The sequence below is a fragment of the Cupressus sempervirens genome, chromosome 6, assembly GCF_028749045.1.
Source record: "Cupressus sempervirens isolate cs-2001-9-10 chromosome 6, ASM2874904v1, whole genome shotgun sequence".
Classification (NCBI taxonomy): Eukaryota; Viridiplantae; Streptophyta; class Pinopsida; order Cupressales; family Cupressaceae; genus Cupressus; species Cupressus sempervirens.
The window spans coordinates 416,794,657-416,866,745 of NC_143123.1; positions in this window are offsets into that span (position 1 = coordinate 416,794,657).

Here is a 72,089-nt window from a genome sequence, read left to right on the forward strand (position 1 = left end):
AAATTTTGGGATATATGAAACTTGATAAGTCTACCTAGTCCCTTTACAATAATGATAAATAAATAAGGAGAGAGAGGATCTCCCTAATGAAGACCTCTAGATGCCCTAAAAAGCTCTTACAGTTCACCATTAATAAGGACTGAGAAGGAAGGAGTAGTAACACAACTAAGAACCCATCTCACCCATTCCTAACTAAAGCCAAATGCCAAAAGAACTTTTTGTAAGAAATCCCAATTGAATTTCTCATAAGCCTTAGCCATATCAAGCTTAATGAACATTGCACATTCCTTAGAAGTACACATAGAGTGAATAGATTCAAAAGCAATAACCACACCATCCAAAATTTGTTTTCCTGCCACAAAGCCCCTTTGTTCCTCAAAGATGACCATTGGAAGCCAAACTTTAAGCCTCTCTACAAGGAGCTCAGTAATGATTTTATAGACAACATTACAAAGAGCAATGAGCCTAAAGAAATCTAGCTGGTTAGCCTCTTCTTTCTTTGGAATAAGGATTAAGAAAGTGGCATTCAAGGCTCAGAGCAATTCTTTGTTAGAATACGACTCTTGAACCACATCCAAAAGGTTGTGACTGATAATATCCCAAAATTCCTTAAAGAATTCATTAGGATTAGGCCCTGGAGCTTTGCCTTTTCACAAGTTGAAGACCACCCCATCCAATTTAGACATACTAATTGGCCTCATAAGAGAGTCATTCATCTCCTTGGTCACAATAGAGGGAATACATGATAGGATTGTATTCTCCTCAATCTCCACTAGAGGTAAATCATCTGAAAAGAGAGCAGAGTAAACCTAAATTGCTTCCCTAGAAATAGCTTGAGAGGAGGTTAGATGCATCCCATCATAAGTAACAAGAGAAGAAATGTAACTCCTATTATGTCGAGCCTGCATAGATTTATGGAAAAAAGTGGTGTTCTTGTCCCCTTCCTGAAGCCAATCAACTTGAGCCTTCTGTTTCCAATAAATTTCTTCTCTAAGATCCCACTCAGCTAAATCAGTAGAAGCTTAGGATTCTACTATGCCAAGAGCTTCAAAGAAACCCAAATCCTGAATCTTCTTGGTAATGACATCAAGACGATCCTGAGCCCTCTTCTTCATAATGTGGAGAGTACCAAAAAAATTCTTGTTCTAATGCTTCTGTTGGTGTTTGAAAATGTTGGAGGGCTTTCAATTATCCCAATGAGAATATGACATATCTAGGGGCAACTAACTCCCATTTTCAACATGTCATGTCAAGCATCAAGCCAACTATAAGGCAAGACCCTTCTTCTACTTCAGGCTCTGCTAAACCTAGGTGAATGGAACTTAGATTCAATTGACACCATACTAGTGCAAAAACATATCCCTGAATCTACTAAGCAAATGAAAACCCCTTATATCTCCTAAAGCCTTATGTAGTAACAAAGAAGTGCAGTAGCTAATTACAACTCTATGAAATGCACAAGCTGAGTGAGGGTTAAACTTTGATAGCTCTTCAACATAAAAGGTTAAAACACATTTGATTAATAATGTTGAATTCAGCAAAACCCCTAATATGCAACAGCAAGAACTAAGTGACCCTATAGCCGATCAGTGCCTTATCTATTGGGCAATTCCATGAATTAATTACAAACATATGAATGTCTGAGACATATTTGTATCTTTAGATATCTGATCTATCTATTTAACTTGTAAATAGACAACTATGCTCAATCTTAACCTCATTCTTACATGATATCCCCATCAGTAAACTTACAACCCTATTGATTTTCCTAAAGCATTTACATAACCCTTTGAGTTATAGGCAATAATGAAATAACATACAGCCTTAAGGGACTGCAACTACAACCTAAGCTCTATGTCAAAGATTATAAAACATTAAAGATCACTAATAAAGGAGACAAGATTCAACTAAAACTCAATCATCTACTGCTCTTTGTATTATTTTTTTGAAATTATACAATCATATGCATGAAATGAAAAACATGAAACAACCTAACAGATCTGAACTATATGTATTATCCTTCATAATGTTGTTCATACAAGAGAGAAAGTGTTGAAAGAATGTGGTTTCATAGTAAACACTAGAACCCTGCTAGCATTACCCAAAGAAAACTGCCAACCCCCAACAATGAGAAAGAGAGAAAGTGATATAGGAGAAAGAATTCTCAGTTCTGATCAAACAATGACAAGTGTCCCCTCAAAATTCTTTCCAAGAAGCTAAAAACATCTTTCTAATCTCTCCCCTCGACTGGTGAATCAAATCTTCAATCAGTTTTGCTTCCAAAAGCACATAATATCTGAAATATCTGATTGAACAAATAACTGATTTGATTCCTAATTTTTACTCATGGTAAAAATGAAAATCAGTTAAAGAATGACTTCCAAAAGCCAAGAAAACCCTCTAGAATTGATTTTCTTCACATTCAGACTTCAACAAGCCTTCATATCTACCTTTTATTTGATCCTAATCTTCCATGATGAATTTTTCTTATTGCATTGAGAATGCCCCAAAAATTACAAAACTACTTATAACATGGACTAGTGAAAAGTTGTGCGAAAACTAATCCCAAATCTGTAAAATTGAGCTTCTCCCAGTTTCAACAGTATATGATAAGGCCTATTTTGGACAAAAAATGCCCCCTTGGTAGCAATTTGAAAAATAGACTTCTAGACTATGAACAATCATTAAAATTCAAAAATTTAAAATTTTATATAGTCTGAACTATATAAAACTTAAAAAAATTATTCAAATTCTTCATTTAAAATTTTCATTTGAATCCATGCATTTGAAACCCTTTTTGAATTTTCATTTTATATTCATTATTTTTCCTGCCCACCTTGCCACTTGTCAACTTCTAATTTTCCCTACAACATTTGAGATACCTTAAATTAATTAATATTTTAATATTAATTAATTTTCTTCATTCCTTCTCCGTAGCATTGTGAGCACTCAAAATTTCACTTTATGCTCATACGCTTTCAATGAAGATATTAATATCTTATTTATATTCCATATACCCTCGTAGCATCGCGAACATTTGAAACTTCTTTTACACACATATGGGCTTTAAATGCCTTTACGCTCTCACGGCCTGAGCATATCCTCAGAGCCTTTAAAATTTTATTTTACGCCCATATGTTGGCTTCATGACCATATCATCGGGAAGCCTTATTTTTCAACCTCCGATCATACGCTTGAGCGTAAGATCGTAATAATTCTATGCTAAGCTTTCCTCTTACACGATGAGCCATCACGTATCTCTCATTTAAATCACTTATGTCCTTCGTTAAAATATATCCACTTACGTGCTGACCATGGGCGGACCCCACAATCTGAGTTGCAGCTTCCAAAGCCTTCTCTCTTCAAGACACAAGTCATATTGACTGCTCTACTATTTAAAGACATGTAATGTCTATCCCATGAGCAATATGGAATTAAAGAATTAGACATTGTCACACCTCTATCAAAATTTCTTCATTTGTGTGAGCTCTCCTCTAGTTTTAGTCACTAGTCTCTTACTACCTGCGACTTCAAATGTTGCATCTTTCTTTGTTTTAGCAGCATGCTTTCTCTTATTCATGGTATTCATTTTCAAATGCATCTGTCACTTTTAAAACTGGTGCCTTCATTCCTTTAACATGTGCATGGGCTCATTTTCAATGGTCAGCTTCTTGGCATGCTTCCCTTCTTCGATGCACTTTGTTCTTCAAACCTACTACTCACATGACTTTCTCTAGCTGCGTGGGGTTCTTCTATGATGTGTGTGGACTTCTAATATGTGAGCCTTTCTTGATGTGTTTTGAAGTCAACTCCCCTACTATTTCTAACATGCCACATTGGGCTCATTTTTCATGAGCTTCACTCTTCTTTTATTAGATGGCGTGTGTAGATACTCTATCTATAATGGGCACCCCTCAATGTCCCAAAAACTAAACCAAATTGCTGAAAGGAATTATGTCAAACAGTTTGCATTCATCCTCTTATTTCTCCGTTTAATGTTTTAAACCCCTTATAACTCCAGAAATCAAATGTTTATTTGTTTGTTGTGTTTTGTGCATGGAATTGGTATCATACAACATAAAAAAGAAAGAAACTACCATAATATGCAAAGTGGAAATGAACTGCTGCCAATAAAATGTTATTTTCAGAATTCATAAAACCAAATACATGGCAGATTTATCAACTCACTAATTACTTCAGCATTATTGACATAATACTCCAGCCCATGCTTTTGAACTTGCTGCTATAGTACTTTGTCCTTCAATTAGTCCACTACCTTGGTACTATCATTCCCTCAAAGTGGCATAAGCATCAGACAAGTAGTGAAGAAGATATGAGCAAAATACCAAATCTACCTATAGCCGAAAATGCAACTAAACTGCCTAATAATGAAGCCGATAACAAAGAATTTCAAAGGCCAAACCCCAAGGGAATGACATCTAGAATGTTACAAGAGAGTATAAACGTCCTCAAATGCCAAGAACAGAGCTACAACTCACACACCAATTTCTTCTCATATTCAACTTGGCTAATGAAGCCACAAATGCTTCATTTTATTCTATTTCCAAGGGTCCGCTCAACTCATATGGGCAATGTGGGATAAAAGATGTGTAGTATATAAAACATATATTAAAATACCCCTTATGTCTCCCTTGGGTACACATCCCCATAAAATAAATATTAAAGTAACACTTTAATATTTTACAATTAAATTATGTTACTTTAATAAAACTTCAGGCATTAAAATGTATTAGCAATCGGACTCCGAATAATGCGAGTGATAGCTCATTGAAAAGCTCTCACCGAAGAGTATCAAATCCAATCACCAAAATTGACCTGCAATGTGTCCTGCCGACTTACTAAAAATAGTAAGTATGCCTAAAACTAAGTAAATCAACTTCGTTTTGGCCCAAACTGGAAATGACTAGGCCAAAACACTCCAGGATCCCATTAAACCCTTCGTTAGCCCTCAAGACCATGTAGAAAAAGGCTAATGCACACACACTTGGTCAACTACTAAAATGGGGACATTACAGTCCGCCCCCCTTGAAATTGCTTGTCCTCAAGCAATCTTAGTCCAGCCTACTGAATAACCTGCTCACTCTCCCATGTAGAATCTTCCTCCGAAAGGTCTCTCCATCTGACCAAATACTCCTTCACTATCCTATTTCTAAGCTTCCTCTCTCTAGTGTCCAGAATAGCCTCGAGTACTAACACAAGCCTCCCCTTCTCATCCAAAGGGGGTAAATCTGTAGAAGGCACTACATTCTGACCAATGGCTTTCTTAAGCCTAGATACATGAAACACATTGTGCACTCGATTGCCCTCTAGAAGCTCAAGCTCATAGGCGACTTTGCCCACTTTGCGAATCACCCTATAGGGACCATAAAATCTAAGTTTCAACTTTTCAGCTCCGCTCTTCTTGAGCAATGACTGTCTATATGGTTGTAGCCTCAAGTAAACCATATCCCCTACCTTGAAGCTATGCTCTATTCGGTGCTGATCAGCATACAATTTTTGTTGATTTTGGGCCTGTTTTATATTCTCTTTGAGCACTTTCAGGATGTCCTAACTATCCTGCAATAAGTTTTTGGCTTTGGGCACTCTACTGTCCCCCAAAACTAAATCCATGAAGCTAGGTGCTTCATAACCATAGAGTGCCATGAAAGGAGTCATCTTGATGGACATATGATAAGTGGTGTTATAACAATACTCTCCCATATGCAACCATCTGATCCAAGCCTTTTGTTGTGCAGTTACATAGTTTCTCAAATATCCTTCCACCCATTTATTCACAATCTCTGTTTGCCCATCTGTTTGTGGATGATAACTAGTGCTAGGTGTAAGATCTATACCACACAACCTAAACAAATCTTGCCAAAAAACACTCATAAACTTACTATCTCGGTCACTGACAATGAATCTGGGCAGCCCATGTAACTTGAATATCTCTCTAAAGAAAAGATCTGCCACCTGTGTTGTTGTGTAAGTGGATGGAATAGCAAAGAAGTGAGCAAACTTTGTCAAGTGGTCCACCACCACATAGATGCAATCCCTTCCCTGCACTTGTGGTAAACCAGTGATGAAGTCCATCGAAATACTTTCCCATTTCCTATCAGGAATGGGCAAAGGCTGTAATAAATCTGCAAGAAATGTGTGCTCTCCCTTATTCTGTTGACAAACCACACACTCCCTAACATACCTCTGAACATCATTCTTGAGCCCTTTCCATGAAAATAACTCTCGAATCTGCCTGTAAGTCTTGAAGACCCCCAAATGTCTAGCTATGGGTGCATCATGAAATGCCTTCAGTATCGCCTCTCTCAAATGTGATGACAAAATCAAATAAACCCTATCTTGAACTCTGATCAATCCATCTATCACCTCATAGTGATCATCCTGTATGGTACCTGAAATCAATCTAGAAGCCCAAGCATCTCCGACATACTCTGCTATAATCCGATCTCTCCAATCTCCTGAAATCTCTGCCAGAGCACATAAGTGAGGTCTCCGAGATAAGGCATCAGCCACCACATTTTTCTTACCTTTGACAAACTCTATGTCAAAGTCATAAGCCTGCAATTTAGTCACCCATTTTTGTTGCCGGTCATTAAGATCATGCCGGCTCATGAAGTATTTAATATTGTTGTGATTAGTCTTGATCACAAAATGTCCACCTACCAAATATGATCAAAATTTGGCCAATGCATGCATTATGGCCAACATCTCTTGGTCATAGACAAAATAACTCTTCTCAACTCCTCGGAGCTTCCTACTCTCGAATGCAATGGGATGATTCTCCTACATCAATACTGCTCCAATCTCATCACCTGATGCATCACAATGAAGCTCAAAAGGCTTCGTGAAATTCGGTAGAGCTAGAACTGGACATGAAGACATTACCTGCTTGAAATGCTCAAAACACCTTTGTGCTGCCCCTGTCCACATGAAGGCTCCTTTCCTGGTAAGATTTGTCAAGGGTGTAGCAATCTGTGAGAATCCCTTAACAAACCTCCTATAAAAACCACATAAACCAAAGAATGCCTTAAGTTGTGTAAGGTTTGTGGGAGTAGGCCACTCTACAATAGCTCTAATCTTTTTGGGATCAACCCGAACGTCATATGCACTAATGATATGCCCAAGGTAAAGGAGCTCAGTCATGCCAAACTCACATTTAGATTCCTTGGCATACAATGACTCTCTCTCCAGAATAGATAACACCTCCTCCAGATGATGTAAGTGCTCCTCCCAGGTCTTACTGAAGACCAAGATGTCATCAAAAAAGATCAAGACAAATCTCCTCAACTGCTTCCTGAGTACCTGGTTCATACAACTTTGAAATGTAGTGGGTGCATTGGTTAGACCAAATGGCATAACCATGAACTCAAAGTGGCCATAGTGACATCAAAAGGCTATTTTCTCAATGTCCTTTGCTCTCATCTTGATCTGATGGTATCCGGATCACAAATCAATTTTGGTGAAGAAGCATGCCCCATGCAACTCATTAATCAACTCATCAATCCTAGGAATGGGATACTTGTTTTTAATTTTTTTCTTATTCAGTGCCCTATAATCGATGCACATGCACATCGTCCCATCCTTCTTCTTTACCAATACTATTTCTGAAGCAAAGGGGCTCTTACGGGCCTCATATGCCCCATCTCCAACAAATCCTTAATCGCCTTCTCTATCTCATCCTTATGCTTCTTAGGATGACGATAGGGAGTAATCATAACTGGTTTGGCTCCCTCCTCAAGCTCAATAACATGTTCCATCCCTCTGTCAGGAGGAACCCCATGAGGAATAATGCTAAATACTTTAGTGTGTCTATCAAGTATCTTCTGGATATCTGGTGGATGACTCTTTTCTTGTGGCTCTAGTGAAGTTGGCATAATGTAGCACTCTGCCGCCCACTCTATGTCATCATGACGAAAAAGTCTCTGCATTCTCCTCAAGGACACTACTGTGCAACCTCCATCTGAAAGTCCTCTAAGTACCACAGTTCTGCCCTCATGTTGGAATCTCATCTCCAATTTTTCTAGGTTGAGTGTGAACTCCACTAGTGAAGCCATCCATGTCATGTCGAGGATGGCATCATAATCTCCCATATCCACAACATAGAACTCATCCTTCAACTCATAGCCATCTCCAAACTTGATGTGAAGATTAGATATCTTTCGAGTGCATAATAATTTATTACCTTTAGCCACCATGACTCTAAACCCATCATGCTCCTCTGTCTGTAACCCTCTCCTGGCTACCAACTGTGCATCTATGAAGTTATGTGTAGCCCCAGTGTCAATAAGAGATATCACTTTTTGCCCCTGGATAGTACCCTTGACCTTAAATGTGATTTCCTTTTGGGCCCCTGTCAAGCGTGCCAACGATCTATCATCCTTAGGAATGCTGCTCTCCTCTATAGTGTTACCATCATCTGAATCAGAGTGCTGATCCTCCCCCTCTGACTCTGAATCTTCTGCTGAAAAATACTTCATTTGATTTGCCTTGGCCTTGAGAGAACATTTATGAGATAAGTCCCAAGGCTCTCTACAATGGAAGCACAACTTATTCTTTCGAAGTTCATTCAAGGTTTCATTGTCTAGTCCTTTTGATCCTTCTTTGGGTTTGCTATACTTTTTTTGAAATGGTTTTTTGTCTTTGTCCTTGCGGTAGGAAGAATCTGTTGAATGGTTTTTTCCTTTGTATACCGAAGGGGCTAAATCTTGTGCCTTTTTAATTGCTTCAGCTAAGGTGAGTGGATCATGTCCCTTCACCCAACCTCGTAATGGATCAGCAAGACCATCACCAAATAACACCACCAATCTCCTAGGAGAGATATCAGTAACAAGTACAAACAAGCGCTGAAACTCGGCAATGTAAGCATCCACAAAACCTGACTATTTTAACTATGCTAGTTCGTTGAAATGTAACTCGAGATCCCTAGTGTCAAATCTCTCAATCAATGTTTCGGTGAATTCCTCATAGGATGTAATCTGATTATGCCCCAAAGTCACCATGCCATGATGCCACCATTCATGTGCAACGCCATCCAAGTGCATAGCTGCATACTTGATAGCCTCCTCCTTAGGCATAGGATTTAGCTGCAAGTATGTATCTACCTTCTACACCCAAGCTCGTGCAGTCATCTTCCCTGAAGCATCATAATAAGGTAAGGAAAGTTTTCCAACTTTCTTTCTTAGCTCAAAGTTTTTATTCCTCCCTCTTGCTCTAGGCATGTGTCTCATCCTCAAGTCCATATAATCTCTTAGGGAAATATCCACTTGAAACTCCGGTCCACTAGCCTCCCAGTCCCTCTTGAACTGATCCTGTAACTTGGTAATCTGCAGTTTGTTTACTGGTTGAACTGGATCTCTGGGTGGGAAGGTGGGTAGAAGAGGTCTCAAGCTTGTAGTCCGCATTGGGCGTGCAGCGTGTCTAAAGTTATCAGCCTCATTCCCATTGTTGCCGTGTCCATTATTACCATTAATGTTATTCTCAGGACCATTGTTGTTGCCTTGGCCTCCATGGTTATTATTTCCCCCATTGTTATTGTTTCCCTCATTGTTATTGTTTCTGTTGTTGGCATCACTTGGATTAATATTGACACCCATCTGTCTAGCCATGAGCTACAACATCATGTCCATTCTCCTATTCTGCTCCTACTGCATACACCGCCCCTGCTCTAATGTATCCAGTAATTGTCTGAACATTAGATCCCCCTGATCTGGACTGGCATTCCCGCCTCCGCTTAATCCTATATTCCTGTCATCTTGATCACCCATATTGTTGTCCTGATCAAAGAATATCTCCTCTGTGTCTGTATGGCTGGATTAAATGCCCCCCTGCACAGATGTACTAGACTATTTTCTTTGCAAGTTTGAAATCCTATTTTGTCTTGCTCTGGTATCACAAAAATTATAAGGCCCCTTTCGCATGCTCAAACATAAATGCTTAGCCTGTGTTTTTCTTTTAATTTTTGATTTTAGTGTTTTGACATTTCGTCAAACACTTTTCCCTCTATCCGGCTGTTCCAAATTCCCTATAAGGCCTCCACAGGATGGTAGGACTTATAGCTCTGATACCACTGTAATGGGCACCCTTGAATGTCCCAAAAACTAAACCAAATTGCTGAAAGGAATTATGTCAAACAGTTTGCATTCAACCTCTTATTTCTCCATTTAATGTTTTAAACCCCTTATAACTCCAAAAATCAAATGTTTATTTGTTTGTTGTGTTTTGTGCATGGAATTGGTATCATACAACATAAACAAGAAAGAAACTACCATAATATGCAAAGTGGAAATGAACTGCTACCAATAAAATGTTATTTTCAGAATTCATAAAACCAAATACATGGCAGATTTATCAACTCACTAATTACTTCAGCATTATTGACATAATACTCCGACCCATGCTTTCAAACTTGCTGCTATAGTACTTTGTCCTTCAATTAGTCCACTACCTTGGTAATATCATTCCCTCAAAGTGGCATAAGCGTCGGACAAGTAGTGAAGAAGATATGAGCAAAATACCAAATCTGCCTGTAGCCGAAAATGCAATTGAACTGCCTAATAATGAAGCTGATAACAAAGAATTCAAAAGGCCAAACCCCAAGGGAATGACATCTAGAATGTTACAAGAGAGGATAAACATCCTTAAATGCCAAGAATAGAGCTACAACTCACACACCAATTTCTTCTCATATTCAACTTGGCTAATGAAGCCACAAATGCTTCATTTTATTCTATTTCCAAGGGTCCGCTCAACTCATATGGGCAATGTGGGATAAAAGATGTGTAGTATATAAAACATATATTAAAATACCCCTTATGTCTCCCTTGGGTACACATCCCCATAAAATAAATATTAAAGTAACACTTTAATATTTTACAATTAAATTAGACATTACTTTAATAAAACTTCAAACATTAAAATGTATTAGCAATCGGACTCTGAATAATGCGAGTGATAGCTCATCGGAAAGCTCTCACTGAAGAGTATCAAATCCAATCACCAAAATTGACCTGCAATGTGTCTTGCCGACTTACTAAAAATAGTAAGTATGCCTAAAACTGAGTAAATCAACTTTGTTTTGGCCCAAACTGGAAATGACTAGGCCAAAACACTCCAGGATCCCATTAAACCCTTCGTTAGCCCTTGAGACCATGTAGAACAAGGCTAATGCACACACACTTGGTCAACTGCTAAAATGGGGACATTACACTGTCAAGCATGGATCTGCTCTTTTTACATAATGTGTTCAACATTCTTCATTTGTTGTAGGTGTGGGCTTTTGTTGTTCAACACTACATGAGCCAACTGCTTGCGTGGATGTGCTCTCCTCCATCTGACTACAACTAGCTCCCTGTAATGGTGCCTCCTTCTTTATTTACCCATGGCTTCTTGCAGCATAGTGTGGTTTTATTTTGTAGACAGAGGCTTAATTGATGCCTATGGATTCCTCCTCCCATGGCGCTGACTGTTAATAGTAGATTCTTTGTAATGAAATATATTTAATCTTTTTCCCTTTGAATGGGCTTCCCTACCTCACATGAGTGGCTTTTCCTTTTTCATGATCTTTCACACTACTATAGCTTGCATGATCTTTCGTTGGATATTGAAGCCCCACACTTCCTTTGATTTCTCTTTTTGTTTTCTCATGAGTTTTCTTTATATGGCTTTTCCTTCATTCCTTTTACTACCCTTTTAAGTATTCCCCTTCGAAGTGACTTTGCATTTTCCCAAAACAATAACTAAGTCTATATTCAAAATCATCTAGGTCAAAGGCATGTTCTAACTCAAAATTATTAATGTCTTTGGCTAAATCCTCTTGTTCTTGTTGTCACTAAGAATAATTCTTGTCAAATTGATCAACATTTCAATTCCAATTTTATATCCATTTTTTTATATGAGATAAGCTTATGTGGAATTGCAAAAGACTACTAGGCATGCAAGAAGATTTAGCCATCTTCAACATAAAACAAAAGCACCTAACAAGAGCACATGTCATGGACTTTGTAGGAACATCTACCATGCACTATTGGTTCATTATATTCTCCCATTCAGTCTTTAAACACTAGTGTGCATACAAAATAATTATAATGAGTAAAAATCATTTCACTACTGCTTTCAAGACCAAAGCATAATCAACTTGGTAGAATTAGTCAAGCCCCCAAGTGGGTCTAGCTAAAAAAAATTTCATTTTCGGACAACTGATCTCTCAAACTGATCCATTCACCACCTGATACAAATGCAAATCAAAATCGGCCCCTTTCTGCAACTATGAATTTGGTGTCATGAGGTCCCTTGACTAGCCTTAAAAACTAATCCAAACACCTGATCAAGCTCTGAAATCAAATACGTTGCTTCTTTGTTCTACATACTCATACCCTATTGAATCTCACCCTATGATGAATTCTTAGTCAAAAGATATTGACCATCAAAGTTGCCTTCTTAAATTCACCTGCAAGTAAACATGTTAGAAAACCACAAACTAGGTTGGGATTAGGCTTTGAAAACTGGGCAAATGGACACTTGGGAAAATGAACTCGGGGCATTGGTTCACTATCATGAGGAGAATATGGATCTACAATTTGGGCTCATGACAAATTATAGGATGCAAATGGCGAGTAGTCAAAGTGGGCTACTTGGATTTTATAGACTACAAACAATGTTAGAAAAGTAGTTTTTGTGAATGGAATTGACCTGGAAAGGTGTGCAAATGGATTCATCATGACTTGCAAACTGGCACACTTAAAGCATTTTTAGAGGAAAACATAGTGTTACAATCCATTCGATCTAGGAAATCATGGATATCAAGTTATGACATCACAAATGGGGGTACCAAACAATCTGCTCCTTTTGACACTAGTAAAAAGATAGAAATTGCATTTGGAATCACATTCATAAACTGATCAAACAGATTCTTCATAAGCTAAAACTTGAAACATAACATGTCTCTGACCTCTAGAATGCAACGCAAAAAGAATTTCTTCAGCTTAGTCAACTGGTCAAAAATTATTACAGGTCAAACAAGGCTTCCTAGAGTTACATGCAATTTGCAAAAGCATGAAAACAGTAAACTACCAACTTTAAGGGATTCAAAACCTAGTCAAATGGATTCTAAATGACTCAAAATCTAAAACAGAGGTTCTCAAGTATGGAAACTAGATACTCCCAAAGTGATAGGTCATGACATATTTTTGGGTGCGAGATATTCAGGTGCAAACACAACCTCTTGTTGTTGTTTGACACTTAGAGTAAAATGCAGATATGACAATTGCTCAAAATGAGACTTCACGAAATGGCTCAAAATGTCAATTTAGCTTCATGGAATGCTTAGAAAAGCTAAATGGAAGGTGCTAGAAACATTAAACACCTCATGGGACTCAAAGGTACAATTGGGTACACATGCATTTAAAAGCATTTATAGGGCTCAATTTTCTCAACAGTGCTCAAAATTTAGGCCACAATTTTGAGTGCCAACCTCTTCAACTTCCTTTTAACATATTGAAGTTTTTTAGAGAAGGAAAACATATTGGTACCATATGCAGGACCTCCCTATCGCCACCAATGAGCCATTAAGTCATGAAGATAAGAGTCTTGAAGCCACATTAGTTGGAACTTAAAGGGAGCATTCTTGGGGATAGCAACATAACCAGCTATGAGCTTAATAGGCCAGTGGTCAGAACCTCCCCAATCAAGAATTTTACAAGAGAGAGAAAGAGAGCCACAATTCCAAAAACAAGAAACAAGGAACCTATCTAGGCATTCTGAGATAAGATCATTTCCAACCCTTCGATTGTTCCAAGTAAAGAGGCCATTAAGAGGTTTGACATTAGAGAGATGTAAAAGATCAATATTTTGTTGAAGAAGCTCTAAAGAAGGACCCAAGCAAGCCAACCCACCCGTCCTCCTCCAGACTAAGAACAGAGTTGAAATCTCCTGCCACAATCCAAGGTAAGAAAGGATGATAGCCTCTGACATGCCTAATATGTTCCCAGAGTTTGAGCTTTCCAAGAAGATCAGTAGGAGCATACACATTAGTAACTAGAATCATCTCTCTAGTTTCTAGAGAGGATGCCGTCATTGAGAGAGCTAAGATGCAAGAGACCCAGTAAAGTGGCATAAATTTCCTAGAATCCCAACAAATAGCAAGACCACCAGAGCTCCCCAAAGCACCAACAAACTAACATTGGCCGAGAACCAAATTTTAGGAGCACATTGAAACATGGAGTCCACTGAAAGCTTAGTCTCTTGGATACAAAGAATATCTGGAGAATGATCAACCACTAGCTCGTGAATAGCTTTTTTTCTGAGGATGCTATTTAACCCCTTCACATTTCATGGGAGAATAATCATTGAGTAGAGTGGGGAAAATTCTCATCCAAGGTCTTGACAGCCCTAGACTCTACTAGTAAATCTCTTGTAAGTTTAATTTTTTCTTGATCTTTCTTTCGTCCAACTCTTGAGGGAGTAGCAAAAGAGACTTTCTTAAATGGTCTTTGCATCAAGCCCAAAGCAAGAGAAGATCCCTTTCATTTACTAGAGGCAAATACATCTTTAACCAAATCTACCAGAAGAACATCCTTTTCATGTGGAGCAGAAGAAACCACAAGGGCACCAGACTCAAGGCCAATAGAAGTCCCTGGCATCTTCTGAGCTACAACATCCTGATTGCCACTAAGAATAGAACTCCTCTCCTCTAAGCCAGTAGCTGCACACTGAGCCTCTGCAAGAATACCTTCTTCTATGACCATGTTGTCAATAACCTCAAAATGATTGAACCTTGAGTCCACTTGTCGATCAAGATGAGACTGCTTCTGACCTCGCCCCTTAGCATGGTTTTGAGCTAGGATAAAACCATCTTTATCAGGACTAGTAGTACTAGATGGCACTTGCCTCTAACTTGAAGTGTTCATTTGAGTTTTCCCTTTACCTGTATTATCAGCCTGAACATTTCCTTTTCCAGTATTAATAGCTTGACCATTCCTCTTACCATCATTGGCCATCCTTGGGCCAGAAAACCCACCAGGTGTACCATTTCCTTTAGAGGCTTGAGGGCATTAGCATTGTAAATGATCATATGCATGACAAATGCAGCAATGGAAGGGAATAGATTCATAGTCTAGCTATTGGATCTAAGAAGAAGAGCCTAGGAAAATTTCTAAAGAATCTGACAAAGGATTATTTAAATCAATTTCAACAAAAATAAAAGCATAAGAAATAACCTTTTTGTCTAGTGATTGATGTGCTATAGCAGTGGGCTTTCCAAGCACTATAGCAATCTTTCGTAGGATATCCTCATGCTAGAATTCCAAAGGAAGCCACGACAAGTAGACCCAAATAGGAACCCTTGAAGGAAGATCCTTAGCAAACCCAATTTTGATCTGACATGCAAGAAAAATTCACCAAAAAGTAGCTATTACCAGCCAGCATAATATCCATATCACCTTCCACCTACCATGAACGGTGAATCTAGGCTTCCAAAGCTGACAAGGAAATCCAGATACCAAGAAACTTGCATATCAATGCATGTGTGGTTAGATGGTCCACATCTTCCATTACAACTTCAAGAGGAATAACTAGCATAGGCCTATCTTGACTATGCAGAAAACAACCATTAACTTTATTTAACTTTTGGCACTTGCTAACATAAAAAGGCTCCTTCTCTTGAGACCTCCCCTTAGAAGAAGATCCATCACAATCGAAGGCTCTAGCAAGAATGAGACTCCTGGAGATCCCACTCACCGCCATAAGGGGCCAGCAAACAAATGTTGAACCAGGATCTAAGCAAACCCAACTTTTTGCCAAAAATTTCAATAAAAACTTTGCTGCCCTACTCACTCATGCACCCGCATGCAAAGTGTCATCGTTGGGAAATCCAACATTCGCAAATTATGAAAATTGAAACCTCACTCTTCTCAGTTTCACAGATCACAATCACCGGATCTCAATCTTCTTCTCTCTTCTTACAAAGTAATAAATCTATGTTTGATCATCCAAATGTCAATATAATATTGACAGTTGAAAGTATGTAAAAAATTTCCTTAAAAAAAATCATATAAAGAAAAAAATCTATGTTTGAACATCGAAATGACAATGTAATATTGATAGCTAAAATTATGTTATATCAATTTTTTTAGATATATTTTAACCCTTAGATTCCATTGATAACAATAACAAATAAATAGTTTGAGTTGAAACTTATTATGTGGCTAGCAAAATAGTCCGAATGCAAATTTGTAATTTGTATTATATAGATTGTCCTATCTGGAAAATTAGAATATTTCATATTGTTTGAATTTTTATTTATTATTTGTAGGCAATAGCTTGAGATGTAGAGAAAAATATAAAATAGTGGATAGTTTACCATTATAGTGATACTTCACAAATCAACAAATATATCTTTCCCTAGTTTGAAAATATGAACTTACATATATTAACAACTATTAAAACTAGCATAACATGTCATATGTAAGTGTCATTTTTACTTTAATCAACGTCATTTTATAAAGTCATTAAACTAAAAAATATTTAGGTATAATATATGTATACTATTCTAAGTTAAAATTATATTTAAACTATAAACATATAAAAACACTATTAACTTAGAGCCACCTTCACAAATACATAATATAGTTTTAGGGTAATTTTTGAGAGGTTTAGAAATAAATGTTTTATGTTTCAATTTTATGCAAATGTCATTTATACTTTAATCAACTTCATTTTTATAACAATTACACTATTCTAAGTTTAAATTATATTTAAGCTATAAACATATGAATTAGGTACTTATATATTGTTAACTTAGAGCCACCTTCACAAATACAAATACATGAATATAGTTTTGAGATTATTTTTGAAAGGTTTACAAATAAATGTTTTATTTTTCAATTTTATATTTTCTATTCAATTTCATATTTACTTTTTTCAATTAAATTTTGTTTATTTAACTATTTTGTATGATAGTAAAAAATTATAAATCTATTTAGTAGAGTATTTAAATTTGGAAAAGTCAAAGTTAATTCATAATATTAAAAATTATATTTATTGAGACTAAAAGGATGATTGTGTTTTATGTTAGAGAAATGTAATTAATGAAGGATTAATTTGTATTACAATTAGCTATTAGTTTTTTTTTAATATTTAAAATATTTTGTATTTCAAACATTGATGTACAAAATTTTGTTTAATTTATGAATGAAAATGTAGAATTTATTTTAATTTTTTTAGTACTAAAATTTTGTGTAGAAATAATTGGATGGAAATGACTCATTTTGATCAATATTCTATGTTCAACTAGAAAAATGTACGTTTGATATTTTCAATGATAAAGATAAAAATATCTATTGTTCCACATTTTTTTATTAATTTTAATGGAATATTAAATAGGAAGTAGGAATATTCTAATTTTTGTTTAATTGACATACTTTATCAAAAAAAGAAACCAAACATATTTTAAATTCTACATTTAATTTTACATTGTAGCTATGTCACCAAGATGTTTAAACTTTCAGTCTCAGGAGGAGCGAAGGGAATACAAAAAAGGATTATCAAAGAGAATATAGGTGAAGGCGAAAAGAACAAATGCATGATTCAAAAAATGGGTCACAACATTTTGTGCATAATGAAGATGAAACAACATTATGTGCTAGAAAGATAACAAAAATGATGGATTGTGAAATAAAAAATCAAAATATAGTTCAAGGGAATACAAATATTTCATATATTCTAGCTTGGTCTGATCAATATACACCAATTCAATTTGAAAATGAACTTCAATTTTCAAATAGATCTTTGAATTTGCATTCTTTAGAGAATGAGATGTATAATAGATTTGAGTGTTATATGGAATGTAGACCAAGTCAACAACAACAAATTGATGAAAGAAAAAGAGGAAACAAACACATTAGTGTATTTTACAAGAAAAAGAGCATAATGCTAGAGAAAGAGAAGAGAAAAATAACAGATGGATTAGATATTGAAAACATGATGGATGTGAATGTGACCATAACATGATATCAACTAGATCTAGAAAACACAAATTGCAATAGCAGTTAATGAAGAAAATATTGGGGAAAATTCAAACCATCAATCTATCCAAGATAGAAGAAAATATATGAGAATATCAAAGAGAATATAGAAAAAGATAAAGGAACCAAATGAATGATAACGAGAAAATCAATGTATCAAGCACAACGAAGAAGATAGGAAAAGAAATGTTAAAAGAAAAAATCAAAGAATGATATAAGAACTAAAAGTCTAAAATAATAATCTAACAAATATATCTCAGGTTAAACTTGATCATAATGAATCAAGTGATGTTGAGCTATCCATTCCTCAAAAAATTACACCAATTATTGTGGTGTTGAAATTCAAGAGAATTTAAATACAAAATTTGTAAATAGTTATCAAAATCGTCAATTAATATTTTGACAACACTTGGATAGTCTAGTTCAACCATTAATGTGCTATATGTGTCAGGAGCATTATCTTGGCATTAAAGTTCATCATGTAGAAGAAGGACCAATATATTCTAGATGTTGGCAAGAAAAATAAAATAATTGATTCTCTATAGAAAATAATATGGATCCAAGATCACAACCATTTGAACTAGCAAATTTAACACAAGCGGAAGAAATGTTGATTGCATGTGCTAGTCCAATTTTGTAGGTAACACGTTTAATAGGCAGGCAATATAAATACAACAGGTACACAATAAGATTCCCTCAAAATATTGAGCATATATATAAAAGTATTGCACATCCAATTAAAGAGTTACCAATAATAATTGTTCAAAAGAAAGATTAGTGTGGTAAAAATTATGAATTTATAGTTAATAGGGATTGTGTATATCGCACACCCTAAAGTATAAAATTTAAAAGGATAAATTTTATTCAAATGTTCAAGTGGATAATCATGTATTGGATGATATTGAAAGAAATTGTGATTTTAATATATTTAAATAAATTAAAATTGTTCATGGTCAAGTTGAGAGTGAGTCAAATGAATTAATCTATGTACAATTTGAAATGGATGATGAGGAAAATAGTAGCCTAAATCATTCAACTTCAATGGGAATATGGTCAGAAAACATGCAAAGGGAAATGGAACTCATATAGGCATGGATAAATAACCCCAATACAGATCCTTTAACATTAATTAATTGGCCATCAATAAGTGCATCTCTTGTAAATGAATATGTTACACTAGGTTTCTTTGATATGGCCTTTCCTACATTATTCCCCACTAGATAGTGTGATTGGTTGGAGCCACATGTATGAAGAATAAATCTCCATGAATATATGAAGCATCATTTTTGATATAGGGATCATCGATTTGGAAAATAACCTAGGTTTAAATATTATATGATGAACACGATACTAAGGCACTGAGCACATAATTCAAGTACAATTTTTTCCAAAAGAAATGTTCAAGGTCTGCCAATAACCATAGATGAGTTACATCAAAATATGGAAGATGTACCAAACACAAAATTGGCTAACAAATTAATGTGTTTTTCTACAACATTACGAGGAAAAAAGTCATACTAGAAAAAATAACAAGGAGAATTGTGTGATCTACTTAAACAACTAGGAACTCTAATTATTTTCTTCACACTTAGTGCAACAGATTTATATTGGTTAGAACTACATGCACTAATGCCTAGAAGCTTTCCTACAGACCCTAGAGAAGCTCAAAATTAGAGAACATAAAATATTATTGACTACCTTCATATTGTGGCTCACTACATGCACCTTAGGCACACAATATTTTAAAAAGACATTTTAGAGAAAGTATTGAATGTGAAAGGATTTTGGTCCATATATGAATGGCAGCATAGGGGCTCTCCACATGATATGGATTCATGGTGCTCCAAATATGGATACATTAGATTGGCATAATGAAGAACATGTAAAACATGCTGAAAATTATTTTCATCATTTTGTTCATGCGTGGAATCCACAAACATGAGTTAGTGCACACAATATGCAGGTATTTTTACAATAGAATAAAAACTATTTTCTCATTAAATTTTTATAATTTTAAATTTATATGTTCAAATATTTATTTGTATTCAGGCATTTCAAAATTTTGCACAACATCCATGTTTGAGAAACATGCGATGACTTTTAGAAATGAATGTTGGTCAAGATTATGATGGAATTTTAAGTACTATTAAAAGACATACAATTTCTAGAGAGGGTGCATGTCTCGGGAAAAAAGGGCCAAAATGACTTGCAGGGAATAATATTAATATCTTTTTTTAGTTTAATTTTTTTTTTTTAAATAGTGTTTATTTTTCTATAACTATTTCTAAATAAAGTATAGGTATAGTTCTCATTGGCCTCTAAATATAAATGGTTCAAAACTATACGAAGATGGTGAAAGTGGAGGAAAAATAAATGAGCCTATGTGAAATGATGAAAGAGTTAACTCTAACAATCCTTATATATTACAATTATGGAGAGCCAATATAGATTGGCAACTAGTTTTGTTAGAACATGTTGTAATTAGATACATTGCAAAATATGCATCCATAGCAGAGAAAAGCTCAAAGACATACCAGAAAATGTTGATGCATCTAGCAAATATTAAAAATCCTAAAGATTTTGCTTCCAAAGTGTACAAGAAACTTATAAGTAAAATAGTCATTGAAAGAGATGTCGGTGCTCAAGAAACTTGTCACACACTCCTCAAACTTCCTTTGGTGGAATGTAGTAGACACTTCGGTAACCTAATGTTTCATGTAAAATATTCAAAACTATTAACTAAAATAGTGAGGATGACTTTGAAGAAAAGGTAGATTCATTTATAGATGCATATATAAGTAGGCCTTCATCTATGGAAACTATTCCTTTGATTGATGCATTGAAATGTTGAATATTTGAGAAAAATAGGAAAAATGATAACAAATGACAATGTAGATAGATGTTTGCAATTGTGGGGGTGTATCCAAGATTTTTTTCAATTCCACCACATGTTTCAGATAAGTTTGTTGATATCCTCTTTTCAAAATTATTGTTGTATAAACCATTTCACAAAATTAAAGCATACATTGGTGAAGATAGTAATGCAATCATTTCAAATTGGGGGTCATTGAGTTATGATCCCTGGCATGTGGAATGAAGAATAAATATAGAAAATAATGATTGCATTAGTGAACTAGAAAGTGAAACTAATGAAATTGGTCTAGGTAACATTACAAAGCATGAATGGGAAATCATTTTATTTTACAACATGGTCAAAAAATGGAAATTTCATAAATTGATATGCTCATAAGAAGGGATATTGATAGGTAATTTAATTGGTCAAATCACTACAAGTTTGAGCAATATATTGTAGAGGCTATCAATTTTATTTGTAGAATGAGATAAATTTGATGCATTATAAATTCTCAATGTATACAACAAGTTAATAGTGATAATTTGGGTGAAAAAAAGGCACTTGACATTATTATGACACACTACAATGGGGGTAAAAATGTAACACCGTTACATATGATAGTTTAGGGTACAACAAAGACTAGAAGTCATATTTGATTGGTGTCATCAATAAATATCTCAATCAAGTAGCACGACTTCATCATTGTCCACTTCTATTATTAGCACCAACATGAGTAGACACATACACCATAGGTGGATCAATAGTACATTCAAAGTTAAAAATTCTAGTAAATGATTTTATTTAGTTAGTACGAACATGTTTGATAATTTTTCAAGAAGAAATGAGCGATGTAAGATATATATTGATAGATGAAATGAGCTTTATTGGAGAAAAGTTTCTTGAAAATATTGACTCTTGGCTTTGTCAAGCATTTCCTCAAAATGTAGATGATAAGTTGCAAGTTAGTTTTAATTTTCAAATAAGATTAAATAATTAGTAAAAATATTTTTTTTGATATTTATATAATTTATATAAAAGTTAGGATTGAAGGTATACACTACTCAAGGTAGATGTTGTGCTATGGACCAAAGAGAAGTTATTATCATAGGGACAATAAGTATGTTGCTTTATAGATTGTCTTCCTTTCCTGATAAAGAATTGAAAATGAGTGTTTTAGTTGTTGAAATTCCACCCCGAAATGATATGCTACTATCTAGGAAACAAAGTGCAATGATGAGTAGAAGCCTTCATTGTGATTTATCTCATGTAACATTTTAGATTGATGATAAGTTGGTTAAAATTAACAGAGAACCAAAAAATATTTATATGACTCAGCAAAATGTTGATGTTGAGATGGAATATTTTGAGGATACTAATATTAATTTATTTATGATAGAGGCCCTAGTCCTAGAGAAAGACTCTGCTAAATCAGCTATTGTAGCATAAATTTACTTAAAATCAGAAAAAGGGGACTTGTAGACCATATATTTTGATCAAACATATTGCAATGATGGATCTAGAGTAGGTATTCTTTTGATATCCCCTCATGGAGTTACTTATAATTTTTCATTCACTTTGACTTTCCCATGCACCAATAATGTTCTAGAATATGAGGTTTTTTTGTTAGGTTGTAGATTAGCCTATAAGCATGGAATTAAATATTTGCATGTAATTGAAAATTCTAAGTTAGTTATTTATGAAGTAAATATGTTTATGTCTCTAAGAATAAAAGGTTAAGGAAATATAGAAATGTTATATGAGAGATAATATAAAATTTTGATGCATATGACATATCTTGGGTGGAAAGAGGTAACAACAAGATGTTTGACCTATTAGAAAAAATTACTCTAAAGCTTGATGATATCATATTTGATGGTGTATCAAAAGTAGCAGTGCATATCAGACCATGTGTCTCTAATAATATAAAAAATTGACAAGTTTTTGAAGATGACAAAGGTATCTAGATATTCCTAAATTATGAAGATCAATTTTGGGGTCAAGAAATTTATTGTGCTACCTTGGTTGAAACAACAAATGGTAAGGATACAATATTTGGGAAAGAGGTGGTTCAGTAAAAAATAAACAAGATTCTTAAAGGATTAGCAGTATTAGGGACTATTTTTTATAATCATGACAAATCTAAGCTAAAATCTAAAGGATCATGATGCTAAAGATTTAGAGGAGATTAATCTTGGGACTAAGGATGCAACAAGAAAGGTATACATTGGTAACAGATTATCTCTTGGAGTAAGAAAGTCCTTAATTAATCTATTAAGAAAGTATAGACATGCATTTTCTTGGTCTTATGATGACTTGAAGACCCATAGAGAAGATTTATTTCAACATAGAGTCCCACTTAAGGATCGTGCTAAAGCTATTAGGTAGAAGCAATGGTCTATTAACCCAACCTTAGCACCAAAAATTCAAGAGGAATCAATGAAGTTAAGGGATGTTGGAATTATCAAGCCAATAAGTCATTCTTCTTAGGTATCTAATCTTGTCCCTGTTAGTAAGAAAAATGGAGATATAAGGTTGTGTGTTGATTTGAGAAACTTGAACATATCTTCATTAAAGGACAACTATGGCTTGCCTAATATGGAGGCTATGGTGGAAAGGTTTTCTTGGCCATAGTTAATGCCAATGATGGATGGTTTCTCTAGATGGAACCAGGTGGTTGTCAAAGAATTAGAATAGTATAAGTACTTTTACAACAACATGGGGAATATATGTATATAGTAGAATGTCATTGAGTTTAACTAATGTTGGTACTACTTTCTAGAGAGCCATGAATGTGGCTTTTGAAAATTTTATTTACAAGTTCCTAGTGGTATATCAAGATGATCGTTGCATGTATTTGGAAAAAATAAATTTCTAGAGCCTTCAAGCATGGTATTTATTTGAATCCAAGGAACTGTTCTTTTGGAGTTATTGAAGATAAGCTCTTAGAGCATATTATTGGAAAGGAAGGATTGAGAATAGACCCTGATAGGGTAGAATCCATTCATAAAATTCAAAAGTGAAAAATGTAAAAGGCATTTAATCTTTCTTTGGATAGATTAAATTCTTTAAAAGGTTTGTTACTAAATTTGTAGAGGTAAGTAGACCTATCTCTAAAATACTCAAGAAAGGTTCTGAGATCAAAAGGCATGGGAAGATGATAAATTATTTTTGAAACATAAAGAAAACAATTTAAAAATCCCCTATTTTAATAGCCCCTAATTATTCAAATCTAGTGCACATATTCTCTTTTGCTTCATTTCATTTTGTTGCAGCATTCTTGCTACAAAAAAATGAAGAGGGATTTGAGAAACCCATTACATTCTTTAGAGAATCCTTGCATGCTATAGAATAAAAGCATGAAATAAATAAAAAATTAGATTATGAATTAGTCAAGGATGTGAAAGAATTTAGATGTTATCTCATGGGAGCTACTATGATTGCCTTTGTCCCAAGTGCTACAATAAAAGATATTTTCTCTCAATAGGAGGTGTCAGAAAGAAGATGAAGATGGATCGATAGGATCCAAGAATTTAATATAGATATTAAAATACACAAGTTTATTAGAGGGTAGGGACTTGCAAAATAAATGGTAGAAACCAATTCAGAAGCAAATCAGATAAACTAATTTGATGATGATCGTAGAAGTAACTTGTGTGATATGGATTCTTGTGAAGTTCAAGGGTATAATCCATTATCTATAGTATATAAAGACTCCATGAGAGATGAATGATAATAACAAAAGGGAATTGAAGTTATAATCCATTAAGTATGTAATTAATAAAGGAGAACTATGGTGGAGAAACATATAAGGTGTGTTATTAAAATGTGTTAATGAAGAGAAATTAACCAAGATTCATAGGCAACTTGAAATTCTCTTGTAACTTACCATTAAGACTAGTAGAGGTGCAAACATCATTCCAACAATGGGGAATTGATTTTATAGGAGAAGTTGTGAATAAATCTAGTAGTGGGAATTCATGGATTTTGGTAGCAATAGATTATTTTACAAAATGGGTTGAAGCAATTCCCACTAGAAGATCAACTAGTAAAGTGGTGATGGATTATATCCTAAATAATATTACCACCAAATTTCATTGTCCAAAACAAATTATCACAAATAATTTTATGTGTTTTAGATTAGAAGAATATGAAGTTTTTGGGAGAAATAAAGCATTACAATATTTACTTCATCACCATGTCATCCTCAAGGGAATGGAAAAGAAGAATCTAGTAATAAAATCCTGCTGAAAATCTTCAAAAAGATTTTGAATGAAAACAAGAAGGCTAGGGACTCCAAGTTAACCATAGAAATTTGGGCTAATAGAGTAATAGTGAAGAAAGCAATAGGTTGTGCACCTTCTAACTTAGTTTATGGAATACAAGACAAATTACCATAGGATAACCTAAATAAGATGTATAAATTTATCCAACAATATAATGATACTATAATAGATATAGATAAAACTTGATAAGATTTTTCAACTGGATGAAACCAAAAGAGAGGCTTCAACAAGAAATGCAAAATTAAAATTAAAAAAAAAAAAAAATGCATGATAAAAAAGGCATCAAAAAGGAAATTATAATCAAAAGAATTAATACTACCTTGGAATGCTAGAATAGAGGATAAGGCTAATCATGAGAAATTTGATCTCATTTGTCTTGGTCCATATTTGATTCAGGAAAAATGGGGCAGGATTCGTATTTCATAAAAGAGCTATTAGGATATATTATAGAATTTCCAATTGATGGACAATTCATGAATAAGTACTTTTGTTGAAGGTGTGTTTCTATTCTATGAAAATTAGTTTAAGATTTTTGTACATCTATAAATACTATATAATTTGTAAATGTGTTGTATTCTTCCCCTAATTTGATCAGAGATTTCTCTCTGAATAAGTTGTCATATTGTTAGCTATAAGGTATTCTTTTCCATAAATGCTAAATTCTTACATGGATGCATGTTATTCATTATCCTTAGATGGAGCCAGTGATGACCTATATTTTAACCATTCCTAAATTTTTTAAAAAAATCTTGTGAAAACTAGGTGAATGAATGAAATTAGGATTTCCATTATTTTTAGTAGAGGTTATAGTAGAAAAATCATAATTGTCTTACCCATTGCCTAGGTTGGGTAACATTTCTAATTTATCCTTCATAACTCAAGGATATGATTGAAAATATTTTAAATGTGTCAGGGCAAAAAGTGGATAAAGTGACCTTGTAGGATATGAAAAAGACAAGGGTTTTGAACCAATCAAGAATTTTGGAATAAAATAAGAATGCTAAGTTGGCCATAAACATCACCAAAAGTTTGAATTGACATTTTGATTGTAAAATTTGAATCCTTGTGCATGGAGGTATTTCATGAAATAAATTAAGTTGATGGGGTATATTCTTACATGAAGAAATTCTATGTAACCGAAAAGGTACCATTTGCCAAAGTATAAAAATATTGTTGAGTTGTGTAAAGCACTTGAATTTTAAAAAATTTTAAATATTTCTTGAGGATTTCATCTTTCAGAGCATTGTTGCAGAGGGAAGATGTCAAAAAAAGGATGTGACAAGTCACAATCTAAAGAGGTGGAGATAGTTCAAGTATCATCTTTTAAAACATAAATAACAAGAGAAAGGAAGCCTAATAAGTATAATGATGAGTGGATTTGGCTCCTACTAGGACCATCAAATGCAATCTTTGTAAATTACCATAGTTTTAGTGATCCATATATATATATTGTTGATATGACATCTACTTGAATACAAATGGGTATGAATTGCTATTAGAAATGTTTATAATTATTGAGGAGAGGGGTAGGGGGTAAATCAATTACTCAAGGCCCATAAGTATCATTTGAACAAAAAAATATTAAAAATCCATTATTATGCTTATTCTATTGTAACTTGGTCTCTAATATATATTGATAAACAACATTAATAGTAATCCACTATCCTATTATAAAATACTTTTTGAATGAAAGAAATAAAAATGTAAAACACCATAAAATATTTAAATACAACTTTGACACTAGGATTTAACATTGAACCCCAATTTTAGAAAAACCACCAACAACATGTCACCACTTTTCACTCTGTCAAAGTGAGCTCTATTTGGAGAAAACCCCGTTAAATTTTACAATAAACATTATTAAATGTGAATTGGTTAGAGGATTTAATCACCCTATTAGGAGTGGCCTTGTTAGAGGAATTTGATCATTCCATTTAGAATGTGACCTTGCTAAAGGGTATACATAGACTGGTAAGTCCTTGAAATGACTGTTAGGTCAACCTTTGATGAAAAGGATTTCAATATAAATTATTTACAATGATTAGAAGGAAAGTATGGTTTAATCTATATGATTACAAAGTTCACTTTGTTGGCTCAGATCATTGTTTAGTTCATGTGATGATTACTGCTAAGTTTACTTTTGTCAATTCTATCTCCTAACTCACTTAACAATCCTTCAAGAAGTCATCCTTCTTGACATTAAACTTAAGCCTTCTTCTCAGACTCACTTATCACCTTCACCAACATTTGTGCAAGAATTTATTTTCTTTCTTTTCTCTCTCACACACTTCTCTTTGTCTTTAGGCCTCCTTAAATAGGTAATTATAGCTTTTTCATTTTTCATATCATCATAGATCTTAGGATTTATGATTAGATTCATTAGGGTCATTATATCTATCTATCTTCTTTCTTTTCTAGAAACTTCTCATCCATCAAATTTGATCATAGGCATTCTACCTAATCCTCTCCTTGAATTTAATCATCCAACTCATCAACCTTATCTTCAACACAATTTATGTATCCTAGGATATTAACTAAGTCAACTAGAAATCATGGTTCCTCTTACACATTCAAAATGTTGTTACTCTACCATAACTAAGTTCTTGTACTTGTTCATCATTGAATTACTTGGTAGCTATTGAACTCTTGGCTCGACATCAACTATCTTTCTTGGTCGATATTGATGCTTGGTGAATCTTTATATCAATGATATATCTTGACTAGTACTATAGTTAGTTAAGCATCAACATGATATAAACAATCACTTTGTCTTATCAAAGAATAACTAACAAAATATCCATTATATATTCCTTTCCATAACTCAACCTCTCCTCTAGGTGGTTTTGTTATTAGTAACTTATCAAATCCTCTTCATCAATAAAACAAATATGACATTTAGATTAGATAACAACATATATCATCAGTATATTTGAGATCAATGACAAAATAATAATTTTTTGGTATTAAGTTATTATTACCATTAGTTACAACACTTATCTATATCAGTATAGCTACTGAGCTCAGCACTTAGTTTCCTACACTCACCGAGCATTCTAGTGTTAACCAAGCTTTGAAGTGTTCAATAGTTTACACCAAGTAGAATAGTGGCTACTAAGTGAATACAAGAAATGTGAAGAGCTTCATAATGTCTACTGAGTAGTAATTTTGTGTCATGGAAATTTAGTCTAAACCGAGCATTGGAAGTAGTGTTTACCGAGTGAAACAAGGTAAACTCAATGTGCAATATCTACCGAGTGACACTACATCTACCAAGTCACTAGTGGTCACCAAGTTTAGAACTACATCGAGTGATCAGTATGGGCTGAGCCTTCACTTCTATTGAGTGCATGATGATGTCATGTAATGCAGTGGATGCTGAGTATCAGAAGGTCATTGAGTCAATTTTGTGAACCCAAGTTATTTACTATTGGGCCAACTTTGTAATGTGTTGTTCACTTGTATTTTGACCAACCTTGCAGTTTTATAAATTGGAAAGGTATATATATAAGATGCATTGTAAGATATCATTGTATTGAAGTACTATGAAGTATTTTTTGAGAAGTGCATGTGAAGGATTATTAGCAGTAGTTTAAGGAATGCAACAAGGTCAATATAGGAGCAGAAAAGTCATATCTATCACATAAGGTGATCAATGCATAAAGGATCTTATCATTAATTAGTTGTAAGTAGATCCACTACTTCATCCTAATAGGTGAATTAGTTTCTAAATCTTTTAACAAAGTATACGTAATATTCTTTGTATAAATCTCTTGACTGAGTGCATACTTCATTGTATGTTTGTAAATCCTCTGATAAGGTGGATCTAGTAGTCCTCTATGCTCCTAATAGGACAGATCACCAGAAGTGGTCAATGTAAGCCTAAACAGGCCAACTTTGTGCTGTAGTAGTAAATTTTTGTGGGTACCATCCCCACCCCAGTTTTACTTTCTATTTGGAGGTTTTTGGGTCACCAAAACATTGTGTTCTTTTGTGTGATGAATGTTTTATCTTTTAGTACTAATTTTTGCAGTAGTATAGATGGATTTGTGGTGAATTTAAAGAAAATTTGTGAAGTTACTAATTCACCCCTCCCATCTTAGTAACTTATCTAGTCTTGAATATTTCCAACAATTGGTATCAGAGCATTGTCATTCTCAGGATAAAGTTTAACAGCTTGAGCAAAGATCTAAGGACAAATGGAGATATTCAGACTTGGCAAGGCAATTGAAAATGAAAGGCAAGATCTGGAGATGGCCATAGTTCAACTCAAGGAAGCAAAGGAACATCTTTCCAAATCCCTAAAAAGAAGAAAGGAACTTACAAATTAGATGAATGACCTTAAGTATGTTGAAGAAAAGATTGAATATTTTTTTCCTTCAAGCAGCTCAGATGAAGCAAATAATGCAATCAAAGAAATCTTAGAAAAGAATGGATCTCTATAGGAGGAAGTAACGAAACTTGAAAGAGAACAAGAAATTCAATTAGTTAGGCTATGTGAGATTTTGGAACAAAGGAATAAGGAAAAAGAAGACTTGGAGGCAAGAAACAATGAAGAACAAAATCAATCCAATCAGCATGAAGACCTTATTGATCAAATCACTGAAGCAAATGAAGAAATTAGGATTATCAAAGCAGAGAATGAAAGAATAAGAAATGATCTAAATTATGAAAGAAAAATTAATGAAAGAACAATGAGAGAATAGAGATTTGGAAAGAAAATCATTGAAAAATTGAAGAATGACCTAAACGCTGAAAAAAAAATCAACAAGAGAATGATGAAATCTCAAGAAGACATGAATCAATTGAATCAGAAAAATGAGCAGAATCTTCATAGGGAAAAAGGTAAAGCAAGACTTGGATATAATGAAGAAGGAGGTGAATCTTCCAAGCAAGCTGCAAAACAGAATCAAAAACCCTTATGCAATCATTGTGGGAAAATTGGTCATACATCAAACAAATGCTGGAGCAATGGAAAAGAAAAATTCAATGGAAAGTGCTAAAACTGCAATTAGCATGGTCAAGGGCTAATGAATGCAAGGAGAAACCAAAATTTCAAGGTAAATGTCACAAATGAAAAAAGCATGGTCACAAGGCATCTCAATGTAGATCCAAATCATTCAATCTAGCTGAACAACTTGTAAAGGAAATATTTGGATGGGACTACAATACTTGGTGCAAATGTCATTATTGTGGAGAATATGGACACACTGGCATAAATTGTGCAAGGCATCACCTAAGAAAGAAGGATACTACTATAAGGTGTTACACATGCACTAAACTTGATCATGTAGCTAAAATCTGCATGACTATAAGCAAAGTTGAAGATGAAAAGAAAGCAAGGGCTAGCAACATAAGGAAATAAATGAAGCAGCAATGGATTCCTAAATCTACTAAGGATACAAGCTCAAATCATGGAAGTGAAGTCACACAAGAGGTGGGTGACTCCATCCTCTCAAACTAAATTCCTAAGAATGTGTTGGAGTTGTACTTAGCAAGAAAATCATTAGTAGTTCCAACAAATATGAAGAATGCAAATGATTCAATCAGTATTCTAGATACACAAGGATCATAGAATGGTTATCTTTTGCTAAGTTGCATCAGACTCCATTGAGGAAAGTTGGTTGAAGACCTTACTAAGTGAGGTTGGGAGTAAAGGAAATTTGGTTTGTTTACTGAGTTGATACTCTTGCCAAGTTAGGTTAGTGGATGATAGCCTATCATGCGCTATGTCATTATAGCACTGAGCATTTATGAAAATTTCTTAATAAAAGGGACAATTTCAACTTCATTTTTTCATCGCATTCATAGCATTCGAAGAGCAAAGCAATTTAAAAGAGCATTATAGTGTTTTTGAGAAATTTAGTAGTGAGATCTTCACAAATTCTATCATCTACCAAGCAACGATGGCATCTACCAATGGAAGCAGCACTAAACCAAAGAAGGGTTCTGAAATGCTAGTTAAGGGCATCGAATGGAAAGCACCAAACTTGAAGCTCATTCTGGTCGTTGTTGAATCACTTGATCCTTATGGTGCTTAGTCACAAATCCCATCAAAGGTACTCCTAATTAAAAACATAAGAACTCATTTTAAATGTACTATTCAAGAATTAGGGACATTAGAAATGGATAATACCCTAGCTGAAATGTGTTTTGACAGAGTTTTGAAACCTGACCATAAGCATTTGGAAATGAAAGGATTAACTCATATCCCTCACTTGTCATGGAATTTCCAAGTAAAATGGATAAGGTACATATTGATCCAATTCCACAATGGACAATTATGGTTGGAGCAACCCATTCTAATTACAAAGAAGATGATACACAAGGTTACGGGTTTGCTAATGCTAAGTAAAGCTAAGACAACCAAAACCCTAGGTCAGGAGGAACTACAAAAGAAAACCCTAGTCGAGTGGGATGGTCGAGGTTTGAAAATAAATAATGTCACTAACATAGAGCTTAGGTTTGGCATTCACATCATTGCACACAAGATCTAAAACTTGAGTTGATCAAATAGTGTTCTTTGTGAGGCAGTTGACCTAGCATACAAAGTTGTAAAGAAGAACCTTGAATATGATCTGCCAGATGTGTTACTAAAGCAATTGAACAAAAACATTGACATTGTGAAGACTTCCAAGAACAATCCCTTCAAGTTTGGTTCATTGCTTACTTGCTTATTATTTTATGTTAAAAAATTCTTTCCATCTAAGGGCATAGTTGTGTGGAGGAAATACACCCTCATTCTTTATCAGATAAATGAATTTATTGAAGAAATGGGTGAAAATTTTGAAAGGGTGTTGGATAACTATTTTGAGGTGTTCAAGGAGAAAATGAACTATAGATTTTGGATCCCACCCAAGCTTGTAGAAGACTACAAGGATGATATATGTTTCATGGAAAACTATGACAAAGTGTACATTCAAGCAATCATACCAAGAGTGGCATGGGTAAAACCATTGCCTTATGAAATTAACATTGATGAAGCTAGAGACATCATTGAGGAATTACTAAATGAGCCAGTCAATCCTAATCTTCCTACATTTGGCACATATGAGGAAGCCAAGAAAAGGATAGAGCTCATTATTAAGATTCCTCAATCTCTTAGTAGAGGTAAGAAGAGAATTTCTATATTAAAGATAGCCGAAGGTCCTCTAATGCTTATTGAGGGCGAGGGTGAGGATGAAGAGGAGGAATCTGAAAAAGAAGAGGAAGAATTAGAGAAAGAGGAACCAACAAGGAGGAAAGGTAGAGTGTTTATCACCAAACCTCAGAAGCAACCAACTATATTGTTCACCAGGAGAACTAGGAAAGGTAAAAATGAACCAATATTTATCCGTCCTATAGCTACATTTGAGGAAAGAATGGAATAGTTAAGAGTTGGAATAGGAATTTTCAACTTCAAAGTACTCAAATATGAGACTCAAACTCCAACTGAGCAAAAAGAGATTGAGGACTTAGCTATGGAAAAGATGGGTATTTGGAAATACTCCCATGCACAAATGCAACCTCAAGTCCATGCAGATCTTTTTGCTAAAATCAAATTCAGATGGGAGAGCATGGTGCAAACTATAAAGGACATCTTTGAACAACAACTGAGAAAATTGGTACCAAATTTGACTGATGTAGAAGTGAAGAAGGCAATAAAAGAGCATGAAGATAGAATTATTCTAAAGCTTAATACATGTTTCATATTAATGAAGAATATAGAATCAGTAGTCAAGCATACCTCAAATGTTTAGAGAGATATATATCATCTCAACAAGCCATCAGAAGAAACTATTGAAATTAAAGATGATGACAACAGTGATAACAATGATGATGATGACAATACTCCTTCAATCATAGTTACAACAAGAGAATTGCATGCTCTAATGGAGGAGAAGGAAGAAGAAGAAAAGGAGGAGGAAGCAGAAGAGGAAGAAAAGGATGAAGATGATCTAGTCAGAATAGCAGTCGAAGCAATTGCATCTCTTCCTCACACTCCACCAAATACTATCACATCTGTGGAGACAACTTCTACTGGTGAGATTGTGAGCACAACAGTAACATCAATTGCTCAATCTTCACCAACCACCTCCCAGCTATAGGTATCTGCAATGGAAGTGTCAAGCACTTCATCTACTGAGCTGAATGTTAGCTCTTCAACTACCAAGTTAGCTCCCTCTACTCCTACATCATCAGTAAGTGCAATAGTAAGTTCTACAATCTTATCTTCATCAATTCTGGTTAGCTCTACAATTTTTTTTCATCAACATTATTTGTATCCATTTCAATTCTAGTTAGTTCAGATATTTCTATGGGTATTCTACCGAGTGTGGCACCATTTTTGGGAAGTGTTTCAATTTTTGATTTGGTTAGTACTTCTATTGGAATTCAATCTTTAAGTCCCATCCCATTTTTCACTACTAGCCCTTCTATCTCCACTATTGTGTATGTTCCAAAGGTCAAGCCCGTAATTATAGAAGTAGAACAAAGGTAACCATTGAAACTTATGATCACTAGAAAGGAAATTGAAGAAGACATTGACTTAGACATAGAGATAGAAATACCTAAGATTGACTTAGACATAGAGATAGAAATACCTAAGATTGACTTTGACACTACTATTGTTGGAGAGATGAGGTTAGCAAGTCAACTCATAGAGAAGAAAGCTACACAAAAGTAGTTAAGGTCTGAAAGGGATAAGGACTATAGAATAATTGAGAATACCTAGAATATAATTATAGAAGCTATAGGTGTTGAAGTGGATTCCACTCAACACATTTTGATTTAGTTAGAAGAGGCTATACAGAAATATAATGAGGACTCTTCTAAACAAGACAAACTAATTGAAAAGGCTGAAAGGAAGTTTGATGACAAGGTGCTAGAGCATATTGCAATCAAACAAGTTGAGTTGTCCACATTTTTTGGGTAATTTTGAAAATTCTTTGAATAGTACAGCATCACTTTTTGCCAAACTTTGTGATGCCTCTGATTTTACTAAAGAAATAAAGGAGAAGATAAATAAGATTGATGTTGATATGCAATCATGTGCATCAAAGTTGCAGACTGACCCCTCCTGTAGCTCCTCTCATCACACCAAGGTGAAATATCTGGCAGACATGTAGGCAAAACTTCTAAGAGAAGAAGCAAGAATAAGAGCAAACTTGATTGATATTTAGAACATGGTCTTACCAATAATGGATACAATGTAGAAACATATTGCTCATTACAAAACATTGGTTTAGGATTAGAACTTCTCAGTGGTTAATGACATGATCAAATTATCAGTAGAAGTTCAGATTTCCCTCTCCACCTACCAAATTTTGCAAGAGAATTGGGATAACTCATTTGCCCTCATTCTCAAGGTACATCAAGAATTTCTATCTCATTTTGGTGTAACTGTATAAATAGTATATGTAGCCCTTTGGCATTACTGTCAAAAAGGGGGAGAGATATTAGTATAAGAAAAAATGGGGAAACACTGTATATAAGGAGAGATATCAGTATAAGTGAAAGAGTGAGATAGCACTCAATAAAGTTAGCATGTATATGTAACAGCTTTACAAAGATAAATTTTAAAAAACCAAACTTCAATGAGTCAGATTATGTATATATGTTTTGCCTTATAAGTGTTTTGTCACTAATGCCAAAGGGGGAGATTATTGGCATTAAGTGATTATTGCCATTAGTGACAATACTTATCTGTATCAATGTAGCTATGGAGCTCAACAGTTAGTTTCATATGCTCATAGATCATTCTAGTGTTAACCAAGCTTCAAAGTGTTCACTAGTTTACATTGAATAGAATAGTGGCTACCGAGTGAATACAAGCAATGTGAAGACCAATAGTGTCTACCAAGCTTTGCAATGTCTACCAAGTAGTAAGTTTATGTCATGGAAATCCAATGTAAATTGAGCATTGGAAGAAGTAGTGTTTATCGAGTGAAGAAAGGTAAACTTAGTGTGCAGTATCTACCGAGTGACACTACATCTACTGAGTTCAAAATTACATCAAGTGATCAGTATGGACTAAGCCTTCACTTCTACCGAGTGCATGATGATGTTTTGTAATGTAGTAGATGGTGAGTATCAAAAGGTCATCGAGTCAGTTTAGTGAGCTTGACTTATTTACTATTGGGCCGATGTTGTAATGTGTTGTTCAATTGTATTTTGGCCGACCTTGTAGTTTTATAAATTGGAAAGGTATATATGTAAGATGCATTGTAAGATATCATTGTATTGAAGTACTATGAAGTATTTTTTGAGAAGTGCATGCGAAGGATTATCAATAGTAGTTTAAGGAATGCAGCAAGGTCAGTACAAGAGTAGAAAAGTCATATCTATTACATAAGGTGATCAGTGCATAAAGGATCTTATCAACAATTAGTTGTAAGTAGATCTACTACTTCATCCTAATAGGTGAATTAGTTTCTAAATCCTTTAACAAGGTAGAATTAACAGTCTTTGTATAAATCTCTTAACCGAGTGCATACTTTATTGTATGTTTGTAAATCCTCTAACAAGGTGGACCTAGCAATCCCTTGTGCTCCTAATAGGGCAGATCACTAGAAGTGGTCAATGTAAGCCTTAATAGGAAAACTTTGTGTTGTAGTAGTAAATTTTTGTGGGTACCATCCCTACCCCAGTTTTAATTTCTATTTGGAAGGTTTCTAGGTCACCAAAACATTGTGTTCTTTTGTGTGATGAATGTTTTATCTTTCAGTACTAATGTATGCAGTAGTATAGATGGATTTGTGGTGAGTTTAAAGAAAAATTTTGAAGTTACTAATTCACCCCTCCCCACTCAGTAACTTATCTAGTCTTGAATATTTCCAACATAATTTTTCTAGTTGTAGTTTCCAACAATCTCCCTCTTTGGCATTGATGGAAACACCTCAATACATCACTTCAATACAAAAATAAAATCTATATATTCATTACCATACAATCCAAAATATTTCATTATCATGAGTGAAAAACATCCTTAGTTTTATTCTGATTCTCATTTGTACAAATTAAGAAAATCTCCTCTGTGTCATTCTTCAAATTCAAATCTCTTTTCGGATTGTATCCTTTTGAGGTTTATATCTTCCTCTATGTAAGTCTCTCCCTCTTTTGTAATAATCCTTTTCATAATTTTTATCTCCTTCTTTGACAACAATGCCAAAGACACTAGATTTTATTGACTCTATACATCTTGATCATGTATATTTTTGTATGTCTAGCTAATTTCTATCATATGTCTATGACTGTGATATTATGATGATCTTTGTCTTTCTAATCTTCACTATCTTACACATCTCCTAAAGTAGAGTTGTCTTCATCAATGTGTATGATATTATGATTAGCACATTTGATGAAATGAACCATATCTCCTTAAGTTTCTTTGTATAGGGGGCTCACCCCTAATTTGCCTCTAATATATTCATGAGAATCTTTAGGTAAGGCTTTATTAAATATGTCTACAATTTGTTCTTTGGTGTGCACATATTCTAACTTTACTTCTTTTTCTTGGACTAGTTCTTTGAAGTACTAATAGCTGATAACAATGTGCTTGGTCTTAGTGTTCATCATTGGATTCTTTGATATTTTCATAGCACTTGTGTTATCACAATAGATAACCACTACATCTATAATTTTTCCTTTCATTCTTTTTAGAAATTGTTTGATCCACATAATATTTGAGAAGTTCACTGTAGAAGCCACATATTAAGCTTCAACTATTGAATATAATTCTATTTCTTGCTTGTCCATGAAACCAATCTATTTCTTAGAAAGATTTCATGTACATTAGTTATTTCTAGGTTATCAATATTTCATACCCAATCAGAGTCAATGAGTAAATTCAGTTCAAAACTATCACTTCTATTGTAATACAATCCATAGGCTTATGTAACTTTCAAGTATCTCAATATCCTTTTCACTGAGATCATGTGATTCTCAAAATTTTCTAAAAATCTGGCAACTATCCCAATTGGTAATGCAATATCAAGTCTACTATGGAAAACATATTGCAATTTTCCAATCATTGATCTATAAAGTATTTGGTTCACATCAGTCAATTCATCATTTTTTCACAACTTATGTCCTATAGACACAAGTGTGTTCATTGCTCTTGATTCTTCCATTCCAAAGGTCTTTAGTATCTTGTTGATATATTTGGACTGAGTAATGAAGATACCAAACTTCATTTGATATATTTCTAGTCTAACAAAAAAATTGATTTCACCAAACATTGACATTTAAAATTCCTTCATTTCATCAACAAATGATTTACATAATTCTTCTTTCCCTCCAAATATAATGTCATCAACAATGATTTCAGATATCAGTACTTCATTATTCTTACAAGTCTTCAAATATAGATTATTGCTATCCATTGTCCTTTTAAAAGCAATATTCACCAAATAATTGTATAGTCTTTCATACCATTCTCTTGGGGCTTATTTCAATCCATAAAGAGCTTTGTTCAATTTACATACCATATTCTTCTTGTTTGGTTCTACAAATCTTTCAAGTTGTTCTATGTTTCCTCAAGTATACCATTTAAAAATACAATTTTGACATCCATCTGAGATACCTTAAAACTCTTGTAGGCTGAGTATGCAAGTAGATTTCTAACTCCTTCAAGTCTTTCCATAGGAGAAAAAGTTCCTCCATAGTCAACTCCTTCTTCTTGAGCATATCCTTTTCATACCAGTATTGCCTTATTCCTTGTAACTTCACCATGGTCATTTAGCTTATTCTTGCAAATGAATTTTGTTCCAATAATATTTTTGTCTTTTGGTCTTGGTATCAGGGTCCAAGTATTGTTGTTTTTAATTTTTTCAATTTCTTCATTCATTTCTTAAATCTAAACTTCATTTCCTAAAGAATCCTTCATTGATTTTGGCTCAAATTTGAGTTTTTTTCTTTTCACAATACTTCATTCAACATCACCAATGCTTTCTTCAGGTTTTTGATGTCATCTTAAACACTTAGCTAGCACAAGTGGTTTTTTTCCTCTATTCTTCAATAGGTTCATCTGGGAAGATAATCTTGAGCTTATTTTCTCTTTCTCGTTCAGGTTCTATTCAAGATTCTACATGCTCAATGTTATCTCTCTAATTGTCAACATTGCATCTTTACTTTCTTGTTTAGTAGGAGTGCTTAGAGCATCATCATCCAAATAGATGAATGATCTATAATCTTTAGGTTCTTCCTTACATGTAAGATCATTTATTTCTGCAAACTCATCAACTTTCACATTTGCACTTTCAATAAATTTGTTAGTGTTAGAGTTCAAACACACATAAACTTTACTCTTAGTGGAATATACTAGGAATATACCTTCATCACTCTTTGCATCAAGTTTCCCATTCCTATTGTCTTTGAGTATATAGCATTTACATCCAAAGATTTTGAAATATTTCACATTAGGAGCATATCCATATCATAGTTCAAAAGGTGTAGCATTTGTACCTTTCTTGACTTGTACTCTATTCAAGGTATAAACTATAGTACTGACAACTTCTCTCAAATATTTCATTGATACATTCTTTTCCATCATCAATGTTCTTGCATAGTCCATTATTGATCTATTTGTTCTTTGATCTATCTCATTCTGAGGAGAGGTCCTTAGTCTCAAGATCTATCTTTTGATTCTTTTGTCATTTCATGATGCATTAAATTCATTATAAATAAATCAATCACCTCTATGGTATCTCAAACACTTCAAAATCTTCTTGATTTCTTTTTCAAATCTAGGAAAATACAACTTGAATAACTAAAAGTCATCAGATTTATCTTTGAGAAACAACATAGTCATTATATTTTAATAGTCATCAACAAATAGAATGAAATACTTATGTTTGCAATAGTTTTTAACATCAATAGGTCCACATAGGTAAATATGAACCAATTCTAGAATATCACTAGATGTGTGTGTGGTTTTCTCTTCAAACTAGTTTTTTCATTTTTCGTAGTTGACATTGTTTACACATATCATTGTTGAGCTTCTCTAGTTTTCAAAATCCTCTTACTTTCTTCAGTTTACTAATATTCACCAAATTGTCAAAGTTTACATTACATAACCTTTTGTTCCATAACCAAACATCTTCTTGTTATGCAAACAAACATGTCTCATTAGATAAATCTAGATAGATCAAGGTACCTCTAGTATGATGATCACTTCCAATTTGCTTACCATCAACATCATAAATATTGGCCTTTATGTTATGGAATTCAACTCTGAATCTTGATTTTTTTATTTGTGAAACACTCAAAATATTATATTTATGTCCTTCAACCCAATAAACATTGTCACACTTGGGTATGTGCAAGATCAGGGTGTGCCAAAAAGTGGTGATGTGAAAAAAATAGAGTTTGAAGATGTCCAAAGGTGCTTCAAAATCCGCTCTGACTTTTTTCCACCTATCTAGGTACCAAACCTGGAAGGTAAGGCCGAGCCTTATCGGATATCTAACTCGACATCAGATATTCGATAATCAGCGTACTATAACAATACCATAATTATAATTATTATAATATAATATAATAATAATATTATTATATTATAATAATATAAAAATATTATATTATAATAGTATAATATATTATTTAATATTATATAATATAATATTATTATTATATTATAATCATATAATTTTATACTATAATAATATTATTATATTATAATAATATAATAATATAATATAATATTTTATATTATAATATATAGTAATGTAATATAATTTATATAAAATATACTAATAAAAAAGTAATATATTATAATAATATTATATTATAATATATTGTAATGTAATATAATATCTATAAAATATGATAGAAAAAAATATAAAATATAATATAATATAATATAAAATATAATATAATGTAATATATTATATATAAAATATCATATAGTAATAAAAATGTAAGATATTATATGTTATAATTAATATATAATATATTGGATATCTGATACTTATGCACAACCTAAAATAAAAAAACACAGACCCGTGGGCCCATTATTACATTATTTGGGGCCAGTTTTTTGCCAGGGCGATCTGATATACGATTGAATATTGCATATCAGATATTAAGGCATGTTTTTTTTCCCCAACTCATTTTAACCTAAATTCAATAGATTTTAGCATGATTTTGTTTGTTTTAGTTGAATCTAGGGTTTTCTAAAGAAAAAAAAGGGTTAAAATTAAGGTTTTTTTAAAATATATATTACGTTTTGAAATTCAATAGGAATGGTTGATCAGAATGATGACACTGAGGCAAGGAATAATATTCCTTGTAAGCCCCCACCAAATGATCCAGTACCCCCACAAAACCATCCACCAAATGATCCTCTACCCCCTCAAAACCCTCCTCAAATTGAGGATTTGATAAATAAAAATCTCACCGAGTTGAGAGGTTTGCATAGAACATATAATAATGTACCGCATTGGCTCCTATGTTATCCACATTAAACACCATAGTGGATAACATTGAAACCCTTACAAACCAACAAAATGTTGCTCTTCATTGGCGTGATGAAATGCACAAGATGTTTGATGATGGTTTGGACTATGATGAGGTTGCGGTCCTCAACATAAACAAAGACGATCTGGCTAGCCTTTTTACAAACCTAAAAATGGGTTTACTAGTTGACCCAAAAAAATGCAAACTATCCATTAAATGGTGCACAAATGACGCCATATGTGCAAACTTTTGGGATTGTTGGTGGATGGTCTTTAATATCCCTCCACATGGAAATTTAGACATACCATTTTATTTCCTTAGAAAATTATATGTAGAATTTGTGTTGAAACTTAAAGTGAACTATTGGAACATGAAGCCTAACATGGGCTTAAGACTAGGAGCTCCTCAGGATAGACCCTCTTCCTAGTGGAAGAAAGTTGGCACTTTTTTCCCCCCCACTAATATCTCCCCTCCTCCTCGAGTGCAGCATCCAGATATTATGACAGAGGCTAGCTCTCAGACCATTAGAGCCATTCATAGGCTGAGTAGCCTAATGATATCTTAGGGTAGGTCAGTCCTGCCTTCTCGTGTTGATGATGCTAGTGCTAGTTCATCATTAGCTAGCTCATCATACGTTTGTGTGCCTCACACTTACATTACGCGCAAGAATATTTTCCTGGGTCCCATAGGTGATCTTCCTAAGTATCATTTTGTATTAGACAAGGATACACTAGACACATGTGCAAAGGCTACAAACCCTGATGCGAGAGAGGAGGGGAATGCAGAGGCATGGACTCCTTTGGTGTCGGTATGTGTATACATTTTTTTGTTATGACATGTGATTTAAAGTTAATTTTTATAATAGAGTAATTTTAATTTTTATGCCATATTGACTTTTATATGTATGTGATCTTCATTCATGTTTAGTTGATGACCGAGGAGGAGCTCAAATAGATTGATGATGCCACGCTCTTTGCCATTTCATTTGGCCTTGAGACATCTATGGTACATTATGTTGTGTTCACATTTTTTTCTATTTGATATTGTAGCATATATGGTTGCTAAACTTTCTTTTATCTTGCAGGTACCACCTATCTCAAGGGGACAAAGTACAAGGGGTGAGCCAGCATGCATTGACAAAGGAAAGGTAATTAGATGCTTTCTATTTGATTAAATATCGATGCATTCTTGTAACATGTTTTTGGTAATCCCATTTAATTACATTCTTTATTGTATATAGGGCGTGGCTACTGGCGATGAGCATGTACAAATTTCGCATCGTAGACCATTAGGGATTTCCATTCTCACTGAGAGCCCCATTGTATGTATAAGTATCATTTATTTTTTATTATCCTTATCTTCATAAATAAATTCAAAACTGATTTCCATGATATTAACAACTACTATTTTGTATCTCATAGGAGACTCCTCGTGCACATGAGGTCCAACAGGAGAGTTATGTAGATTTGATGACACAACCACTCTCTCCTAAGGAGGAGCCTACAATAGTAAGTTGTAGTTTGAATTCATGATTAAATATGTTATAAATTTAGCATGCTATGAATTATAATGTTATAGTTTAAATTGTAGATTCAACTGACAAACGTATTTGAACATATACAACCCACAAGCACAGAGGTAGAAGCATTGCTGAGGGCATATGAGAGGACTCCGAACTGGTGCAGGAGGTAGATGAGAGAGGTATTTATTATGAAATTTTGATAGTATAAATCTTCATTACAAAAAGGATCATTATGAATGTTTGAGTAATTCAATGTTAGATACAAAGAATCATATAAATTTAGTAGTCTAACTTTGGGTTTTCTATTTTTGTTTATGTAGGAGGCATCCGATCCACCTAGTGTAGTGAAGAGGCTACATTTTGATCATCCACCAGCACCCTAGGATAGTATAGTTGTCATAGGATGCATCATGAGACATTTTGAGATGGCATATGCCACATTATATACAGAAACATTGATATTATACACATTCTGATGGCATGATCAACCAAATTTTGTATATGGATCTATGTATTTTGATATATATTTGAGTACTTTGTCTATGGATATGCTGGTTTAATTGATAAATGAATGACAAATACAGAAAAGTAGACATCCATTCAAGAGGTACAACACGTATTCATTGTCCATTCGATCCAACCCCACATTTAGCTCATGATTCAGAGAGATTTCACTAGCAAAATATGCTTTCCAATGGTTGAATTTATGGATATGTGCTTCCATTTTGAGCTGAGGGGAGTTTAGTAATGTTAAAATAAATTTTGTGTTCTCTCTACCTAGTAACTAAAATCTAGAAAAGAATAATTAGTGGCTGTAAAGGATTGGGTTTTTAGTTTGTATACAAAAATATGTTTCTTTTAATTACAGGTTTTCTATTATATCTTGATTATAAAATCTATTATATAATGAGGCTCTGTTAGTTTAATATCTTTTTCAGACAGTGAAGTCCCCTCATTTTAATATCTCTTTGAGACAGTTCAATTGCAAGATGTTTCCAAGTTGAGTACGAATATCTTTATGTGTTGTACAATCTAGTATGAAATGTTGTTCAGTTTCAACCATTCCTTTTCTGTAGGAAATGCAAAATTTTCTCTTTCCTCTTGGTGACTGGACATTTGTTTGTCAAATCTAAGATGGTGAGACCCAGTCCTCAATTGAACAACTAAAATTCTAGCCTTTGACTCAATTGCAGCCTTTAAATAAGCCTTTTCATTATGTTCCCATATGGGGTTGAACATTTTGTAGAGTGTGATTTTCTAACCTATTTTTTTTTATAACATGGAAGTCCTAAATTTTTCTTGCACAATTTTTTTGTATGTCTCTTCATTGATATTAAGACATTCCTACTCATTAATGTCCCATTTTCTCATCCACTTCTTTTGCTTCATCCAATTCTTCTTTCAATAGTCCTAATTCCTCTGAACAATAATTTTGGTCTGCGATTTTATTTTTCTTCATGTTTTAGATTTTTTAAAATAGCTTAGCAAATAGATTATAACTGATGCTTCCATTGGAAACATCTTTGCTTCATTCAACAGGATCTCACGGAGAATTGTGGATTTGAATTTAAGAGTATTGATCATTAAATATTCTTTCATTTTTTCTAGTTGTCTCTAGTTAAGGTTTGACATACTACTCCCCCCAATCTCGCAATCGTAGAGGACAACCGGCACGGCCAACAAAGCAAAGAGGGTTTTCCAATCCCACAGCTTTGGTTTCTTGCACCTATTTTGAAGTAGCTAAGAAGCTATCCATCCTCTTTGAATCCTTTTTGTTCTACATGTGTCTTAAGGGAGCTTATTATGGAACCAACTCATAGGTACTTTTATTCTAACACTCTCTTCAATAAGCTTTCCCTAAGGATAAAGATAACATGCTAGTTCTTGGTTTTAAAGAAAAACATTGTTAATTTGATCTTGTTGGTTTTCAGTTACTTCCCAACTTTGTGGCAAAAGAGCTCTAAAGCCTTCAAATGTTCTTTCAAACCATGGAAAGGTTTCATAATAAGAATAAGGTTGGCTATATACATAAGTTGCTTTACCATGACTAGTTGAATACATTCAACTATAATTTTATTTAGCCATTCTTCTAGTCTGTCAATATATAACTCAAATAATGTAGAATATAGAACACACCACTATTTGACTCTAATGTCACTGCTAAAACATTCAGACATATCCTCTTTAAATCTGATTTTACCACAAACTTTCTTATAAAATTTGGGTATGATAAAAGTGTGAAGGAAGGCTCTAGTACGGAACTTAGATTTCCAAGCTATTGTAGCATACCACATTAAACCTTCACCATTGAATGCATTATCATTTTTTCATTGCTTAAGCTATGGCATGGTCAAGCCTTGTGTTGCCATGACTCAAAGCTATGTTGACCTAAGATGTTGTTGAATCTGATAGTAGGCAAATGTCTTCTAAAAATTGGAGATTTCTCCATGAACTAGTGCCTTAATTAATGTTTTAGTGCCATTTAGTTTGTCAATCATCAATTTTTAATTTTTCTTTAAACATGTTCATTATTAATAAATGATATATTATAGTTCAGATTTTTATTATTGATTCATATTATATGAGTAGTGGTTTGTATAGATTTATGACTTATAAGAATGTATGGTCTATTTAGCACTTATTGCATTCTGGCAATGCTAATATAGATGACAAAACTTCTTAAAAATCTCCATCATTGCACTACTCTAACTCAAAACCTATTTAACCATAAAAATTTCAAGATCAAAATAAGTCAATTCACTAGCCCATTTAAAAATTAATATCATATGAATTCAATATTTATTCTCAACGTCCCTAGCACTAGAAAAGTCTTATTCTAAGTGGTTGAGCTAACCAAATGCTTTTAACATATATTTTGTCTTTTAAATGTAAACTGTAATAACATAAAAAAGATGTGTGACTTATACAGATAATAATAGGAATAGAAGACATATAAGTAATTTTTCTAACATTAAATACTAACACATGATGCTATATTCTCAAAGAAGTGCCTCAGCCTTCTTACTTATTGTTTGTTGCTTAACCATTTTCTAAGCATACTTACATGTTGACTTTCTATCACACCCACCTTTGATAACTAAGCATTTGTTAAATGAGAAAAAGGTAGTTGTTATCACAAACTATAAAAAACGTATATAATTTATGAGGGATATCAAATTTTGCTGCTTAGGCAAGGTTTTAAATTCACCTCATATTTCACATGCAATTGTCTTTTTATTACAAATATTATGGTGCTTGTAGACTTGGAGTAGAATGCTAATAAAGTTAACATGTGATTTTTTTTTTTGTCATAGTGGTAGTTTGGTCCAAGAATTTTTAAGAAGGTTGCAGTGCAAAGATCATGTTTGATAGTTGACTAGGATCTTTACAAATTTTGCAAAGAGGACATTGAGATTATCTAGTGTAGGACAATAGATTTCTTAGCATTTTGTAGCATTGGATAGTCAAATGCATTTTGTCTGAAACTTCCTTATGGTATCAAGCTTACTAAAATCATTGAAAGCTTACCTCTATATAGAGCAATGACAAAGCAACTTATTCTAGAAAATGGCAATTCATTTTCTCCCTTTCCACATATGGTTCCAACTATTAATGTTCCAGAGGGTGTTAATCTACCTTATGAGATACTATTTCAAATCAACTCTCTTATTCATTGTGGGATACTCAGTGGCCCAACACTGAATTGTTAATTTTTTTATTTGCTAAATAATGAGAAGAAATCAGCTTTGCACCTATGTCTGGCCTTAATAGAACGACATAAATTGAAGTCAACATGTTTCGACCTAGAAACATGGTTTCAAAATCAAGTAAAGAAGTTGCAAACTAGTCAAAATTAGTTGAAGTCTCTGACAATTTTTGGACATAATGACACATTGAAATTCCATCGGGCCCTAGTTACTTTGACTAGGGTCTACTTTTTGGGCCCCGACTTGAATATTTCAAGTCGAGTGACAAGGAATTTTTCAAAGTATGTTGATGTTTTCCTCAACGTCTCTTTTGTGGAGGAGGACTTTAATAAGCTTCATTCAATTACTTTGACTACAAAAATTGAATATGGTTTTCATGCAGGACCACAAAGATCACAAGTATATGATAGAATATTGTCAATTTTGAAGGAAGGCATTACAATAGGCAACAAAAGATTTGAATTCCTTGGTTTCTCGGCCAGTCAATTGAGGGAAAATCTAGTTCGGATGTTTGTTTCAAATGATGAAGTTACTACCAAGTCCATCAGAAAATAGATGGGAGATTTCTACTGTACAAATGATTCAGCCATACATGGCACGAAAATGGGGCAACCATCTAACTCTTCGAGGTAAACATTAAATGTTTGAGATCATGAAGTTTCCCTTATTCCTGATAGTTATGTTCATATAGATGGTATCAACTACTATTATTTAAATGGAATTGGGAAGATTTCTTTACATCTGGCAAAGCAGATAGCTCATATTTGTCGATTGAGTATGCCTCCTCCTTCAATGTTCCAGATCATTGTGCTGAATCCAAATGAAATGTGATCTCTCAAAAATGAGATAGGTTATTTTAGGCCTTAGCATCACCATCCTGTAACATTTCACAATTCATCGATAGCCCTCACAAGCTCTGAGTTATGACCCTTGGAAGATCACCCTCGAAATGCACTTAGAGAACCTTAGGGACTCCTCAGTACGGGGTGGTTGTGGACAATGGATGGTCTCTATGGCTAGAAAAAGGGTGTCACTAGGGTTCACTCGCCCACTCAAAGCTAATGGCACTGATGATTCAATGCCAAGATCAACGGTTTCAAAGTTGCGCTATGGTGCACCTATGAACTGAGGCATACTGTGAGTTTTGGCATGAAGTAAGATCATCATGCCAAATCCAAACAGAATGTGATCTCTTAAAAATGAGATAGGTTATTTTAGGTCTAAGCATCACCATCCTGTAACATTCAATAGTTCATCAATAGTCCTCACAAGCTCCAAGTTATGACCCTCAGAATATCGACCTCAAAATGCACTTAGAGCACCTTGGAGACTCCTCAGTACGGGGTGGTCGTGGATGATGGATGGTCTCCATGGCAAGAATAAGGGTGTGACTAGGGTTCACCCACCCACTCGAAGCTAATAGCGTTACTGATTTGATGCCAAGATTAGTGATTTCAAAGTTATGTTGTGGTGCACCTATGAATTAAGGCACACTGTGATTTTTGGCATTGAGCGAGATTGCTGTGCCGAATCCAAATAGAATGTGATCTCTTGAAAATGAGATAGGTTATTTTAGGCCTCAAAATCACCATCTTGTATCATTTGATAGTTCATCAATAGCCCTCACGAGCTCTGAGTTATGACCCTCAGAAGATTGACCTCAAAACGCACTTAGAGAACCTTGGGGACTCCTCGGTACGGGGTGACCACGGATGATGGATGGTCTTTGTGGCTAGAATAGGGGTGTCACTAGGGTTCACCCTTCCTTGTGGATCTAATGGCACTGACAATTTGATGCCAAGATTAGCAGTTTCAAAGTTGCATTGCGGTACACCTATGAACTGAGGCACACTACGAGTTTTGGCATCAAGCAAGATCATTGTGCCAAATCTAAATGGAATGTGATCTCTAAAAAATGAGATAGGTTACTTTAGGTGTCAGCATCACTATTCTATAGCATTTGATAGTTCATCAATAGTCCTCACGAGCTCCAAGTTATGACCCTTGGAAGATCGACCTCGAAATGCACTTAGAGCACCTTGGAGACTCCTTGGTACAGGGTGGCTGCGGATGATGGATGGTCTCTATGGCTGGAACAAGGGTGTGACTAGGGTTCACCCACCCACCTAGAGCTAATAGCACTGACAATTCGATGCCAAGATCAACGGTTTCAAAGTTATACTATGGTGCACCTATGAACTGAGGCACACTACGAGTTTTGGCATCGCACAAGATTGTTGTGCCGAATCCAAACAGAATGTGATCTCTAAAAAATGAGATAGGTTATTTTAGACCTCAATATCACTGTCTTGTAGCATTCAACAGTTCATCAATACCCCTCATGAGCTCCGAGTTATGATCCTCAGAAGATCAACCTCAAAATGCACTTACACTCCTCGGTACGGGGTGGTCGTGTATGATGGATGGTCTCCATGGCTGGAACAAGGGTGTCACTAGGGTTCACCCACCCACCCAAAGCTAATGGCACTAACAATTTGAATAGTTCTAGCTATTAGGAGTTAGATTTTGAAAAGTTGTCAAGGAAATTGCAAAAGTTGCTAAGCAACTTTTTGCAATTTTTGCAATTTTTGTGCTAAGACAAGTTTTATTGCAAATTTGATTGCAAATGGACTCTACAAACTTCTAGAGACCCTAATAATGTTCTAAACATCTAGACTTACCTAAAAAACATGGAATTTACCAAAAATCCACTTTATTCGACCAATTGATGGCCAAGGCTTATAGTTGCACCATGGGGTCTTGTGTCCATTACAAATGTGGATGGTCATAAGGAGATCATTAGATCTATCCCTTGACCTTATTACATCAAGAAAAGAAAAATGATTAGGTTCTTTGCACTAGTGTTCCCTGTATTTCAGTAATGTTATTGGACTAAGAACGAGTTTTCCTCTCAATTGGAAGTTTGGGCCTAAGGGTTCAACACTAATGGGTGATGTTGAACCACCTTGGTAATGACTAGTTTATTTAGGGAGGCTTGAGACTGAATGCAAAGAAATTCTTATCAATTTTACTCTTATCTCAAGGGGTAGGCCTAAGAGCTCAACATATTAGAATGATGTTAAATCACCGTATTAATGAATAGCTCATTTGGAGATGGTAGCTAACCAAAGCTTAGAAGATTATTTTTATAGTATTGTAAAAGTTTTTTGTGAGAACCTTGCTACTAAAAATTCAAAGTATATGCAATTTCCCAATGATTCTAAGAATGCTAACCAATGGAGGAAGAGTTGGCATGGTTGTAATAATGCATGGTAACCATGATGAACCAACAAAAAGGAGAAACATTGTGAACCATGATGCACTTGAACATAAAGATGATTATGGAGAGGATCAAATGCAAGATGTTGCTTCAGTACCAAATGTTGACAATATACAAGTGATGCAGAGGATAGGGTGATGGACCCAAGTAACAACCTAAAATGAGAAAATTTGTAACAATGTGCCAAGTGACTCTTCTAGGTCCTGATGGTCAAATCCCACAAATGGTCAACTCTAGGAGGTTTTAAGACTTCAATGAGTTTTTTTTGACATATTCACCATGTTCCAACACTTACCCTTGAGTTTCAATGCTTTTCAAGCCAAAATGCACAACATGCCAAAATGTTGTCTATGCAACTTTACAATTTTGTGACAACAGCAAGACAAATAGGTGGATAAATTTTATTTTTTCCAAAAGACTCCTTGAATAAATAGATGTTTTGGATACCCTTTATCCTTTCACTAAACATATATAAGACTTAGAAACCCTTCTTTTGGAAAATATCAATGAACTGTCACACTTATCTTGTTTTTTAACAATGTAGAAAAGATGCATTTACAAAGCAACCACTAGAAGGACTTAAGATCTAGACTCCAAACTTTGCATAGGCTCCTAAAATGACTTCAATTAGACAAATACACTCTCAATTTCAGTCTATGGGTTCCCTAACCCCAAAAAGCCCCAATTCACCTTCTCAAAACCCTAGTTCCTAGGCATCACCAATCTCACACGTGCCAAACTTTCTTGGACTAATTCAAAATTCAAAAATCTATGTTTAATCACCATAAACATGAATCAGCTCACAAAAACTTCCCTCTTTAAGGAAAATCTCTTCCTATAAGACTGTCCCCTCACTTTCAACCCTTGTGTTCACCCTTTTATGTTTGGTGGCCACTAATTATTCTGGTTAGTTGATCATTTCAGGGTTAGAAGACATTATACATGTTAGGACAATGGAATTCCATGAAGAATCAGGTAAGCATTTCATGGAATGACCATGATTAGATGAAAAAACTGTCAAAATGCTTATGAAAAGGACTGCTACAGCCAACAATTAGCAAGTTAGATGAATAACCCTTCAAAAATGAAATCAAAACTTGGTCCTAAACTTCCTTATAGATCTCAAAAGATGCCTCAATGCATTAGAATATCATAAAGAACTCAAAAACTCCAAAGAACCTTCAAATTGCTATTAAAATCCAAGCTTTTTTATTCAAAATTCTGAATCAGTCCGTACATACTGCCCTTACAGTTTGTACAAACACTAATTATAAGTTTCAGGGGATGGTTAATAACCCCCTCAACCATCTCCAATCGGTTTCACTTCCTATTCCTTCATAAAATTTAAACTATGGAGTTTCCCTCCAAAATGCTCATGTAGCCGTTACATTCAAGATTTGAATTTTCTAAAGCAATAAGCTAAATTTTAAGTGACTTATTGAATGTTTCAACTTATGAAATGACTTGAGATTATTATGAGACCTTATTAGGACCTATCTAATGACTCACTTACCCTATGCAAACCTAGATGTTACTAAAATTCAAATCTCATGGTCCTTTACAACTTTTCAATATGAAAGTCTTTCAAAACATTATACAATATTATGACTCTTTAGGCTTTCAAATGCCATGATTCATTGCAAAATGGAAGAAATCAAGTATTCTAATTGTTCATCTATACTTTCTAGATTTTTCTTATTTGATTAGTTTGATAAAAATAGTTTTAATAATCACAATGTCAGCTTTATGTCAAATAAGGAAAAACCCAAAATTGTAATAAGATATCCGCAAGCAATTATCTTTCATATAGTTATAAATGCTCTTAAAATTGTCATTATAGCCTTGTATCACATGCAAATATGATTTGCAAGAACTTGTTCAATATCTTCCTCTTATAATTCCTTACAAAGAACCTACCAAAATATAAATTAGAATGTGCTACTAATTTAACCTATCTTTTTCATTATTAAAAAAACCATATACAAAAAAAGTTCACATTTTACATCATAATACATCATAAATCTTAGGAATTCTCACCAATACCAACCCCCCCCTCCCCCAAACTCTTCATTATGTACCTACATTCCAATATCATAAAAAAATTAGTGACTTATTGTATTAAACAAGATAATCATTAGTTCATTGAATCATTATGAAGAAAATAACATAAGAAGTAAATATACCTAGTTGAGTGTTCCAATAGGGTCCTTTCTCTGTTTTAGGGTTTCCAACAGGGCTTCATGATCAACATTAGCAATAATAAAAAGTTGTTTTACATTTTTTCTTCCTTGATGCTTCAACAACTTTACATTTTTTTCTATAATAAGATGCGAATATATGAGAATTATTTTGTGCTTTTGATAGTCTTCGAATGTAGGAATTTTGTTCCTTCTAAGCATGTATGTCCACAGCCATGTTCCAGCAACAACCACTGAACTAGTAGGATACGTGAATCCATCATCATCTATGATCGATTGTGCAAGTTTTTGTTTACCTCTTACACAATGTGCTAACCAATAATCAAATTTCTCATCATTCCCCTATGGTGCAACCAATGCAATGACATGTCCTAGCTGAAGTAGATCTGATAGATGGTTATGCTCAAGTGAACTTTCCATGTCATCATTTCTGTTAGAGGGTATGATAGACAATGGAGTAAGATAATGTGGAACCCATGTGTCCACCCATTCACTTGACTCACAGTGATCCCAATCACACTAAAAAAAACTAGGACAAAAGCAAGCTAGCTGTCATATCCAAATGGTCCATGTACTAGAATCAGAGCTTTTGAATGAATGCATTTTTGATAAGTCTCTCACTATAGCACAATTTGATCTATCAGCTACAAACCCTTCCTCAACCAACCAAAAGAACCTTCATACCATTGAATCAAGAGTCCCCCCTATGATAACACTAAACTACACCAATCAACAATGGTACAAGCATCAAGAAGGTCTACTACTGAAATATTTAGTTGCTCCTTAACTAGAGCTCTCTTTACACATGCCCCTTGCTCCATCATATTCCCCTTTTCCATGGTTGGACTCAAAAAACTCCAAATATGAGGCACCCCTCTCTCTACGTGCATCCTACACAACTAATAAAACATATGAGCATTCTTGAATTGACCTATATAGTTATCTGACCAAGTGATATGTCCATCCATAGAAATTGCATACTCATGTAAGAAATCAAAATTATTCTCAAAACAATGTTGAACAAAATCATGAGAGTGAGATCTATCATCAATCATATAAAAATGATACTCTCTAATAATCTTCTGATTATCTTCCACACTATCAGGGGCATGTCTATATGTTATGTGCACAAAAATAGCAATCTAAATAGAGTTGTAATATTGAGATTGTGTCTCATTTTGAGGTTGCAATGTGTAGTTCTCAGCAAAATCAACAACTGATATAATAGTGCCAATGGCCAAAGTCTCCTTGCACATTCTAAATTGTTGATCCAACCACTAAGACTTGTGACTATGTCTTGCATACTTGTAAAAAAGATTTGCCTTGAAATCTGAAATAAAACTAGCCACACTAATATTTTTTCCAAGCAACTCACATCTAGAGCTCTCACGTCCACTCTTCAATGTGTATTTTTCTATTTCATATACCTTTTTTTTCACTATTGTCTTTCCAAGATCTTGTTTGCACCCCTCATGGAAACATGTGTCAAACTTGGACAAGCCACCACATTCTGAACACTTCTCACTTAAGCAAGCATTTCTATAAAAGAAACAACCATCAACTCTATGACATAAAAGTTGATCTAGCAAGTCTCTTGATGATTTTGGATGCCCACTAGCACCACAATTCTCCAAAATTTCTTTACTATGCAAAGTAGAATGGATGGAGCATAATAGTTCATGGTGCATGGAAAAATCAACATGATATTTGCAACAACATGTATTTCAAATTTTGAGTGGCACCCAATAAAATGGCTTCAAAGATTCAAAAGCCCTTTTTGATATATGAAGACTTGGATGACTCTCTCTAAATTATTTGAACAACATAGTTTGACTTACTTCCAAATAGTGTTTAGGATGTGGCATGCAGTCTCTAATGCCAATTCTCAACTTTAACATATCTTTAGCATTTGGTGATAGTCATGAGTTAGAGTGCCAAAATTGTGTAATTTCTTCCTTCACATCATCGGATAGTTTCTTATCAAAACATGGAAGTCTCCCACCAAATGCCCATGTTTCATTTTGAAGAGGATCATCAATTTTCTCTCATTGACTAAGTGCTCTTCTTAAAGTAGTATGATTTAAATTCAAATAAATACAAATTTGTCTCATATATCTAACCTTTCTCAAATGATGACTTACCAAAGAGGTTGTAATAACCCTTCAAGCAGCTCTGTTATCCTTCTCCCTGCTATTTTTCTCAATGTTATTAAGAGCACTAAAAAGATTCTTCACAATAATGGTATTTCTTTCCAACATTTTATTGACATGAATCTTCAATTTGGAAAGCATAGGTCTCACCTCTTGTATCTTTAATAAGTGCATGAAAATATGACATTGCTCTACCACTGTCTTGTTGCTGAAAAACATCTTATATAGTCTTGAAGGCCATAATCGAATGGTTCTTTCTGATTTTTTCCATTCCAAACTAGTAATAATCATTTCATCAATTTAAATTATCCATTTTGGTGTGTTAGAACCTTCATTTCAATTATAATTAGGAGATATGTAAGGTTCTTGTGAATAAGGTTCTTGTGTATTATCATGTTTGACATGGTCAATTATGCAATTTGGATTATGACTTGGTAGGATTTCGTCTTCAAAATTTTCATTCTCTAAATTTTTAATTTCGACATTATCATTTTCAATAGGTACATTTTCATTCCCCAACTATACATATTCATTATCTGACTCTATTATTTCACCTTCGACTAATTCATCATTAACTTGACTGATATTTAGTATACCTTGTCTTTTTCTTCGGTGTTCCATTTTGTCCCTTTCACTATATTCCACAATGTCTTCATTGGATATCTTCCTTTTGCATTTACCCTTTTGACAACTACTGCTTCCCATTCAGATGACAATATCGGACACCTAGGGTTATATTTTCAAACTTTTTTCGATTGGTTGGGCCCTGAAATGTAACTTTTTGTAAAACCCGTGAAAAGAAAACTCAAAAAGTGATGTTGTTGAGTCTGCAGGGATAGGGAATATGTTGGAAATTGATGCCAATAATATCAGATATCCGATTTGAAACCGGATATCCGATTTCAAATTGAATATCCGATATGCCTCCTAAAGACATTTTGGAGGGAAAACTAAGTTTGTGAGTTCATAGTTTATAACTTATCAATTATTTGAGTTATATTACTATGTAAAAATATCTTATGATATATATATAAATATATATAATAACATAACGTAAAGATATAACATATAATCTATTAATATATAATAATATATTATGTTATTCGTATTATAATCTAAAAATATAATATATATTATAATATTATATTATTATTTTTTCTATATTTTTAATAAATATAATAACGTAATATTATATATATATATATATATATATGTATATGTTATTAATATATATTATTATAATCTATAATATATTATTACTATTATGAGCTATATTATTAACATATAATAATATATTATCTTATTAGTATTATAATCTATAAATATAATATGTGTGTGTGTGTGTGTGTCCCTAAGGGTCCCAGGACCCCTAGGGACATATTAGAATCATTTTTAGGGGTCGAAGGGTGACATAGGGTGATCTATGACCCCCTTCAACCGATTACATGATAACATATGTCCCCAAGGGTCCTACAACCCCTAGGACATATTAGAATCATTCTTATGGGTCAAAGGGGGCCAAAGGTTGACCTATGACCCCGTTCGACCCATTACATGATGACAAATGTCCTAAGGGGTCCCAGAACCCCTAAGGACATATTAGAATTGTTCTTATGGATCGAAGGGGGTCATAGGTTGACCTATGACCCCCTTCGACCCACTACATGATGACATATGTTCGTAGGGGTCCTAGGACCCCTAGGGACATATTAGAATCATTCTTATGGGTCGAAAGGTGTCATAGGTTAATCTATAACCTCCTTCGACCCATTACATGATGACATATGTCCTTAGGGATCCTAAGACCCCTAAAGACATATTACAATCGTTCTTATGGGTCAAAGGGGGTCATAAGTTGACCTATGAACCCATTCGACTCACTAAATGACAACAAAATATTTCTAGGCATCCTAGGACACCTTGGGACATATTAGAATCGTTCTTATGGGTTGAAGGGGGTCATAGGTTGACCTATGACCCCCTTCGACCCACTACATGACAACATATGTCCCTAGGGGTACTAGGACCCCTAGCAACATATTAGAATCATTCTTATGAGTCACAGGGGGTCATAGGTTGACCTATGACCCCCTTTGACCCATTACATGACGACATATGTCTCTAGGGGTCCTAGGACCCCTAAGGACATATCAGAATCGTTCTTATGGGTAGAAGGGGGTCATAGATTGACCTATGACACCGTTCGATCCATTACATGATGACATATGTCCCTACAGGTCCTAGGACCCCTAGGGATATATTAGAATCATTCTTATGGGTGAAGGGGGTCATAGGTTGACCTATGACCCTGTTCAACCCATTAGATGATGACATATGTCGCTAGGGGTCCTAGGACACCTAGGGACATATTAGAATCATTCTTTTGGGTTGAAGGGGGTTATAGGTTGACCTATGACCCCGTTTGACCCATTATATGACAACATATGTCCTTAGGGGTCCTAGGATGCCTACGAATATATTAAAATCATTCTTATAGGTCTGTTCGACCCATTACATGACAACATATGTCCCTAGGGGTCTTAGGACCCCTAGGGACATATTAGAATAGTTTTTATGGGTCAAAGGGGGTCATAGGTTGACTTATGACCCTGTTCGAGCCATTACATGTTGACATATGTCCCTAGGAGTCCTAAGAACCCTAAGAACATATTAGAATTGTTCTTATGGGTCGAAAGGGGTCATAGGTCGTTCGACCCATTACATGATGACATATGTCCCTAGGGGTCCTAGAACCCCTAGGGACATATTAGAATCCTTCTTATGGGTCGAAGGGGGTCATAGGGTGACCTATGACCCCATTCAACCCATTACATGACAACATATGTCACTAGGGGTCCTAGGACCCCTAGGGACATACTAGAATCATTCTTATGGGTCGAAGGGGGTCAAAGGGTTACCTATGACTCTGTTTGACAAATTACATGATGACATATGTTTCTAAGAGTCTTAGGGATATATTAAGGACCCCTAGGGACATATTAGAATCATTCTTATGGGTCAAAGGAGGTCATAGGTCCCTTCGACCCATTACATGATGATATATGTCCCTAGGGTTCCCAAGACCCCTAGTTACATATTAGAATCATTCTTATGGGTCCAATGGGGTCATAGGGTGACCTATGACCCCCTTCGACCCATTACATGATGACATTTGTCCCTAGGGGTCCTAAGGCCCTTAGGGAAATATTAGAATAGTTCTTTTGGGCTTCGACCCATTAAATGATCACATATGTCCTTAGGGGTCCTAGGGCCCCTAGAGACATTACAATAATTCTTATGAGTTGAAGGGGGTCATAGGTTGACCTATGACCCCCTTTGACCTATTACATGATGAAATATGTCCCTAGGGGTCTTAGCACCCCTAGGGACATATTAGAATTGTTCTTATGGGTCACAGGGGGCCATAGGTTGACACATGAACCCCGTCAACCCATTACATAATGACATATGTCCCTACACATCCTAGGACCCTTAGAGACATTAGAATCATTCTAATGGGTCGAAGGGGGTCATAGGTTGACCTATCACCCCCTTCGACCCTATACATGATGACATATGTTCTTAGGCATCCAAGGACCCCTGACGACATATTAGAATTGTTCTTATGGGTTGAAGGGGATCATAGGGGGAACTATGATGCCCTTTAATAAAATATATGATGACATTTGTCCCTAGGATTCAGAGGACTCCTAGAGCCATATTAGAATCGTTCTTATGGGTCACAAGGAGTCATAGGTTGACCTATAACCCCCTTCGACCCATTACATGATGGCATATGTCCCTAAGGGTCTTAGGACCCCTATGGACATATTAGAATCATTTTTTGGGTCAAAGGGGGTCATAGGTTGACCTATGACCCACTTCGACCCATTACATGACGACATGTCCCTAGGGGTCGTAGGACCACTAACAACATAGTAGAATCATTTGTATGGGTCAAAGTGGGTCATAGGTTGACCTATGACCCTCTTCGACCTATTACATGATGATATATGTCCCTAGGGGTCCTAGAACCCCTAGGGATATATTAGAATCTTTCTTATGGGTCAAAGGGAGTCATAGATTGACCTATGAATCCTTTTAACCCATTACATAATGAGATATGTCCCTAGGGGTCCTAAGACACCTAGGGATATATTAGAATCATTTGTATGGGTTCAAGGGGGTCATAGGTTGACCTACGACCCCTTTTGAGCAATTACATGACGACATATGTCCCTAGGGTCTTAGGACCCCTAACAACATATTAGAATAATTCTTATGGGTCAAAGGGCTTCATAGGTTGACCTATGATGCTCATTCAACCCATTACATGATGACATATTCTCCTAGATGTCCTAGGATCTCTTGGGACATATTAGAATCATTCTTATGGGTCGAAGGGGGTCATAGGTTGACCTATGACCCCTTTAAACCCATTATATGATGACATATGTCCCTAGGGTTACTAAGACCCCTAGAGACATATTAGAATCATTCTTATGGGTCAAATGGGGTCATAGCTACTTTGACCCATTACATGATGATATTTTTCCTTAGGGGTCCTCAGGCCCCTAGGAAAAAATTAGAATCATTTTTATGGGTCAAAGGGGGTCATAGGTTGACCTATGACCCACTTCGACACATTACACGATGATATATGCTCCTAGGGGTCTTAGGACCTCTGGGACATATTAGAAACATTTGTATGTGTCAAAGGTTGACCTATGACCCCCTTTGACCCATTACATGATGACATACATTCTTATGGGTCTAAAGGGGTCATAGGTTGACCTATGACCCCTTTTGACCCATTACATGATCAAATATGTCCTTAGGGTTCTTAGGATCCCTACGGACATATTAGAATCATTCTTATGGGTAAAAAGGGGTCATAGGTTGACCTATGACCCCCCATTCGACCAATTACATGGTGACATATGTACCTAGGGATCCTAGGACCCTAGGGACATATTAGAATAATTCTTATAGGTCAAAGGGGGTTATAGCTTGACCTATGACCCCCTCGACCCATTACATGATGACATGTCCCTAGGGGTCCTAGGGCCCCTAGCGACATATTGAAATCATTCTTATGGGTCAAAGAGTGTCCTAGGTTGACCTATGATCCCCTTTGACCCATTACATGATGACATATATCCCAAGGGGTCTTAGGACCCCTAGGGACATATTAGAATTATTCTTATGGGTCAAAGGGGGTCATAGGTTGACCTATGAAACACTTTAACCCATTACATGATGACATATGTCACTAGGGGTCCTAGTATCCCTATAGACAAATTAAAATCATTCTAATGGGTCGAATGGGGTCATAGGGTGACCTATGACCCCCTTCGACCAATTACATCAGAACATTTGTCCCTAGGGATCTTAGGACCTTTAGGGACATATTACAATCATTCTTATGGGTCAAAGAAGGTCATAGATTGAGCTCAACCCCCTTAAATCCATTACATGATGACATATGTCCTTAGGGGTTGTAAGATGCCTAGGGACAAATTAGAATCATTCTTATGGGTCAAAGGGGGTTATAGGTTGACCTATGACCACCTTCAACCCATTGCATGAAGACATATGTCCCTAGGGGTCCTAGGGCTCCTAGAGACATATTGGAATCATTTTATGGGTCAAAGGGGGTGATAGGTTGACTTATGACCCCCTTCAACCCATTACATGATGACATATGTCTCTAGTGGTCCTAAGAACCCTAGGGACATATTAGAATCATTCTTATGGGTCGAAGGGGGTCATAGGTTGACCTATGACACCTTTGAACCTATTGCATGATGACATGTGTCCCTAGGGTTCCTAAGACCCCTAACGACATATTAGAATCATTCTTATGGGTTGAAGGGGGTCACAGGGTGACCTATGACCCCCTTTGACCCATTACATGACGACATATGTCTCTAGAGGTCCTAGGACCCTTAGGGATATACTAAAATTATTTTTATGGGTCAAATGGTGTCATAGGTTGACCTATGACCCCCTTGACCAATTACATGATGGCATATGTCCCTAGGGGTTGTAGGGCCCCTGGAGACATATTAGAATCATTCTTATGGGTCAAATGAGGTCATAGGATGACCTATGACCCCCTTCAAACTATTACATGATAACATATGTCCTTAGGGGTCCTAGGACCCCTAGGAACATATTAGAATTATTATTATTGGTCAAAAGAAGTCATAGGTCAACCTATGAGCCCTTTTGACCCATTACATGACGACATATGTCACTAGGGGTCCTAGGACACCTAGGGTTATATTAGAATTCTTTCTATTGGTCGAAGGGGGTCATAGGTTGACCTATAACCCCCTTCGACCCATAACATGATGATATTTGTCCCTAGGGGTCATAAGGCCCTTAGGGACATATTAGAATAGTTCTTATGGGTCAAACGGGTCCATATGTTGAGCCACTGCCACCTTCGACCCATTACATGAAGACATATGTCCCTAGGGTTTCTAGGACCCCTAGGGACATTAAAATCATTCTTATGGGTCGAAGGGGGTCATAGGACCCTTTACATGACAACATATGTCCCTAGGGGTCCTTGGACCCCTAAGGGCATATTAAAATCATTCTTATAGGTCGAAGGGGGTCATAGGTTGACCTATGACCACCTTCAACCCATTACATAACAACATATGTCCCTAAAGGTTGTAGGACACCTAGAGACATATTAAAATCATTCTTATTGGTCAAAGGGGGTCATAGGTTGACCTATGAACACCTTCGACCCATTACGTGATGATATATGTCCCTAGGGGTCCTAGGACACCTAGGAACATATTAGAATCATTTTTATAGGTCAAAGGGTGTCATAGTTTCACCTATGACCTCCTTTGACCCATTACATGATGACATACATTGCTAGTGGCACTAGGACCCCTAAGGACATATTAGAATAATTCTTATGGGTCCAAGGGGGTTATAGGTTGACCTCTTACCCCGTTTGAAACATTACATGATGACATATGTCCCTAGCGGTCCTAAGACCCCTAACGACATATTAGAATCATTCTTATGGGTCAAAGGGTGTCATAGTTTGACTTATGACACCCCTTTGACCCATTACATGACAACATATGTCGCTAGGGGTCCTAGGACCCCTAGGGACATATTAGCATCGTTCTAAGGGTCGAAGAGGGTCATAGGTTGACCTGTGACCCTCTTCAACTCATTATATGATGCAAATGTCCCTAGGGGTACTAGGACCCCTATGGACATATTAGAATCATTTTTATCGGTCAAAGGGGGTCATAGGGTGACCTATGACCCCCTTTGTCTCATTACATGATGACAAGTTTTCCTAGGGGTCCTAAGGTCCTTAGGGACATATTAGAATCGATGTTATGGGTCGATGGGGGGGGTCATAGGCTGACCTATGACCCCCTTCAATCCATTACATGATGACATATGTCACTAGGGGTCTTATGGCCCCTAGAGACATATTATAATCATTCTTATGGGTCAAAGGGGGTCATAGGTTGACCTATGACCCCCTTCGACCCATTACATGATGACATATGTGGACATATTAGAATCATTCTTATGGGTCAAAGGGGGTCATAGGTTGACCTATGAACCCCTTCAACCCATTACATGATGACATATGTCCCTAAGGGTTCTAGGACCCCTATTGACATATTAGAATCATTCTTATGAGTCAAAGGGGGTCATAGGTTGACCTATGAGCCCCTTCGACCCATTACATGATGACATATGTCCCTAGGGGTCATAGGACTCCTAAAGACATATTAGAATCATTCTTATGGGTCAAAGGGGGTCATAGGGTGACCTATGACCTCCTTTGACCCATTACATTATGACATTTGTCCCTAGGGTTCCTAGGACACCTAGGGACATAGTAGAATCGTTCTTATGGGTCAAAGGGGGTGATAGGTTGACCTATGACCCCCTTTGACCCATTACATGATGGTATATGTCCCTAGGACCCTTAGGGACATATTAGAATCATTCTTACAGGTCAAAGTAGGTCATAGGGTTACCTATGACCCCCTTTCGACCCATTACATGATGACATATGTCCCTAAGATTCTTAGTGCCCCTTGCGACATATTAGAATTATTCTTATAGGTCAAAAGGGGTCAAAATTTGACCTATGACCCCCTTCAACCCATTACATGATGACATATGTCCTTAAGGGTCCTAGGAACCCTAGGGACATATTAGAATTGTTTGTATGGGTCGAAGGGGGTCATAGTTTGACCTATGACCCCCTTTAACACATTACATCATGACATATGTCCCTAGGGGTTCTAGGACCCCTACGGACATATTAGAATTGTTCTTATGAGTCGAAGGGGGTCATAGGGTGACTTATGACCCCTTTTGACCCATTACATGATATTTTTCCCTTGGGGTCCTAGTACCCCTAGGGAGATATTAGTATCATTCTTATGGGTCGAAGGGGTTCATAGATTGACCTATAACCCCTTTCGACCCATTACATGACGACATATGTCCCTAGGGGTCCTAGGAGCCTTAGGGACATATTTAAATAATTCTTATAGGTCAAAGGGTGTCATAGGTTGACCTATGACCCCTTTCGACCCATTTAATGATGACATATGTCCCTAGGTGTCCTAGGGCCCTAAAGGACATATTAGAATCATTCTTATGGGTCAAAGAAGGTCATAGGTTGACCTATAACCCCTTTTGACCCATTACATGATGACATATGTCCTTAGGGGTCCTAGGACCCCTAGGGACATATTAGAATCATTCTTATGGGTCAAAGGTGGTCATAGGTCAACCTATGACCCCCTTTGACTCATTATATGATGACATATGTCCCTAGGGGTCCTAGGACTCCTAAGGACATATTAGAATCATTCTTATGGGTCAAAAGGTGTCATAAGTTGACCTATGACCTACTTCAACTCATTACTTGGTGACATATGTCCCTAGGGGTCGTAGGTCCTCTAAGGATGTATTAGAATCATTCTTATGGGTCAAAGGGGGTCATTGGTTGACCTATGATTGTCTTCGACCCATTACATTACAGAAAATTTCCATAGGGGTCCTATGACCCCTAGGGACATATTAGAATTATTGTTATGGGTCAAATGGGGTCATAGGTCAACATATGAACCCCTTTGACCCATTACATGATGACATATGTCCCTAGGGGTCCTAGGACCCCTAGGGAAATATTAGAATCGTTCTTATGGGTTGAAAAGGGTCATAGGTTAACCTATGACCCCATTCCACCCATTATATGATGACATATGTCCCTAGGGGTCTTATGACCCCTAGGGACATATTATAATCATTCTTATGGGTCGAAGGGGGTCATAGGTTGAGCTATGACCCTGTTCTATCCATTACATGATAACATATGTCCTTAGAGGTCCCAGGACCCCTAAGGACATATTAGAATCTTTCTTATGGGTCAAAAGGGGTCATAGGTTGACCTATGACCCCCTTTGACCGATTGCATGATGACATATGTCACTAGTGGTCCACCCTATGACCCCCTCCAACCCATTACATGATGATATATGTCCCTAGGGGTCGTAGGACCCCTAGGTACATATTATAATCATTCTTATGGGTCGAAGGGAGTCATAGGGTGACCTATGACCCCCTTTGACCCATTACATGATGACATATGTCCTTAGGGGTTGTAGGACCCCTAGGGACATATTAGAATTGTTCTTATGGGTTGAAGTGGGTCATAGGGTGACCTATGACCCCCTTCGACCCATTACATGATGACATATGTCCCTAGGAGTCCTAGGACTCCCAGGGACATATTGGAATCATTCTTATGAATCGAAGGGGCTCATAGGGTGACCTATGACCACCTTTGACCCATTACATGATGACATATGTCCCTAGTGGACATGTTAGAATTAGTTTTATGGGTCGAAGGGGGTCATAGGGTGACCTATGATCCCCTTAGACGCATTACATGTCAATATAATATTTAATAATTATAATATATTGTATATTTTAATATAATAATAATATATTATTAGATTATATAACAATAATAATCATATATGTTACTAGATTATAGATTTAATAATAATATATATCATATATATCACTATATTATATTTAAAACTATGTTATATTTTATAGTAATAATCATATATATTAGTATAATGTAATAATAATTATAATATTAATGTTCACACATTCACGAAATATATAATTTCTTCTAAAATTGTCTAAAGTTATTATTTTATGTTTATTTCCCTTTAAATTTGTCTCCCTCCAAATTTAAAATTAAAAAAAGCTTGCCTTTTGAAATTTCCCTCCAAAAATGCATGGAAGCTCACTGAGCCATATCGGATATCCGATTTTGAATTGGATATTTGATTTCGAATTGGATATCCTATTAGGCCTGGTATTTACCAAGCCTGCCTAGTCAACCCAAAAAATGTATTTGAGGAGGGTTTTAGTGACACTCAAACTTCAGGTAGCCATCTGACAATGTTATTTTGATCGAAATTGAATGTAACAAAAAGGGTATTTTAATATCACTCTCGAGATTCCATCAATATAATTGCCATCAAATTATGAGTTTGATAAGTATTTATTAGTTAATTATCAATGAAGATTATTGTAAAGTGCTGATTGACATACTGATTGAAAAATAGCTATAACTTTTAGATGGTATAACATTTTTTAAATCTAAAAGTTGCGTCACATTTTATGATTCTCCTAGTATAAGAAAAATAAAAATAAAAATTAAATTTGGTAAAATTTTCTATTAGTTAAGGTGGTCAGACATGTTAGTTTTTTTTTTCCAAAATTTTTTTTGTAAAAAATTCATATTTAATTATTTATTTGGAATAAAAATACCAAAAAATATGCATCACATCTGGGCATGAGTCTACTTTTTATATCTATAATTATATTTAAAAAATACTATCATTTGATTTTGATTAAGGTGTTTAGACATACACCTACTTTTTATTTTTGCCCTAAAATTTTCATAGTACTGCATTAAAATCCAAACTTTTGACCAATCAATTATTTTTTTCTCTTGATAATGCCTAGTAGTTTAGAAACTATATTCAATTTCCTATAGATTATTTTCTTACAACTTTTTGATATAAAGTTTATAAGCACTTTAAAATTATTTTTCAAGTTGACATAACCCTGATTTGTTGATTTTTTCAGTGCCAGTTAAGGCCATAGTTTGGTACACCATGATCCTGCACATACCCACTTGATATTGTCATTTAATTGAATTATAGCTTTACCTTTCATAGCATGAGGAATATCATTACCTATTAATATTTGGTAGCTTTAGTTGGATAAACTAGAGTGCATAAAGGATATGTACACCAAACTATGCTCTTAAATGGCAATAAAATATCATCAAATCAGGGTTATGTCAACTTGACATGCAATTTGCTACTTGTCATAAAATTTATATCAAAAATTTGAGAGAAAATAATATCTAGGAAATTGAATTCAATTTCTAAAGTACTAGGCCTTATTTGAAAAAAAAAATTGATTGGTCAAAATTTTGAATTTTTATGCAATAGTACAAAAATTATAAGACAAAAATAATTAGTGGTATGTTTGACCACCTTAATCAAAATAAAATGATAAAATTTTAAAATAATTTTCTAGATAAAAGAAGTAGACTCATGTCTAGATGTGACACATATTTTTGGATATTTTTTCTATAAATAATTATTTATTAATTTTCCACTTTTATATTTTTGGAATAAAAAGCTCTTGTGGAATAAAAGAACTACATATTTTTAGATCGCCACTTTTTGGCACACCGTGATCCTACACATACCCTAAATATATATTATATATAAGTGTAAGATATAATATATATAACATATGAAATTTTTTTTGTCATTATATTAATTAAATACTTATGAATACAAATGTCGCATGAAGGGATATGTCTATCCATTCATTTTATATTAAAGAGATGGTTGCCATCTAGAAAAAATATTGTTAGAAACAATAGTCCACCAAGATAATGGGGGGCAAGGTGAATCAATTATCCAAAAATTAAAACATTTATCTTCTTTAAACAAACTTAACCATTCAACCAAAGTAAATAGCAACTATAATAAGATGCACATAGACAATTACACCAGATATGTTGATTAGGGAAACCCTTGATCAGAGGGAAAACCTCAGTGGGAATGATTCTAACAAGATGATGTACTAATATAAATATTCCTTGTTAGAGGAAGGATTGTGTTAGGAGTCTATTACAAAATTTACTACAATGAGTCCTTGTTAAGAGACTTTGAATCCTTGTTAGGAGATTCTATCCCTATTAGGAGTTGTGCCAACTCAATTAGGAGTTGTGGTATAATGTATGCAAGAAGAGCCCACTACCTAAACATGAAATTTTAACTACAAGAAGAGCTCACTTCTCAAAAAAGTAATTTATGAGTATCTTTTTCTTTCCTCTATCCTTTTGTCTATCCTATCAACCAGACCAATCACTATTAGACCTTGTAGACTACATCACGAACCTTAGATCCAAATACCAAACCTTGGATCACTATTGGTATTCCAATAATTATTTTCAAATTTTTGTTTTATTTTATAGGAATTTCAATGATTTTAGTTGGTAACCTCAGATAGCTCCCTCTGCTAAGAGACAAAGTTGCATATGACAGTAGGAGGTGAGTAAAATCTTATGGGAAGAATTTAAAATTGTAATCAGAATGGAAAAGATTTATAGACAAAATGGAGATTCTTTGGAACAAACAAAATTTCCTCAATTGCTAACAATTCTTAGAGATGCTAAACCAATAATTAATTATTGGAAACTAATGTCATCAGCAAAAAGTAACATTTTACTAGTAATAAGTGCAGATTTTGATAATAATACTCACCTATTTTCCACTAATGAGAATGTTCCTAATCATAATCGATATAAATTTTATTCTCTTAAAGAACCTGTTGCACATGTTATTTCTACAAAACTATCAAATTTTGGTGTGGTAGATAGCAACTCAAGTGATGAACTTGATATCAAATTGTTAATTTAAAGCATGCAAGATTTATGTTGACTTATAATCTATGGATAGAAACAGGGCTTATAAATGGCACTTTAGTTTATTTTGAGGAAATTGTTTATAGGCCCAAAAGAGCACCACATGAACTATCATTGTATGTCATGGAAAAATTTGATAACTACTCTAGTTTTCCATTCAATAATGTAGATTCCAAAATAGTACTTATTGTGTTGTACACAGAGGTTCTACTACTTAAATACCTTTGAGATTGGCTTATGTATTAATAATACACAAATTTCAAGGATTGATACTTGAAAATGATAATGATTTCATCTATGTTTTATCTCTTTTATTATTATTATTCTTTCTTACTATATATTTGAAGGAAAATAATGTTAAGACAAAGAAAAATTAAGGTTGAAGACTCATTTGATCATATTGATCTCCAAAGAATCCATCTTGAGGAAATAATATATAATTTATTGTCAAAAATGCCTAGAAATATTGCTTGACATGATGATGATAGTGATTCTACTTAGAATATTTAATTCTTTATTTTTTTCTAAAACAATGTTATTATAATGTTAAAATAAAATTAGTGAACCTTTCAAAGCTTTATATAAGAAGTATATATTTAATTGCAAAAAGAATCATTATTATTTGGATTGACATATGTTAAACATCAAATTCACTTTTAAAAATATATATTTTTGAAACTATTAATTGTGGGTTTTTCTTCCTAAGAATGAAGTCATTTTTAGAAACTATGTCTGGGCTCTAAAGGGAAAGAGAGGAGAGGTTAAAATTGTAGAGATGGGTGGCAATTTGATGTGCATTGAACCGACTGTGATCGATGAAAACATGAGGATGCCCCTGGTGTAGTATATCCTAAAGGAGGGTGGTTTTATCTTGTTTATGGAGGCACTTAATGGGAACGATGAGAATGCTCTATGAAATTCATTAACTCTTGGAAGAATCATAGAGTTACCATAAATGGTATCTCATTTTATATTTCAGAGGAGGCAATTGCCCTAGCAATGGGCTTGCCCATGAAGGTTAGGAAATGGTAGAAGGTGATGAGGGTGACTAATGATGTGAGCCTACAATGTCTTTTTTTGGATGGTGAGGAACCGATTTGGCATAGAGATTGTTTTATGCGAGAGAAGCTTCCTGACCCATGGAACAAGGTTTGTCTAATTTTGATGAAATATCTTACCCTGGAAGGAAGGTATGGAGTTTGCTACTACTATCACTTTCCTCTCCTTAATCATTTTTGCCACCATGATTTCATTTCACTTTCTTTCTTCTTGCTACATGATTTAGAGGATTCTATTGTTGATGTGAAAGAAAAAATGAAAAGGGGGGTTAATTTCACAGTTTTACACCAGGGTTTAATTTTTAGGCTCTACCAATTCCACCTCACCTTGCCCCCCCCCCCCAAGATTATGGAAATTGACATTCATGTCCATCCAAAACCCCAGCCCTAAATTTTTCCCCTTAGGACTATGGATCCCAAAGCCCCTACTCCATAGCCTTCACCTAGTGGGTTCCAAGTGAATCCCTCCCACATAGGGACAAGAGGGAGGTAGGATAAAGGGAAGGAAAAGGTGGTGGTGGAGTAGGAGGATGAGGGGAGAGGGGGTAGGAGGAGGTTGGGGAGGTTAACTAAATCCAATGCTAAGAGGAAGTTGAATAAGGGAGCTGCATAGGAGGAGGAGTTGGATTTAGAGGATTCGAGTTGCCCCAGATGGAGGATGAAAGAAAAAGTGGTTAAATTTGGGGTGGGAGGTACAGAGGAGGTGGGGGAGCATTCAGACTCCTCTAGGTTGGATTTAGGTGAGGGAAAGGAGAATAAGGAAGTGTTGCATGTCTCAGTGATAATTGAGCTAGGGCATGTGGACCTAACAAAGGATCAGTTCCTTGATATAGTGGACAAGATGCCTTCCCCCGTAACAATCTCTTCCCCTATTAAGGTTATTTTCAAAAATGATACTAACCTCCTATTTGTGAAGGATACCACAAAGATTGGTACTGAAGGCCATCTAGGTACTCAACATAAGGCTGGTAATGAGGCATGGGAAAGAATTCATATGTTGGAGGAGAGAATGTGCCTACTTACCAAGTTCATGGTTAAAGTGACACATGTGGCAGCTACCACTCTATGTCCACTCAAGGATGTTGATGGGGACCTACCTAAGGAGGACTCTAAGATGCTATTTGACTTCCTAGTGGGAGATTGGGCAAACATCATCCTAGGGAGGAAAGAGGCCAAGAAATCTTAAGGGCTTCCTCCTTTTTCTTTTTAATGTTGTTAATCTGTTGGTTACTAGACTTATTAGTTTGCGAGCCTATTATGCCTTTGTTAATATTTTTCTTTAGAATCTTATGCTTGATTACAGGCATTTTGTTTAAGGTTTCTGATACTCTCATAATTATGCTTGCGAATCATGTTTTTGTTTCTAGCAGCAATAGGGGTTAGTTTTGTTTTAATGGTAATCCACTGGTTGTTGACTAGTTTTCTATTATGGGCCAACCCCCTTGTTTTGGCTATTAATAATTCAAAAACAAATTTTTTATAACTTGAGAGTTTAAAATTTTTTTCTTTCACATTGAAAGATTACATAAAAGTTTTCATTTTTCAAATAAATTGGTGGTTTGTTTTGGAAATATGATATACAATAATGGAATTGTCTATTTATAAGATTGTTATAGTTTTCTATTAAATTTTATTTTCTCCCTCCAAATTGTATAAATTATTGAATTTTATTTACTTGAGAAAAATAATTAAAAATCGTAGGTAATAATATGTATGTTGCAAATGATGTAGTGACTTTACATTAGATATTTCCATAAATGTCAAACCTATTCTTTTTGTTCATCTTATATATATTGGAAACGTGTATATTTGATATATTACAGTTCTATAATGTATATCTTTTTGTTAACATAAAAAAATGTCTATACTAGTATTTATACATGTTTTTTGAAAATAAAGTATACGGATTTCTCAATATAGTTTTGACATTTTTCTTTATTGTAAATCATATTTTCTACTATATATACATGCTCTACATTTTTCTTATTTTCCCTAGATAATATATAACATATAATAAATATTATTTTTTATTTTTTATAGGAGATAATTTAATGGATCACTAGAAATTATTATGCCAAGTCTAATATTAAATCATGCCTACAATAATTTATATGTATTATTTTAATTATTATTAAATAGGAATATATATATATATATATATAATTAAAAATATTTAATTAAAATATAATAAAAAATAAGTATAATAATATATAATTGTGATATTGCTATCAGTATTTAACTGTGTGATTTTGAGTCAAACTCATTGAACCATGTTTCACGAGTAGTGATTCAACATGAATCCATCTCTCATGAGAATAAATGGAACACTTAGCACTCGCTAGATCTAGGTGATGCTCATAAGGGTGAAGCATCCAGATTTCCTAGGAGGTCACCCATCCCAGTACTACTCCAGCCCAAGCATGTTTAACTACAAAGTTTCCTCCATGGTTAAACCCAAAGCTTGCAACCCCATTTGCAAAACCTTCACTAGGTGTTGTGCCTTATGAACCATTCATTAGAAAGCCCCTTAAGCTCATCAATTGATAAGTAGGAGACACTTTCCACAGCAAGTCAAACTGTGATATTGCTATACGGATTTAACTATTTGATTTTGAGTGAAACTCATTGACCCATGTTTCATGATTAGTGATTCAACATGAATCCATCTCTCATGAGAATAAATGGAACACATAAATCTCATTGGATCTAAGTAATGCTCATAGGGGTGAAGCACTAGAACTTCCCAGGAGGTCATCCATCCTAGTACTAACACACTTAACTACGAAGTTTCCTCTAGGGTTAAACCCAAAGCTTGCAACACCACTTGCAAAACCTTCACCAAGTGTTGTGCCTTATGAAACATTCATTAGAAAGCCCCTTAATCTCATCAATTGATAAATATGAGATAATTTTCACAGCAAGTCAAATTATGATATTGCTATCAGGATTTAACTGTTTGATTTTGAGTCAAACTCATTGACCCATGTTTCATGAGTAGTGGTTCAATATAAATACATCTCTAATGAGAATAAATGGAACACTTAACACTCATTGGATCTAGGTGATGCTCATAGAGGTGAAACACTGGGACTTCCTAGGAGGTCACCCATCCCAGTACCACTCCAGCCTGAGCGTGCTTAACTACGTAGTTTCCTCCATGGTTAAACTCAAAACTTGCAAACCCATTTGAAAAACCTTCACCAAGTGTTGTGCCTTATGAACCATCATTAGAAATCCCCTTGAGCTCATCAATTGATAAGTAGGAGATAATTTCCATAGCTAGTCAAATTGTGATATTTCTATTAGGATTTAACTGTGTAATTTTTAGTCAAACTCATTGACCCATCTTTCATGAGTAGTGATTCAATATGAATCCATCTGTCATGGGAATAAATGGAACACTTAGCACTCATTGGATCTAGGTGATGCTCAGAGCGGTGAAACATTAGACTTCCCAGGAGGTCACGCATCCCAGTACTACTACAATTTGACTTGTTGTTGAAATTATCTCCTACTTAACTAATAATATACTCTTAAGTAATTGAGCATTAGAAAAATTATATTATATAATATAACTTTTTTTAAACTATTAATACATGATTATTATCACATAAAGTGTTTTAAAATTATCTAAATTTTGACATATTTATAATTTTGGTATATTTATAATTTTTATTGTAAATACAAGATGTGTCAATTAAAATATTATAAAGATATTTTATTATATAATTTATTAGACTACTATTACATAGAAAATATCTAAATATTTATATTTGTATAATTCTTAATGGAAATACATGTAATATCAATTAAGTTCATATGGACATATTTTTCAAATTAATTTCACCCTTTATCTAAATCTCAAAAAACTATTTTTCTCTAATAATAATTAATATAAGCTATTTAATATAAAACTACATTCGTATATTTAATTGAATTTTATATATCATGTAAACATCCAAATTAAACATAACATAAAAAAACTAAAGAAAAATGTTTCTCTAGACTTAATAAAAAATTAAATGTAATCCAAAACTAAAATCTATTCAATGCAAACCCCAAGAAAAAAAAAAAAATTAGAAAACAACATCAAATAAACCATCTATGTATATAACTATGAGAATAGGTTATTTTCCTCAGTATTAATACTAGAAAAAATCCATTAAAAATCCTATCATTAAATTCTACAATCCAATCCTAACCTAATTTTGGACTTAATTCTTGTTGGTAAACAGATTTGTCACAATAGAATTTTCCCAATGGAGTGTGTGGCAAACCATTCACAACAGTTGGATAGGCCCTTGGTATGCGACCTTCCTCTGCGTTTAAAGGGGCAGCTCCCTCATATGATATAATTTTTGGAAAGGATTTTTAGATAAAGAATTTAAAACTTCAAAGTTCAAGAGAAAGTCATCCAAGACGAATGCACGACACGCCCTCATGACCTTCTTCAGTAAACGAGATTGATAACAACAGTAATCAAGAACTATGCTTGAAGGCAACCAGTATTACCAAGTACATTCAT